The following is a 71,817-nucleotide window of genomic DNA, read 5'->3' on the forward strand; positions in this document are numbered from 1 at the left end:
TAAAATAAAGGTACAAAACGCCACACCACAAACTTCTGTTGCGTCTTTCGACGACACATATCAGCTATACCTAAAGCAACAGCAACTTATATCACAAGTGTAGTTTTTGAACCCTGAAATTCAGTTGTGGCAGGAAAAAACTCGTTCTGTTTTCGTGGGCGACTCTACATGCTATGTAACAACAGACGGCGCACCCCTGTCATAGAATCTTCTGAATGAATAATATTTGTCGATTGCGTAACTAGTAACACCGTTACGTGAAACACCCTGAAGCGCAACGCGTGTTTCAGGCACAGTTAGGCTGCCGGGTTATTGTACACAATGCTAGACGTATGCCGTTAGAGGCGACCTTATATTGTCCTAGGAGGTTTCGGGACCACTCTGAGGCTATAGACGAATCCGGAAAATTACGCCCACTTTTTCTCACCTGCACAAGCTGGTCTTCAACTCAAGGCCTGGATGCTTTGGTTTCCGTGACGCTTGCGTTGTCGGGAAATAAGAAACCAAGTTTAGGAAAACATAATTTTATTATGACTGATTGCCAACAAATAACAGAACCATTAAAAATGTGTTCCACAGTTGAGCCTGGAAAGTAAATAGGAAAAGAATTAGTGCAAGGCAACGGAATGGGAACGTCAAGCGGAGGGGATGGATTTTGCGGCAGAAAACCCCACCAACTTCCCACACCTGCGTGTGGTAGCATTGGGGAAGCTAGGTTGAATCTGTCTGAACTGCATCACCATACTTTGCAAGCAAACCAGACAGATGGACGGAAGCAAGAGAGAGAACATTCAAACTCCCATCATCACAAACAGACAGCCATGGGTCCAGACGGGCGCACCGGATCTCGGATACCCTGCAGATCACATACAGGATAGTCCAAGCGGCGTAGTTTATCGCGCAGGACCCGCACACCATCATCGGTCTAGTCTATTCACTGGTTCATTCGGACATAGTCTCGGATTTCCATGGATGATGTCGGTTCGCAGCATACACTTGGCATTCGGATGTACGCAAGTCATGCGAGTGTTGCATATATAAAAACTAATTATTACAAAGCGACTGTCTCGGTGAACGACACACATGAACGATCAGCTGTCAAAATCAGCATACCCAAATATAAGTCATTTGCATGATTGTGTGCAAAGATATCAACTTACCGACGACCTTTTTGGCTGTACGGTCGTTGCAACCGTGGTGGCGGGGTCCTGCGCGTCGTAGGCACCCGGACCGCAAGAGGAGCAAGCGAGGAATGACCATTTGTAGCTCGAAACCAGTTTATATACCAACCTGACTTTGGCCTTCATACACCAGCTGCCCGGTCCAGACCGCAAATCGCCGGTCTTGTTTGCAGAGACGGTGAGAAAGCTTGTTTTTTCACGCGCTTCCTTCTGTATTGGATTCGAAAATTATCCCAAGACTACTTAAAGAATAATTACGCTCGATGTGTCCGTGCAAACTCAGATTGGAGCAGCCACCGGCGGCTTGTTTGGGAAAGCCTTCAATTTGTCGAGGTAGGCGTGCCACTGGACAAGGCTAGGAACTTCATAATAGCAAGTAGGTTTTCTGTGAGGCTCGGCTATATTAAGAGCATGTCAAGGTTTGATCTCCACCAGAATGTCGAACCCTTGATAGTGTCGTTAGACGAATCAGTCGGCTTATTGCCAGAACAAGCAGACTGTGCAATAATATGGCTGGTGCAATCAAATCCCGGTAAAAACTGTAGGGATTGGGACGGTCTCATTAGCGCGCGCAGTGCGCTTGTCTGAAAAATTTATGGATATAAGGAGCCATGGGCAAAATATTAGGCTGGATATGGCATCCGTGATGACATCATTGCGATTTTTTACAAATGTTCGGGGATAGACCCATACACGAATATATTGATGAATTCATTTTGGGTTGTCATTGCAGTTAGGAATGGCCAAGTAATTGTAAAAATCAAAGCAAGCGTGCATCAAGGATATTGTTGAGTCTATCCAGAGCTCACATTAGTTCATTGCTGCCATTCGAGCTAAGTAATAGGACGGTGGCAACTATATTTGGGACGTCCAACTAGAACACGTGCCAAAAAGGTCTTCTGGAAAACGCTTCGATGTGGGTCGGCCTGCAGCCCGAAATAACAGGCAGCCAAAAGTGATTACAATTCCTGACGATCGCAGTGATGCGACACAACCCGATGTTAAAAGCGTCAATGTATATTCAGGTGCGGATAATGGGCCTGCAGCCGAGCCAACCGGTAGGGACATGCCTAATTGTGCGGGACTAAGGTAACCTAGAGGCTGCAGGGACATGATATCAGAGAAAAGTTCGTCTAGTGGAGTTGCGTTTTTGTGCGATGAGATGACCTCAGCACAGCACAGCTGCAAGCTAAAGAAAAGCGTGGGGGCTTTGTGAACGTTGTTGCGTTTGAGCCATCACACCACATGTATTCAGTGAACCTGTTACCACATTTTGCTCTGTCATCAGTGAATTATTTGATTCATACGAGGACTGCCCGGAAAATATCGTACAACCAGGCCGCAAGCACGGGCATCCGACAAAATTTGGTTCTACTTTAGTTTTCTCTTTCACCCATTGCAGAAGGCGGAACATGGGGTCCAGTATACGCTAGGAATATCTGTGAAGAGAGCGAACGTGGTTGAGGCATGAGTTGTCAACCATGCAGTCTTTCGTACCATTGGGGACGCATGCGCTCTTTGGATCCTAGGGCTCAGGCCTATCCCAATTTGTACTGAGTAGGATGCACCACTATTGAGCTTTGAATTCGCTGCATGTAACACGGCAAATTATCGCAGAATCCTGTTGTTATCAGTGTACACAGGGCTCCTTCATTATCGTCACTGAGACTAATTAAGCAACTAGTTAGTTTGCCTCCAGCTTCCAGCTTCAGCGTGAGCTGCGATCGGGAAATGTGGACAACGAGATTTATCAAGCACTTGGTGAGTAAGTCAATACAATTTTGTTTAGTTTCGTGCTGTATTCAAGAGTGTATACGAGTCGTAAAGGATTATTTATTTCTCCTTTTAGGAGCCCTGTCGAGTGAGTACGACTTCCTGAGAACGGGAACTGAATTAACCATACATTACGTTTGTACCGATGCAACGAATAAAAATACGATTCTCTAATGAGGGCTGTGTATTTTGTGTGCATAAGCTTGGCAGACGGGCGATATATGTGGATATGGAGAATCGACATTAGTCGTTGAATTAGTCTGTTATGTATATCCGAGGCTTCGTAGTCAGCTGCGAGCGTGGCGCGGGCCTGATATTTGCTGTAAGCATGCAATGTAGAAGACATCGCTTGCAGTTATGAGTATGGCGAGCCGTCGTTGGCCATTAGGTAGGGATATTATGCATCGGTGAGACCTCATTTTTATTGTGCCACACAAATACCGGTGAGCGACAACGCAGGCAGTTATGTGGATGTCGGATCATCGTTGGCCAATAGATCGGGTTACCGCGCACAGCCGGGGTTTACTAACGAAAGCCGCACATAGGCACGGGCCTAGCAGCTACGACGAGTATCCAATTTAGGCGGCATCGCGTGCTGTTATCATGATGACCTGCAATGTTTACCTCATTTGTCGTCATCGGATTTGTGCTTGACGACGTATTCTGACTAGGGGGTGCGATTATATCCGATAAGAAAGATGTTGTTGGGTTGCTACTTAGCATGCAATTATTTCACAATGGTGCATTATCTGTAACTAGTTGTACGTGGAAGAGAACGATGATTATCATTATCAATACTGCACAATTCCTCAAAATCTCTTTCAACACTACACTGAACGGCAGGCGAGCTTGTTGAAGAACGGCGTTGTGCCGAGGTTCGCCAAACAAATCCATCTAAGTTGTAGTTTTCGGGATGTTTGGCGCATTATTCTACTATTTTTGAGTGGAATTTTTAGTGAGCATTCTGTTTATTAATAATAATAATAATAATAATAATAATAATAATAATAATAATAATGGTAATACTAAGCAACCGACTGTCACCCGCATGCGTGTGCGGGTGTTCTTCATATGGTTTCCTCATCTAAACCCAAAGAGGGGTTGCAAAACGCTCGTCCTGACGCAGAGCAGTACAAGGGAGAAAAAATCGTTCAGCTGTAGCACCCTTCCGGTGCCTAACTACCACCCGAAGTACGAGGGCTGGGATACTGGCAGGTTGCCCAAGCCTAGGCAGAGGACGTTGAGAGGCAGAGGTCGGGTTCGAACCACGGACCTTCCGAACGGTAAATCCGCACTCTAACCACTGAGCCACCTCGCCCTCATGAAGGATAAATCAACAAAAAACAGTGGCACAATTAAAAGAATGTTTGTGCATTAAGAGAGACTTTTTGTCTGATGACCCATCTGATTGTCACTCGGAGTGGAGATTAAGACACATGAGATTGAGTGATAAGTAGATAGCGAATCACACGAGTTAATCAATGACTGTGGATATGGAGATGCAGCAGAGCTGCCACGACATGGCAGGCCGGTTTGAACTAAAGTCCGGAACCGTCACTAGGGCTTCATGGCCTTGGGCTATGGCGGATGGCCACGGAAAGGTATGTGGGGGTGGTGTAGTGGGGTAAAAATGTATTACGGACAAACGGTAGCAGGAAACGCAGAAGTACAGTGTGCAGTGAAGCGACTCACTAGTGTTGCAGATGAAGCAGGGTCGAGTGTAAAAGTTTCTTGGGAAACGAGTTCACGCAAGCTGAGCAATAATTGACTCATTCGGTGAGGAGTACGAATAAAAGCCGTCGAGATCTTTGCATCTGGCAGAAGGTTCGGCAGATTGAAATGAACGCCTTCCGGTGGTGGCCAGGGTCAAATGAAGGTTGATCGTGGTTGTCGGTATGGGAACCAGTGAGCGAGAGGGCCTGGACAAATTTAAGAGGGGAACAATTGCGGGTATGCTATCAAACCGGGTATTCCAGCGCCGTACCATCACTGCACTGAAGCACTTCGGTTTCTGGACAGCCCCGTGATGGACGTCGTGATTTAGGTTGTTAGGCTGAGATGTGCAGTCTTGTTGTTGTTGTTTTCCCTTTTATTTTGATACTCCATTCGCAAAAGACTACAGGATCCCACATTAGGCTAGAGTGCGATTTCGTGATTTATCTTTTGTAAACTGGTAACAAAATTCGGATAGGCGATGGTTCGTGACTTCGAAATTTGGCCCACTGGAACATAATGCTAGGAAAAACATATCGCCGAAAAATGCAAACAGACTGGTCTGACTCCCCGTAAGGGCCGAAACTTCAAAGGCTCGATAATATTGGGGAAAATGATTTCGGCGTGCTTCTAGTCAGTGGCGCTTGTGCAAGCCCAGATTATTAGGTTTTGAAGATGGTGAGCAAACTGGTGAAAGGCAAGTGTAAGACATCCTGCCTGGTGGGTAACAAGAAAGCTGCAAGTTTTGGGAAACGAGGACACAGAACTGCGGATCTGGTGAAGCAGCTGTGTTTTATTGATTTGACCAGGTCGATTTGAACTGGAAACTAAAAACATTGCTGAGAGGCACTTGGTATTCGGACAATGGAACTGAATTTTCGAAAGCTATGATGTGTCTCTGATGGACCAGAGCGATCGGACAATTGAGTTCCTAGTACCAGTCCAAACTTCTGCGCCCGTGTGGGCACCCCACGGACTCAGTGGTGCTCAGAAAATTTTCAACAGACTTTTCTATCAGAAGTGTGAGTGCCTCAGTGGACAATGAAATTCGGTTGGCTGCAAAAGTATGAATGTATATTAGAATGTCCTTTGGTTTGACATCATACGCAACAACATGCAACACTTCGGCGCAAAACGTTTTACTCCACTGGTGAAGGCTTTTCAGCCAAGAGCATTGTGCGGCTAACGGGCCCCCTGCTAAGGCTACGTGGATTTGGGCAGTTGGGTTTGTGTTCAAGGTCACAAAAAGCGTGAGCAGGTATGATGAAATGGAGGAAATTGCGTTATGGTTTATGATAGCTCGAATATCAGAATCGGTGGGTATAACAATGCCGTGCTGCCCTTGCCCATAATTCCGTTTCTGAATAGCCCCGCAACGAACGTCGTGATTGAATTGATCGACAAAGCTACCTAAATTCAGTGGAGTCTTGAGTTGATCAAGATGGTCCATAGAAGTAGAACGAAGCTGATGTGGGACCATAGGTGGTTCGGTTCCATTAGAGATCCCCTTATATGTAAAGCATAGTCCATAGGACGTGGATACCGACCGTTCGAGCGCTTGAAGCCTATGAATAGGAGAGAATGGGTCGAGAGCAGTATGACCGGAAGAGTTTGGGGAGGTATCAGATAGAATGGAACCTAATAATGGAAAAATAAAACCCAAGTTTTATTACGGTTAGGGCGATTAAAATAAGTGGCTAAATTATATTGCATAGGGGTGGATCTATGCTTAGTATCCTTGCAATCAAGAATGGTCCTGATAGCCCAGCAATCCACGACTGACTACGATTGCCAATATAATGCCATTTGAGCATCAGCGGCATAGAAGAAACAGTATAAGTACGCGGATAGGTGGTGTGATAAGAGACAGCCAACGCATGAGGATTGTTGAAGATAGGACCTCCAAAATGATGAACCGGTTATTTTTAAATGTCACCTTAGTTGAACATAAACGGAAGAGCTGCAATGATCCGAATACCCATGTGGCCGTTTTCTACCCGGCTTGCTCTCCTCTTTATATGTATGTATGTATATATGTATTAGCAGCTGAACCGGCCTGAGTCTACGTGCGCTAATCCTCCTGGCTAACCCGAATCCCGCTGCACACAGAAATACACATTCCCTCTGCGATCAGGTAAATCATAGCTTACCTTAAGGGGCTACTCCCAACAGCCACACCAGTGGGTCTATTAGGTATCAGTGTACATCATGACTCTGGAATGCAAGCTACTATTTGTCCATACTGGCAATTTCTCCTACTCTTCATTTCCATTCACGATCTATGTTACCCTGGCCGCTCAAGGTGACCCAGCCTCAACAAAGACTCACAGTTTTTGTTGAAATCAGCGGGCCAAGTCACCGGAATCTTCGTACCTCTCGTGCCTCCAAGTTCCAGTATTTTGCCTTTCACAAGTTACAGTCCATCATCACTTGCCCGACAGGACCGCTTGGTTTGCCTTCCCCTGCCTTACCTTATCTTGTCCACATTTTTTCAAGCAGCAACGTTCAGCCTTGCCCTGGTAAGTATGTTCCGGAAAAGCTGTAAAAAAATCTAAAGACTATGTTTTAGTGTCCTCAAAGTTCGCAAAGAATAGTTCTTGCTGATTTTGGTAGGACCATATCTATGCTGTATAATGCCATTTTTTGACTTCCCCGCATCAAGCCGTAACCAGTCCTCCGCAACTGACACCCGTGCCTATCGGCATGCTACCCACCAGTTTGGAATAAAAATCATGAGTACAGTGTCACTAGGAGCTAGCAATGGCGGGGGACTGAGTATACCGGTGCGGGAGTGATGAAAGAAGCTCCAAAACAAGCCGGCACTCGAGCGCGGTAATGCCCGCACTTAGTCGTTGTTTTGTGCACCCGCGTGCAGAAATGCACAATGTTTTGTACTTGGTCCGCGACTAGCGAAAATTATTTGCCGGTAAATTTGACCAATTGGAAGCATTTTACTACTTTTTCTAGTATGATACTCAAATTACCCAACCAGCACGCTCCCGCCGTTCTGACCCAACTACCCGTGCGCCTTTAAAAGGCGTATTGCTTACCAGAAAGAAAATAAGTTGTCAGAGGTTCGAACACCTATATGAGAATATACATTACATACGCTTCTGTAGAACAGCTATTATTCCACCCGTCTTGGCAAAGCTTCGCAGCTGTTTTTGAATCTTCCGCCGTTGGTTGTTCAGCTAAAGATTCCGTTTAGCTGTCGTAAGCTTTTTGCTGGAAACCTTCTGGCGTGTAATGTAGAAATGGAATTAAACTAGTCATGAAGGCTCGTCCAAGACTCCGTTCAAATTTGGAGGTTATCATACAACGCTTACATATCCACAGAAAATCTGCTTCAGTCTGGATGAACCGGAGGCTCCAGTTACATCCACTCTTGGCTAACTCAGAGTTATGGCAAGCCTACGGGCAAACATGCGCGTGTGTACGTTCGGCATATAATCATATGCCTGTGGCTCCAAACATGAGCCACATTAGCACTTCTCCGAAGTCATTGAGTGAGCCCCGTAGAAATGCTCACCATAATTGCATACCTGGATCTATCTTAAAGGATTGTCTCAAATCCATCTAGTTCGTCCTGTGATGACAAGGCAAAGGGGCTCGTCGCTTGGTTATGGACTGTTTAGGGGAACTAAGCTGTCTAAACACATGTTCAGCTTCTGCAGCAGACTGTAAGCTTGCTCCAAGTTGTGCACATGATAACTAAGCTAAGACAAATGACAGTCAACCCACCGAGAATGGGGTCCACCAAGTTTTTTATTAATGCATTTTTTGTACACACTTGTTCCGGACGAACCTCTTAATGCAATGCGAACAAAGTTTGGGGGATTGAGGACAACTTGAAAAGAAAGACAGCTTCCATCTAATTTTGTACACGTAACCGCAGTAGGTATAAATCCAAGTACAACTCACCCCCTCTGAAACACGGGAGACACGCCGAACCGAAAGATCTCAGACAATAATTGAGTAGCACACTAAAACAAATCGGTCAACTGCCTACATTATGCAGGGGTCCGAAAATGCTGTCTACGTTACTTTCGCGACACTAGGAAACGAAGTAGAAAGCCATTATATCTCCTAAATGTATGGATTCCTCTGGTATTAAAAGCTCGTCAAAGGTGCAGAATTCTGCAGAACCTTAAGGTTCTGCACACGGGCGCGGACGCGCTCTAAATGAGACTGCTCGTTATTGAGTAGGACTGAGTGTGAGCTAAGTGTGGATATTTACGGTGCCATGTCAGGTGGTTCAAAATTTTTTTTTTCTGGTAAGTGCAGAGGCATTAATAATTGCTAAGGTGCATGTACACTTGTTGATGTTACACGACTCGACCTTTCTGAAAAAAACTGCCCTCAAGCTTAATCAGGCACACCACATTGAAACAAAGGAAATTTTTCTTGCGTATCACAGCTCTTCTAGAAGACGGGCTTAGTTTTGACTGACAACGCCTTTGAAATGGGAACTTCTACTTAGTTGGCCAAAAAATAATGTACTCAACCCACTTTTGTCATCGTTATTGCTAACTTATAGTCTTGCGTTGGTGATGTCCTACAAAATCTTTGTTGTTGGCAATTCTCGATTAACGTAGCAGCTGCGTGTAACGCTGCAAGGTGATGAATTGTCACAGGGCGGTGAATCGTAGGTTACATTTTTGGTTTTCAAAATACTACCATAGATGACTATATCGGAGGCCATAGAATCTAACCATATAGTTGGTAGGTAAAGTCAGTTATAAAACTATCCAGTACCTATTGTCGAAAGCCCGTTATCTGATTGAAGAAAATGCTGGTTCTGTGAAGTAAATATCTTGTTGCCTCATCTTCATGGCAGAAGTTTATAGAGCCATGTTTATTGCAGCATTTTTGTAGCAGATATATTGAACGCCGTTAAATTAGCTTCCCACGAAATCGGAAATCTTTGGATCTTTGGGAAAACGAAAAGCGAAAGAGCAGTTTCCTTATGTGTCAGACGAAATACCCGGAAGATGCTAGAAGATATGCAGTTCATGATGAGGTAAACAAAAGTCACAAGAATAAGATTTCATGCATCCAAATAAGTTCGTTGCACAAGGATAAAACCGAATCTTTTCTTTCACGAAATTCCGTTTCCTAGCCGAACAACCTCCGCGATAGTTATACTTACCCATATTTAACGCTTCTGTTTCTGCTACAATGCTTGTTACTTCTGATGCCTCAATGATTGACGACGTGAAATTTTTTCATCACCGCTGCAAGTGAGGATCGACATATAAAGGTCGCGGTTTGCGTGGGCCGCCAAGCGGGCCTCCTGCGCAGACCCATTCCATGCAAAAACCACCTTGTCTACCACAAAGGGACAGAAACGACGTTTAACGTGATCACCATCTAAAAGTCAACTCGTCTGCATTCTAATCGGTGGATCTCCCAAAAGGAAAACGATTAGGTGCTTTAGTGTATGCTCATGAAGCTTAGCCGCCAATAAAGTCATACTTGGTGGTCGTTGGCTTGTTCGCTGAGCTGTGCAATCTGATTGCATCAAAATTTGATTGCAATCAAATTGCCCAGCTCAGCGAACAAGCCAACGACCACCATCAATGATACCTGAGCTACCAACATTTTCTTCTATAGAAAGTCATACTTTTTCTGGAGTCTTTTGGTGATGCGTCGGAGGCCGACAGTCTGCTGGATACCTCTGTTGGCAATGCTACCAGTAACGATAATGGACATCCGGGGCAACTTCTCCGCAGTTGTGCATCCGGAGTGGCCAGAAAATTGGTTGCTTCTGGCAACAGCAACAGTATTCTGGAAAAGTTGGTGAAGTTAGTGAATATTACTGAATTGTATTTATCGCCGACTATCAAGCCGAAATGTGTTTCACAAGTTAGTTTTGATTCACAGACTGTCTTAAGGAAGTCTGTTTTTATCCTGTTTGCAATGGACATTCAATTTTAATGCATTCCAAATACAGTAATTTAGAAGTTCACGTGATTTGACGTGAAAATATTATGACACTCCAGTTGTAGTTTAAAACCAGCATCCAATACTGGGTAGGAGAGTGGCAACGATTGCCAGTGAGAATAAATAATTTTTACATAGTGCTCGTCGTTTCACTTCAGTATACAACAATCAGTTTGTGTCAAATGGGATATTCTTCAAAAATCTAAGTTTCTGATTAAATTAGGTCAAATATACTATTAGAATGAATGTCGGAAAGTCAGCATTTGGCATGATATGCCACAAATTAAGTTGTTTCATTCCGCACTAATCATGTGCGAAGGATGGTGCTCACAACACAGAAGCGGCAGAAGATGCCGGAATATAGACGAGAAACATGAAAAGCAGCAGAAACGTCATCATCAGATAGAGGAGTAATAGCACACGATCTGTTACTCGAGCTACGTGAATCCACATAAACCTTCTGGCGGTGGAAACATCTTCGAATAAGGAGTTGACCTTGTTACAGTTTGTATGGTCTTCAAATGACGGTGGGTTAGCAGAATTCTCGGGAATGTCGTTTTGAATGGCTATATAAAGCTGCTCGTCACGCTTACTGTAGCTCATAAATGTCATACGACCGAAAACTTGGGTTGCGACAAACCATACAAATGATGATGGTGCTGGGCAGGGTTCTTCGTGGCTTCGGCTAATGACGTTGAGCACACACGTGGCACAGATGATTGAAAATGAGCTCAGTGACATCACCAATGTGAGGAAAAGATTGATAAGCGGTGTAGTGCTCGATTCTGGGGTGTGTTCGGAAATCGTCACCTGGAATAGAGTCAGGAGGAGGACGAAACAAAAGGGGGTATTGTAAATGCAAATCGGACGTGAATAGGATGTAACCAAAAAGACAAAAAGATTCAAAGTTATTGCTATTATTTCTCATCAACAACAACATGTAGACTCTAACAATTTTGCCGTATGATATTTATTCGGTTTAGCAGATATTTGACAGTTTGAGTGAGATTATGTTGTGATATTACTGATCGATAATGATGGTGGTTGGCTGAATATTTTCCAATCGCTTTAAATGCCAGTCCTTCCATGTCAGCATACAATACAGTAACTCATCTTGAAATATTAAAGTCTGTACTCAAAAGATTACTCGCATCAAGTTTTATATTTTGCGAGTTTACCGTACGAGGAATCAGCTAAATACAAAACAATCAATGATTTCTATCATTTTTCAGCGAGGCAGAAATCAATAAAATAATTCTAATAAAATTCCAATTTTTAGTAATAAATGGTCGCAAAATCTATAGCCTTCCGAAGAATATGATTAATTAATTGCCAGATATATCAGTTTAATTCTGTAATTGGGTAAGAATCGGGTTCGTTCATACCAATACGCTTGGTATGTGAAACAAATTCATAATTTCTTGCGAATTCTGATGTAAGACAAGCTGAAAAAAATGTGCCACTGGACATTTGTCAGATAGCAGTCATATCCGAAGACTCGTGTTCATCAATTTATCAGCATTTCACGAGAATTTACTGGGTTGCATGCAAATTAGAGCCAAAAGTTATGAGTACCTTTGTTTTCAAACTGGACCTTTAGTCTTTGTTCACCAGATGGTTCAGTTTGAACCTTTCATTACATTGTTTGTAGATCCGAGCTTTGTGGGCTGACTACATCACCCTAAATATAAGATAGCTATACACCACAGATCGGCTATCCAGCCTGACGTTACGGAGGAACGAAAGCCCTGCTGAAATTGTAGATTCTCTCTACTATCGTAGGTAAAAGTACGGAAGGGGTTCCAGACGGGGAAATCCTGGAAAAAATCAGATAAACGCTAGTTTCCGTTTGCAATATGGCATGTTCCCGTGATGGGCGTTTAGCCTAAGTCTTCAATATACCTCCTGTCCGTTGGGCCTTGAATGGATGCGGGCAGATGTCAGCGAAATGACCGAACTAACGTTATTCCAATGAGGCGCTCCTTTCTCTATCCTTTTTACTCAGAGTGCAGTGTTCAGGTGCACGTCGTATGGACGTTGAAAGTGGGCGTGTGCGGGTCTCAATAGTCAACCTTTAGTAAACCATATACATACTTGGGTGATGCCTATGACCCAACTACTCTTCATAAGTTAACAACCAAGGTCTCACATAATGCTACGTCACATACTTCTTAACCTTTTCGATTTCACAGAGCTCATGACGTACGGAAAAATAACTTCCAGAAGCCAGGGTTTCATGTCCAATTTCTGTGGCATCACCCCTCGTGACATGCCGTGCTATCAGGATGTTTATTAAGTACGATAATGGTCGTTGGCTTGTTCGCTCAGCTGGGCATTTTGATTGCAAACGTTCCATCACCAATCGAGGTGACATCATCAGTACGTTGTTAAGGAGTGTCGTGGTGCATAGCCGTGGGTTAGTGGTTGTGCCTGCCTGGCACGTTACCTGAGCTACCAACATTTTTCTCCATAGAAAAGTACGATAATAATTTTTACTGAACATCAAGAACATTTGAAAATTGATGCCGTAAGACTGTCACCAATTTGGAATTGTAGCAGGATGTTTTGCTACTTCATTTGCCTTCATAAATCGACATTTTCTGGTAGTATTTCGGGTGAACTGTTACGCCCAAGCTTGGAGCACCGTCTAAGGCACAGCCAAGTAAGATTAGCGGAGCGAAGCATCGAAACTTGCGTCGTACTACTTGGCGAGAGAATGGGAAGCTTAGCAACTTTTTGATGTTCAGCTATACACTGTTAGAAACTGTAGGTTCCGACTTAATTTAAAATCTAATCTTATCTCGGAAAATCAGTTCGTCCGAGAAAAGGCTCTAAACACCCTTTTCTGGAGTCTTAAATCGTCAATCTGTTTTTCGGGATGGATCTATGCAGCATTCGCTTCGGTGTTTGGCTAACTAAAACCCTTTTAATTCAGCTGCTTTGTTAGGAGGGTGTCGTTATATAAAATGTTTGAGGTTAAAATTGTTGCCTGATCCGGCTGTGTGAAACTATTCCTTCCTCACACTGTCATGTCTTTTCATTTAGATCCGTCCAGTTATGAATGCTTATTGATCATAAACGCTTTTGTCCTACTCTGTTTGATTCTGCGTCACAACCACTCGGCTTTCCTCCCCTCGCACAAGGAAGGCCATCATATTATTCTCATTTAAATTATCTGAAAATCTTTTTAGCCTGGGGACCAATTCGCCACATGCCTCGTCCTGGTTGGGGCTCATATGGTAAACGTAACCGGGTGGGTTGCTTCTCCTCCTGTCCCGGGGATTTTACCGTTTTTTCGTAGCATCATACGGCAAACAAGACGGCACACAAGCCCCAACTAGGTATGGATTTCTGACAAATTTTACTGTATGGGATAAACCCAGACGCCAGTTTGATAATAATGATGATAACGTTGAGCCTATCCAGCATAGGTCAGCTAGTGTTTCACGATTTGCCTTTAAATGTTTCCTATTTGACCGCATTTCATGAGGTTAAATCAGCTTATAGTTTACGAACTATAGTGGTCCTTAGGTAGTTCGACTACTGGGCGTCGGAAGATTTATTTCAGATGTTTATCTGAACTTTTTTCATGTCATTCTTGATCGTCATATTGTGGTGACCAAAAGCGTTCCACCCTACCAATGTTATTGTCTCGAACAGAGATGGCACAGTCGGAAAATTTTTGGAACCGATTGAGAAGTCATCGTTTCAGAAGGGTTTTGTAAACTACGGTTCAAACAGCCTTTGGGCCTGAAATCTCCCACTGATATGCACGTCTTAACCTCATTAAAAATGTATTAACTGAACACAGCATATCCTCCCTTCACTTGCTGGTCTCTATTTGGGTCTACAACCGGCGGAAATCTCTAGGAAGCAAAGGTAAGTTGACAGTATCAAACGTGTGCCAATCCAAAACAAAACTTTTGATCTGTGTTCTTACTTGGAGGAAATAGAGAAACAGAAACACGGTCAGTCCGATCTCCACTTTTTTGGCGTTTCCACAGGGCAGGCAAAAACTGCATATTGTCAGTATACATAAGAGAACGCTGGGTGCGATTACTGTATAGCCGTAGAATAAGGCCCTGCGTTCAATGTGCAGCCATAGAGTAACCTGAGTTAATGACAGAAATGAGGAAGAAATAACAGGTTCGCCATACATATTCAAGGACTAGGAAAGTATATCTAGCGAAATTCGCCTAACTAGATATGTTTGCTTTGCCAAGTTAATCATCGTAATATGTTCGTGCAATTCACTTTATAAGTAAGAATAAAAAGAAGACTTGAAGAAATCTGGGAGATAGAGGCTTTCAACATCAATAGCCAAAATATCTCACCTTTGAAAGACCTTTGAGTCGTCTCCGGTCGAGAAGCTGGATAGAACTGAATAAGCTCCGTTACAAATCGACTGTATTTTTGGGCAGTTTGTAATCCTACATTAGCTGGTCACGGATGATTTCAATGTTCTGTTGATATTTGCAAGAAAGTAGTTTGTTCAACAATCTGTCACCAAGACAAATTACAGTCGGACCAGTTTAGTGATTTGACTAATAAACGCGGGTCGGTTAGATTACCGCTGTCGAGTGAATTAGCAAAATAAACCAAAATAACCCGAGACATTCGGCTATTTTTCTGTAAGTTCGATTAATTTTAAAGATGATCAAAGTTTTTACTGTGATAACTTGTCTCCTCTCCGTTTATCCAAGTGCAGCTTCTCCCAATTTTTTTAGTAGGTTTTATATTAGCGACACCCTGTGCATTGACAGTGTTAAAAATGAGTCCAAATGTGTTATTCCCCTGAATTCACATGATTAATTTCTACTCTGTGTGTAACCTGTCTACCTAAGGCTTTCTGGAGTAACACAGTAGAGATCCAGCTAAAGACCTCAGTGCTTTGAGACCAGTTCAGAGGGGATACAAGTAGTTACATATGTTCAGTTAGACGGTAAAAAGTCTCAAAAGCTACTGAGCCGTGGAGATTGCGTAAAAGCAGACATTTGAATCATCGTTGGCCAATAAACATGATCCTTGCGTTAAAGAATGAAAGTCGTGTTAAGACCGCATGCATGTCTTACACACTGACACACTGGAAGTCAAAAGTTGTTACCACTGGGTAATCTAACAAGTGTGGTTTAATATCTGACGGAAATACCGACGACGTAATTCAAAACTTCGGATGTGGACTAACGGCAATCAGGCGAGATATTTTCTACGCCTCGATAGCTGGCATCACAAACTGGCCGACAATATTAGAGAAATGTATTCTTTGGTCTTATTGAGATACTCAACTGAATTTCCTGTTCATGAAATGTTTCAACTGAATGTTCTACACAAAGGCAGCCTTATTATGTTTCAGAGGTCACGATATTCGAAATCTCACAGTATCACCAAGGTAGATTCAAACTGAGTGTATTTATTCGATTGTGTACAGTGTGGCGCTCAGACAGAGCATGAAGATGACAAAAACCGGGGATAATGCCTACCTGATGGTCTTCAAGAAATAAAAACATATAATCGACTATCGAGACAATTAATGACATTCTGGCAGGGTTCTTAACTCGGCTTTATACCGGAATAAGGTAACTTATGAAGAGCCGTGGTAGTGCAGTCTGCCGTCTCAGGTTGCTGCTGGGTTTATAGGTACTTCCTGTATTTACAAGGTGCATACATTCTTGGAATTCAATTATACATGTTAGACTGTTCGCCCATGAATTAGTTTATCCGGTATGGTTAAAATCGCTGGTATGACTATTTTGCCGGGGAGCTTTGGAAATTTTCTATTGGGTGTTTTTGTCCTGTAAATGAAGTCTTTCTGTACCTAAAAGACAAAGAGCACTGTTACCATTTTCATTGCAGTTACGATGAAAGATGAAATCAAAAAGCCAAGTTGGTGTAACTTTTGTGTCAGTTTGAGTATACTGGTCATGATAAATCAATTGATACGGTACTCAAGTGCTGAAGTATCAAAAGTTAAACTGAATTGTAATCACCAAACTGGCGATGAACTGTTTCGTGATTAACTAGCTGGCAATTGACTTACCCGCAACAAATTATCTACAACGAACAAATGAATCAATGCCATGACCAACCATTATTCTTCATCTTTTTACTTACCCAAAGGTAAACAGACACAAGGAGTATGCTGACTAGAACCAGCACATAGTGGGACGTGGTAGATGAATTCGAAAATAACTTAAATTTGAACTAAATAGCGGATACAAATGATGTCAGATGTGGGAGAGGATTGTAGTTCACAGTAAGTCAGAAGAACGCGTAAGTACGGACACGGGTGTATTGGGTACACGCGGCCAAGTGGTCCGCTTTCGTGGTAGACAAGCAAAACAACTGAGTCACATATCCAGTCAACCCACAGCGCTCACGCGAGCCAACCAATCGGACACACATCCAATCAGCCACTCAAGTCACATGTCAGATCGATGGTGGAACGACGAACGGACACGCACACGCGCAAACGCTCTGACACACCGAAGCAGCTACTACAGAGAGGACATTGTAACATTAGGGTTCCACAAAATTCGATGGTTGGAATTTTTGGAGTAACCATAATCTTTTGTTGAGTTTGTATGACGTTCAAATTGTACTTTCAATCACGGTGGTTTATGAGAGACTTTAAGATAACACGTTTTGGAGTAACAGTGAACGCACACGTCCTTAACAGCATGACTGTGATGGTGGACAATAAATTCAGAACGAATCCCCCCACTTGACTTTGTAAAATGTAGTCAAACACCAAAATTGTCGTCGTCAGAAATTTTGAAACTTTTCGGGACATTGCGAGTTTTAGAAAACTTCCCCGAAAATGTTTTCCTGTTTCTCATCTGCAGTCGTGCAATTTTCTGTCCGTTCACTACGATGCTGGGAGATGCCACAGTTCGACGGCCTGAATTTCTTTCCAAAAGGAAAAACAAACGCCCTCTGGATCATATATAAAAAGCTACCATCAGATCTTTCCCGTACTCAGCAATAAATTGCATATCTGACTTCTCTTTTACAGCATGCACTCGTGCACTTACTACCGGTACGATATGTTAGTACAGCTTCAGGAGGCAGAGAAAGCATTTTTCTTGCATAAAGTAAAATCAAATGTGTTGGAAATTATGGGTTGGGATTGGGTGTAATTATAGATTGACTTTTCGTTTTGATGGTGTATTTTTGTCACAATTTTTTCAACAAATGAATGCATGTGAATGTACCACGACAACAAAAAAGAAAAGCCTAACCGTACGCTCCCAAGATTCATATTCTAGGTTTGTTTTCCAACTGCTCCGATGCAGGATAATTTAACATGCGCCTAGAACGGTTCAGTCATGTTTTTTATACACTCATGGAAAAAGACAACCCTTTTTATCAGAGAGTTGAGGCTACTTTGAGGATTCCTCCTTTTGGACAGCCCAGGCTGTGGGCCTAAAGCAGTTATCGGTAAGCGCTTGTGGTAAGTTCACAGCCTTTTCGTATCTCCCTGCCGGGTTAACCTGTTCACTGTCAAGAAACTGATTGTTAGGCATAGTATTGTTTACATGCAAAACATCTTTTAGGAGAATACGGACACTGCAGCTGCATTTCTGTGAATACTGACCAATACTCAAGCGCTCATGAGGATTCTGTTTACATGCTCTCAGGCTTGACTGGGACACGGCTGCCACACTCAGTCATTGAGTGCTCAAACTGTCCTCGACTGGAGGTTTCTGTTCTAAACCGCAGACTTTAAAAGGTCCTTCGAATTTTGTTGGGGTATTTACAATAGGAGTACTAGAAAATATACACTAATTCTTGTAAATTGTGAACCTTATGGCAGTGTCAAAGTTTATTACCAGAATGTCGAATTTCTTTCAGACCTAAAGTATGTCGTACTATTCACCCTTTGTAAATTGCAGCTTCATGATGAAAAGCATTTACGAAAGATAGTTAACTAACTCACCAATGAAGAAAGCGAAATTCTTCGATTGACGTTCGTCAGAACTGGTCTAATAACACCTTTGAAACTTACAATCACACACAGTTCTGCCGACAACCGGGTCCAAAAATTAGACCATTCGTATGTCCATCAACTTTTTCGTGTATGGTCAAGCTGACGCTCTTACAGAGTGACCAGGTATGTAACACCGTGTGCGTGCGTACTCTGATCTGCGTACATTGAACTCTTATGGTCAGTCAAAATGCCTAAACGAAATAGTAGAAGACCATCAAGTGTGAAACACGGTTGAGGGTCGTACTGTTCAGAGTGGAAATCCTGTAATTTTCTGTTATTCTGTGATAAGTTGCTTGACGGAATGGTAAAAGTGTATGACACTGTTTTTACTGGGCTAATATCTCCTTGCCAGGGAGCGTGAAACATCAGTTTGTAATAAAACAATGGCGAACAACGTTCACCTAAACAGGTATCGGTCCTTTCAAAAGTGCCATGAAGATGAATTTCACGTATAGCGTATAGCGCAACAGCCAGCACTTCCTCTCGAAGCTTTGTTTCCGATAAGAACCCACTAACGAAGGCAGGGACGCATAGTTCATGGTTAACGTGCCATTTATTTTAAGTCAGAAATCAAATAGACGGGATACAGTTACCAGCTGACACCACTAGAAATGTGATACTACCCGCTTTAGAACACAGTTTGCAACGTGTGAGCAGAGGGAAGGAGAAAATCCGGCATATTCGTCTAGCCACTGGAAGGCAACTTCGGGAGTTCAACATGCACAGTGGTGTGCAGAAATGCAGCCAGGTTTATTTAGTCGAAAGTTAACTGTGTGACATCCAGATTTGTACCAGAAGCTTTGGGATGGTATTCTAAACATCCGCGTGTGATAGTGATTTGAAAAGCACTACCTTTCTTGCGGTGACAGCGATAGAAGTGCGGTCTCAGAGGACTAATTAGCTGACGGAAACGGGAGACTTCTAATAAACCATTTCTGGTGCTCTTCGATCAAGCTGAGCACGGGAGGCATTTTGATTCTCTGTGAGGCGTAGAATAACTAGACTATTCCAAAAACTGTAATCTATTCTTCTTAGTATTCATAGAAACCAGGTAATGACCAAGGCTAAGAGCTACCCATTTCTTATGAGTATTCTGACGAATTCAATCTAAAGTTTTTTTTTCGTCAGCAGCCTGTAACGAAATTTGACAACGTTACCGACTCGCCATCCTTCCGGTTACCATCCTACTGGACGAGAAAACTCCGCCTGGTTACGGAAACTTAACTTAATAAGTTGAAAATCTTTTCCCATTAAAGTAGTTTTTCTGGAGCCGTCTCGGCGGATTTCTGTATCCATAAGCCTCCAAAATTGCGCCTCCAACTAGGCTGCTCAGCTGTAGTATCCTTTCGGTACCAAATTGCTATCTACCCGAAGAAAGCACGAGGGCTGAAATACTACCAGGCTGCCCAAGATTAGACAGGGGAAGCCGGGTTCGAACCACGGACCTTCAGGTCAGTGAATTTGCCCTCTGACCACTTAGTCATCTCAAATCCTAACTAAATACCGAAGATGCTCTCAATATATTATTTTTTGGTCGATCGTGACGGTATTTGCTCTTCTTTAAGGAAAACAAGTCATATAATATGTCGATGAGGAGATCACCACCGAAATACTGTGACACGTAGTGGCAAAAGTTATTTGGCACGATTATGTGTCTATATATGAACAAAAGATATGGTTTATAAAGCTCTGCATTTTGTGTCATTCCTACGAGGAACAACCCGGGACTAACTTGACCATTTTCATGAACTATAAAGCGAAATATTCACTGACTGGGTTATCATAATTAAGGAAAGTACTGCAATTGAGCTTTCCGTATCACTAAGTGAAGGCCAACAATGCAGAAGGCCCATGAACAAGGTTCATTTGTCGTCGGAAATTTGTATGCCTCAATGAATTTCAAATGATTTCCCTAGTTCGCCTGCGTCTTCCAGACAAATTGCTTTTGTCTTGAGATGTTGACTTGTAATCTTATGTGCCGACTTCATGGTAAGTTTTGTTTTAATCTGTTAAAATAAACAGGATTCGCTGATATTTGTTCTGTTCTTTGCTTCTGTATCGCTTTGATTAGTAAAGCATGTAAATGCGTGTACGTAAATTGGTCAGAATCTCAGCTAATGTAGCCGCTACCAAGTTTTATGCACTTATTCATGTTCACATATTTGACCTCCATGTTGACAGCCTTTCGGCCTGAATCGAAAGTTAACTGTGTGACATCCAGATTTGTACCAGAAGCTTTGGGATGGTATTCTAAACATCCGCGTGTGATAGTGATTTGAAAAGCACTACCTTTCTTGCGGTGACAGCGATAGAAGTGCGGTCTCAGAGGACTAATTAGCTGACGGAAACGGGAGACTTCTAATAAACCATTTCTGGTGCTCTTCGATCAAGCTGAGCACGGGAGGCATTTTGATTCTCTGTGAGGCGTAGAATAACTAGACTATTCCAAAAACTGTAATCTATTCTTCTTAGTATTCATAGAAACCAGGTAATGACCAAGGCTAAGAGCTACCCATTTCTTATGAGTATTCTGACGAATTCAATCTAAAGTTTTTTTTTCGTCAGCAGCCTGTAACGAAATTTGACAACGTTACCGACTCGCCATCCTTCCGGTTACCATCCTACTGGACGAGAAAACTCCGCCTGGTTACGGAAACTTAACTTAATAAGTTGAAAATCTTTTCCCATTAAAGTAGTTTTTCTGGAGCCGTCTCGGCGGATTTCTGTATCCATAAGCCTCCAAAATTGCGCCTCCAACTAGGCTGCTCAGCTGTAGTATCCTTTCGGTACCAAATTGCTATCTACCCGAAGAAAGCACGAGGGCTGAAATACTACCAGGCTGCCCAAGATTAGACAGGGGAAGCCGGGTTCGAACCACGGACCTTCAGGTCAGTGAATTTGCCCTCTGACCACTTAGTCATCTCAAATCCTAACTAAATACCGAAGATGCTCTCAATATATTATTTTTTGGTCGATCGTGACGGTATTTGCTCTTCTTTAAGGAAAACAAGTCATATAATATGTCGATGAGGAGATCACCACCGAAATACTGTGACACGTAGTGGCAAAAGTTATTTGGCACGATTATGTGTCTATATATGAACAAAAGATATGGTTTATAAAGCTCTGCATTTTGTGTCATTCCTACGAGGAACAACCCGGGACTAACTTGACCATTTTCATGAACTATAAAGCGAAATATTCACTGACTGGGTTATCATAATTAAGGAAAGTACTGCAATTGAGCTTTCCGTATCACTAAGTGAAGGCCAACAATGCAGAAGGCCCATGAACAAGGTTCATTTGTCGTCGGAAATTTGTATGCCTCAATGAATTTCAAATGATTTCCCTAGTTCGCCTGCGTCTTCCAGACAAATTGCTTTTGTCTTGAGATGTTGACTTGTAATCTTATGTGCCGACTTCATGGTAAGTTTTGTTTTAATCTGTTAAAATAAACAGGATTCGCTGATATTTGTTCTGTTCTTTGCTTCTGTATCGCTTTGATTAGTAAAGCATGTAAATGCGTGTACGTAAATTGGTCAGAATCTCAGCTAATGTAGCCGCTACCAAGTTTTATGCACTTATTCATGTTCACATATTTGACCTCCATGTTGACAGCCTTTCGGCCTGAACTCCAAACTTGGGTTAAGGTGTACTGCCCATGTGAGTCCTTCTGTGGTTGCTTCCAGTTCACCACTAATACCGGAACATACAGAGCTGATAGACATAAAATACTAATAGGCATATCAACCAGGAGTGTTGTCACGATAGTGTTCACCTGACCAGCTGTTGATAGTGGAATAGCTGAAGTTGGCTAAGCCACGCTAAGCCATTCACTTGCAATCATGTTTGAAACCAGCTACATGGTGGCCTCGTTCCTAATATTTTTCAAATGATGAGCAAAACGGAGAATTCGAAAGCCAGTGTTTTACACAGCGCTTGTTTGAAATGGAATGACTGTTAACTAACTAGTTTTCATTTTCTGTCGCTCTCTACATATCATGTTCACTTTTACATCATAGCGCCACCAATACTATTATCTGCTCTAAGTGAAACATACATACACAGGATGCTGACTCCAGGGTGACACTACAAAACTGTTTGGGACAATGATAGGAACTGACTAGGTCGAGAATAAGTTTTATCGACAGCATCCATCACATCAAATGCGGTGGTTGTCGAAGGCGTCACTGTTAGCGGTTGGTCCAAAAGTCGGAAACGTATGAAGCTGAAAAGGTTGATTGGTGGAACACCACAAAAATTGATCAATAGTTTTGGAGTTTCTCCAAGGCACACTTAAACGGAGTGTTGATCCTTCATGGAAGACCTCCGCAGTTTCGTGTTGTTCTGTTTACAAAAGAAGATAGTGTGTACCAAATTTCCCCACCCATGTTGAGAACGCTTTTCGCCAAACGTTTTTACAGTGGCCCCCCAGGGTAGGAAAAAGAGGATCAAATGAAGTTATATATATATACAAAGAAAGGATGTTAGTTATCATCGAAACCATTCAGAATCGCTGTATGAAATGAGTGACTGTCAAGTCTCGGAGATTATTCAACAACCAAGGAATGCTGACTTGCCGAATGACTAGTACTGTTGTAATGCTTATACGAGTATTTTTATACATGATCGCTCATTCGGTCTCCAAGATTTCTTTTTGAGTTTGGGTAAAATAAATTTGTCTTGTCAGTGCGTTTATTACAGACTGTGAATTTTTCTTTCCCTCTCACTTCTATGAAAAGCAAGCTATGCTCGCAGAAATGTACAACAGGTAAATCCGATAAACGAATCGAAAATTTCTTTATCACTGAAGTCAGCACTATTATTGCGCTGTTGGGTGAATGCTACTCTCCTGTTTAAGCTTATATTCTTAAGACTAATTAGCGTGGTAAAGCAGAATTTCCATTGTCTTTCCGCATATAATGAGAAAAGTAGAAAAGTGGGCGACACGTTCTGAACGAACCAGTTAGCCATCAGTAAGAGTAGTGGGATATTTTCAGGCACTATATTTGCACGCAGTCAGAAAAAAGGGAAAATTTACTCTGGGACGTATCCTCTTATGACGAAAAAAATGGTAACTAGCGAGAGCTGCAAGCAGACGGTTTAAAAAAGAAGCGTTCAGGTGTAGCACCCTTCCGGTGCCCAGCTGCCATGCCACCCGACGGAAGCACGAGGGCTGAGATACTGCCAGGTTGCCCAAGCCTAGACAGGGGAAGTCAAGTGGCGGAGGTCGGATTCGAACTACGGACCTTGCGGTCAGTAAATTCGCGCTCTAACCACTTGGGAAGACAGTTTGTACTCCGTGAAATCTTTAAATTGGGTTTGGTTGAGTCGAATTTAACACTAATAGACTTGATCACACGTAGAGTAGATGCACAGCAAAATGGTACCAAACTAATACGTTGGTGAGCGATCCTCGAAGCATCACAACTACTGGTCTGGAAACATTGCAAACGAGAGGTTCAGCTGGGTTCCGGTTGAGTCCCTCGCAGAACCAAATTTGTTCGCAACTGAGTGTATTTCGCTAATTTCATGCAATTTGTTTTCAATTAGCACATAAGGTTGACGAAAACTCGGAGACTGCGCCTACCTGAAGAGCCTTAGGAACAGCAAAACCGGTCGTGCCTTGTCGGAGAAGTTTCAGCAACCTTATGAGTGGTGCATTACGAATATACTGGTCGGGAGGTTGCATGTTCAAAAACTCTGGCATTCCGTGAGATACACACTACCGATAATTATCAATAGAGTTTAAGCGGCCAAACCGTGCTTTCTGACTTCTCATTATAAATCAGACTCACTCATGGGAAGAAACATCTACTGAAAAATTCCCAAATCTTCATGCATCTCCAACGAAGAGAGACCAGCCAGAGACCAACCACACAACTCCCCAAATTATTTGTCACGAGGCCTGCACGTGCTATACAAAAAACCAAGTTAGAACTTCATCGGCTAACAAACGTCTGCATAATTATCAGTTATCTTGAGGAGAAGGTATTTTCTTCTGCCCTTTGCTCGTTCTGCAGTCCTTCTTTCTTTGACATTTGTCTTTTACTTATGGTACTGACGGCTCCGTTCTTATAGAGTGAAAATTGACAGGTGATTTGATCAGGCCTGTCAGTACGGAGCGGCACAACATGCGCAACCCTAAGATGAATGCTGTAATAATAGGTTTTCACTTACTCAGACCGCGGCAGGATAGTTTGTCGACCGGATGACCTTGCCTATGTAGAAAGCCGGAGCATATCTTTCAGTGCCAACACTACTCTACTGTCATCAGCACTAATGAGGCATACCCATTATAAACACTGAATTACTAACAAGAGTGACAAGTTCGCCACACACGGAGTGAGTAGGGCAAGTTTTAGAGGTTCTGATATTTCCCATCCTTAGATATGAAACCTTCCCCTGAACCCTTGAAGTTTCCAGTAAAAATGAAGTGGCCCGACTTAAAAACACCAAGCGTGCGGTAATCGCAAGTAAATATTCGAGGAAAAATTTTCCCTTCAATCTTTTTGGACCTCTTGTTATCTAACCGGTTCAGAGAATATAATGGAACTCAAGGCACGGTAACAGTGGAATACAACCTACCTGAGAGAACTCCTGCTTATCAAAGCTGGTCCGGTTATTGAGGATTAGTTGAGCTCCTGTGACTGCAAATTCTGCGTTATCGATGGCCCACTCAAGCATCTCTTCTGTGCTTGTTGTTTTTGGCTTTAAAATAAGTTGGCTCTTGTCGTATGTCCAGGAGGCCAGCTGGAGCTCACACACTTGGCGGTCAAAGGGGAAATAGAATATGTTTACGTTGCAAGCGCTCTGTATGTTAATAGGAAGGTTCCAGCTGACTCTACCTGAAAAATAAGTGAGAAAAGAATACCGGACACATTAGGGCCCACGTCTACTTTTATCAAAATTGTGCATGATACAGGTTCTTTCGTGTTTCATTTTCAAACTGTATGACGATGGATATCTTCCAACTATATAGGCCTGTGAAACCCAATGGGTTGACCCTAAGTAAGATTACCGGTATAAAGCACCGTTTTGATACTGCTAGGTTTCAAATCGCTCGGGGTGGGATTGTTCCGTTTATTCAGTGTGCCCAAGTATATATCGAAATATGTATCGGTCTGTGGCCAAAACACACATGAAAATGGTCATCTGCAATATTTTTAATTAGGCGCACTCTTCATTCCACTATCCCGGAAAAGACATCATGAAGGTTGCGGTTGTTTGTGAATAAGCTCGCTGAATAGCTAAAAAGCAACCTATGGAAGAAAACGGTTGGATCGATCAAATCCTCACAATGATACCCACTGTGGCGTCCATGTTCTCGTGAACATGCCTGCAGGATATCGATGGACCCGTGCGAGTAATTTGAAGAACAATTCGAACAACTTTATGCGTTCGAGTTGAATCACGCCACTATACGACCGAACACAGCTAGAACTTCAGAGGTCTCGATTGCCTAGCGTGTGATAAGTGCTTCACTCTTTTAGTTCATCAGATCTACCCTCATTAGCTGTCTCCGTATGTGATGCCGATGATGGTATAACGGCAGTATACGGTAGGGATAAGGGACGATGGTTTTCATCATTATTCATCAGTATTCATGGTGGTTTGAATTATCCGTCAGAGGAGGGGCGATTGTAAATGAATCAAATAAAATCCAGTACATTGCAGTCGACGTTCAATTTTGACTTCTGCTGAGAAGATGAGGGAGCCCGTATGATAACCAAGCGCTTGTTGGCTGACCGGAAGGAAGATATTCTAGAAAAGTTGTGTCACTTAGGAGCTGTCCAGTGTTCTGTGGCCTTTTCTTTATGCTCATAGAGAAAAACCATTTAAGATGCCATATCTCATAACGCTAACATGGTTTTCCTGTCGACCGAGAGGAGGAGGATATGAACGATAACGATGATGTAACTCTGATGGGAAAAGCAGAACAGTAAGACTTTTTAAATGCTTTGTATCTAAAAGGCGGATAGACTGAAACGCTGAACTTGGTTTCATTTTCAGGTTTTTCACCGACCAATAAAACGACCAAGCTTTTGTAGATGAATGACTTACAAAGTGCCCATTTTATTGCACGTCATCAAACAGCTGATTTGTCTGTTGAGTTGCCATATTTATGGATGATTACCATTTTCTTTAACTTCATGAGTATGGTTTATTTGTCCTCATTTCGTCGTCCATCGTGTGATTCGTCTTATTCCAGGATGGGAAAATGTCCGGTGATTGCAGATACATGGTCAGCGTATCTTTTCACCAGCGAAGTACACCGGTTTTGGTGCGACATTGGACCAGTAGAAGAGCAAAAAACTTGAACTGCGTCAAATCGTGGGGTATCGTGACAGCACTGACTTAACCTAATTTGTACCGATTATTTGACTTATTTATTATTTATCCATTGGTTCGCTTTTACCGACGCGGTAAGGCAATTGTGAATACAGTCCGAGTTAAAGGGTTTCAATCTGCCTTCTAATTGCAATGCTGAATTCGAACAAGAATGGTACAACCGACCAGCATCGTTGTTGTATACCTCGAAAAAGTCTTTGTGCAAATAAATACCAACGAACTATGAATAGATACAGTGTACCACATTTGCTGAAATGAGGACTCAGAAATCCCATTCAATAAACTTCCTCCAAAAATTACAACCATTCAACTAATAGGGCTGCATCTGAATCTCGAGATCTACCGTCAGCTCTAATAAAGCTCAATGGACGGGCCTCTAAGGCTTTGTATGCCTTTCCAGGACTAAGATGTAACACCGAAGCACTTCACTCTGGCACGAACCAACTACACGACCACTCAAGTTGTGATCCAGTTTATTCCCGAAGTGATCTGTGTAGTAGAAACAAAATATCTGTGTGCCGCATAAATACGCTGTGGCAGAATAAGAAATAAACATTATATATAACGCTTTTTATGGCAGTAACCTACTGAAAAACGCTCACCTATGTATAGGATCCTTCAGCAATACTCATCAGTGAGTCAACTTGAAATTCTTGCTGTGACTTTGTAGACAGGTTTATAGACCTGTTAGCTAGTCGTAACGTTTATTGTGCCCAAATCCTGCACATTTGTTCAACTTGTAGGAATGCAGTGTGCCAAAAGTTTTAGCAAACAAACCAGTAGAAAGTTAAGGGATGCAGAGGCGATGTTGTCAGAGACACAATTTCACCAATCGGACCCTGTGTTTGAAAACGAACATAAGGCTTCTGTCCGCTTGGTGATTTTTTCACCGACAGTCCTGCGGGAATGGCCATTCTCGTATATCAAATAATTACTAATTGATTCGAGTCAGCAATTTTACAAACACCCAGATGGCTTGTACAGAAAGTGAATTTTCTAGTAAACATGTAAAAGCAGGCATCATGGGGTTTTTCTCTTTGACAGGAAGAGGGTACAATTGCGTTCCCCAATCAAATCCTAAAGAGGAAACAGTCTCACCTAACTTTATTCAGTTTGTTCTAAATGGTAGATGTTAGTGTGCGAAGACAGGGCTGTGGTTGTATATGAAATTGAGCTACTTTCCGTGGTGATCCGAATTTACATATGTTCCGCTCAGAAAATGAAAATGTGGCTACTTTATCCGATCGTAGTATCGTTATGTAATATGGCTTCCGATATAAACGCTAGGTCGTCATTCGTAAGGCTCGCCAGGTATGCATTTATGAGCGTGGATAAATTTGTGTCCAGGTACTCACGGATTCAAATGAGGATAAAACAGTCGTACAATGCTACCGCACTTTAAAACACCAATTGACTACTTTTGAGGCACAAAAGTCCAAGTGGAAATTATCATATCTATTCACATCACTAACACACCATAAGTCGCTCAGAGGAAAAATGTTTCCACGAGATGAGTGAAACTTGCATCTGAGGAATCGGGACTCGAGGAATCAGTCAATGCGTGATCACGTGATGTGGCCTCCGTGAGTAAGGACTGACAGGTGCTAACTCCTGTCAAAGTGCGGGTTAATCAGAATGCTTTTCAGCCTCTAATGGCCGAACGGTCAAGTTTTAAAACTACTAGCGTGGCGGTCGATGGATCGAAATCCCCTGGAGTTGTGAGATGCAAAAAGCTTATAATTTCTTATAAGAATGAAAGAACTGTATTTCTCGCCTTTCCGACACAGACTAGGCCAACTTGTAGGAGTAAATCTCAAATGAAATTTATATATCTACTGTGTTTTCTCTGAAGTTGAAGTCTTGCACGGAAGAAAACTACATGCGTTCTACTACCGTTTGTTACAGCTCATAAATGCGTTTTCATCGCACTATTTTCGAACTCTTGTTGTCCAGCCGCCTATCATTTGTCATTAAAAATGGAACATATTGAGTAAGTTCCTCACGAATCCTAAATTGCGTGTTCATGTCTCATTTTATTTTGGAAAAATATTTTATTCCAGGCACACGTGCGGCGCTAAGTAAGAACACAATCAAACTGATGTTTAGCACCTTCATTCCCCTGTTCCAAAGTGTTTTTAGCCAACAATTTTATTATGTTCAAAAAATAAGTAACAAAACTGTAGAGCTGCGAAACGGCTTGTGCTCTCTGTGATCGATAGAAAAGGCGACATGAAGCCATAGTTAACACGGCAAAAACTGACAGCGGGCGCAGAGCACAAAACAGACAATAGTAATCAATGTGTGCGTCACGTTGTGCTACAAAACCGGAGGTCAGGCCTATCAAAACCGGTCTTGGCGTAGATTTCTTTTGAAAGCAGCATAAGGCATCGTGTTGAATATCGACACTGTCTTCAAATATATACATCTTGTATACTTTACTAGGCTAAAGCCGCTAAACTGCAACGATTTTCACATAAAAACCTATCACTTCCCCATCCTCGCACTGAGAATAACATAAGACTGTTACCTCCTAGACAAACATTTCTGCTGCATGGTTTCAAAGGTAGTTGGAGGTTGCTAAGTCCTCGCATTTGTACTTCACGGTGCGACAAACAAGTCGATTACGGCCCACCGCTTTACAGAGATATAAGGTTTACAAATAGAGATCGAATCTTATCAGGAAAATTGATAGCAATTCACAGGATTTGAGCGGATATGCTAGTTAAGTTAAAACACGCCTTGTATCTCTTTGAGAACAGAACAGAAAGTCAAACAAAAAACTTTAAAGGAAAAACGCCGGTAAGCGTTTATGAGAAGAAAAAAACTTAGAGGGATCGGTAAATACTTTTTTGCACACATCCAATTTAATACATTAGTTGAGGGTATCGACCCAGTACAAGTTTCGCATCAGTATACTGAAGTATTCATAATCGTCATATGTCGTTCTGTATTGCAAAGTAGTGTTGAAGACAGGTCTTGTACGCATACTTGTGACTATGCGCCTATCCTGTTTTCAAACTCTTGGTGTTGTGGGTACGTTTAAAAAACCGTATTTCTGTGGTTCACATCTGCTTGAAAAATGATGCTCCCAGGTAGCACCCACAGGATTCAACACCACTTAAGGAGCCATGTATCACAATGTTTAAGCAATGCATATAAATTTTATTCCGGGTAGAAAATCCAGGTAATTTTGGCCTTGTTTTTTTCCCGAAAAGAAGTTTCCGCAAAGTTTTAATGGTTCATTCAATGTTGCCTTGTACTCAGAACACGGTCTGATAAACCTTGTAGTTAGAAATCCGACAAGAAGGCGGTAGATTAATCATTCGATATTTCAGTATTATATGAAAATACTTAAGATGTCAGGGGCGATTTCACTGGCTTTGTGTTAGAGGTTTTCTAGAGGTGACAGCAGAGTACCTGTATGAGTTCAGATTAACGCTGAAATGTAAAACATTTAAACAGCTGGAGGGATAGCTTGTTCCGGCTTGTCAGTCATTGATTTGGCCAGCATTGAAGTTTTCACACTATGCACACGAAAAAAGGATTGCAAAAACCAGGCAACCTATTGGATTCTGTAAATTCCCGAAGATTAATTAAAACTGCTTCTGGTCTTAGTTTGAAGACTGCTATCGAAATATACTGGAACATTCTCCAAAGTAAATGTCACGTATGCGGAAAAATAAAATGATTCGGAAAAGGCAGTCATACAATCACCGTTAGCAAAAAACCAGCAGTAAGTACTGGTGCTTAACTGGCATTCAGCCATAAGAAAATATTTTCGAGAATAGGTGTAAACAGAGAGGAGGGGTGGTGACCTAGCTCAATAACCCTGCCTCCATCTTCAAACGACCAGGTACCAGATGCAAACAGTATGAAATTGCAAACAAGAACATATGCGAGCATTACGTCAAACTGGAGCGCCATCATTTAGATTCGCTTAATGTGAATCTCACTCGAAATGAGCCTACCACACAATGACGGACAACCCCAGTCTGACTAGGAGGTGACAGCAGGCTCACAAGTGTAGCAGATTATGTGGCATATCAAATAAAACTTACAGCCGCTTTCATTTTGCTTGGCCCCGGTGTGCCTTCCGCCAGCAATAGTTTGGGTTTGAAGTTAACGCATCCTGTGGTGAGCATTATCTGATCATGCGTATTTCGTGTACCAAACCGTTAGTGGGTTTCATTGCTGCTCTATTGGTTCTGACTAGTCAGGAAGTAGTCACCACAAACACTACGCTTCTAGAGCCCAACGCGCTACAAAGCACCTGGTAATAAAACGTTTTAATTGGTCTAGTGTCATCGGATAAGAGGTGCCAAGGTTCAAAATCAAGGGCTCTATCAGTCGTTCTGTAAACGTGACCTTTCACCTTCAGTGAAAATCCTCTTTGAACACCATACACGATTCTAGATCGCGACCGTTGCTCGTGCCTCGATTGATTTCGTTAGTCATAATATAGTCACAGTCAATGCAAATGCCCAAATAAGTAAGTCGCTTAACTGACTCAAATTTATTTCTCTAAAGTTGCAGAAGGATATTGGGTGATTGAAAATCCTGGACGAGTACTTTATCCTTTGAATGTGCAGTACACCGCCTAATCCAATGTTTTATGTGGCGTAAATTTCAGGAAGTGAGGATTTTCAGAGGAGGTAGCAATGCAATCGGATAATTCAGATCTACTAAGCTTTTTACCGCTGTAATTTCGACACTAATATTCGTGACCCCTTGAAAAGGTTTGTCTATCTAGGGATGCCGAGTTTGAGGCTGAGTAAGTACGGTTATTCTTGAATTGAAGCGCAGAATAATTTGAGCATACCTTTGTTTTTCTGTTTCATTTGTTATTGCTGTCTAGAACCGATGCTCTACTACCTTTTTGAAGCATTCAATTTCCAAAAGGTATGATTCTACAGAACAGGATTCGAGGAAAACGGCTCCCGAATGTGTAGGTTGGAGTTACTATTTTCTGGTAAATCTAGGCATGCAGTTTGTATAGTTGCCGAAGAAGGTTCAACTAATTCAGTACTAGACCTCCATCTATTACTGGTTAAAAGCAGGTGGTTAAGCGTAGTTTAGAAGGTTTCAGAAATCACTGGACCATTGTATAAGTAGTAAAGTTTTTGCACGCTCGGAGACTGCGTGCACTGCAAGTCTATAGTCGTCGTTACGGGTTAGCCAGGGGCTGGAAGACACTAATATGATATAACCTCCTATTTACTTCCATCCCCCGCAACACGTATGATAGGCCGTTTTGCCTTTTAAGAAGTGACAATTAGACGTATGTGGCTGCTTCCCCTTGAGGGCTTCGTTTCAAAAAGTGTCAGCTACAGTGGAGTCAATGTTCACCCATGATAAACCAGCATTCAAAAGGTCTTGTTCTCCTGCGAGACGATTGGTTGGTACATTCGTTTGGACTACAATAACTCTCGCTTATCAGCAAACAGTAAAACAAGGCACAACTACTCAACGATGCAATGTTTTGTTGGTGTAGGAATTTCTAGACAGTACGCTTCTGAATACCTCTGAACTAAACTGCGTCCAGTGGCTGAACGCCAGTATACAGTTATGATTCACAGAAACGTTGGTCTTTGCTCAAAACCCACTCAATGGGATTTACCAGGGAATGAGTTTTGAGCTGTTTAAGTACCACAAAAAACCGGTGGATCTTTGCTTGCCTAGGTTATCCGGGAATAAAGTTTCAGCAAAGAATGCTAAAGAGGATTCCAGTAAGAGTCTGTCGCACAACTGTGTTGATGGATAAACTGCGTTCGAGTACTTCAGATCCATATCCGCTGCATTACATGTTTTCTCTAGTGGTCAGCATCCTGATCGATAAAGTCACAAATACTAGGAGCGCTTTAGTTTTATGTAAGTTTTACAATGTGGTGGGAATATGTGAGCACACACCTGCAAACAACTTTATGACGTATTCACTGGATAATTTCTTGAAGCTAGTATTTAATTTTGCAGGACGTTTATGATGCCTGGGAGAATGAATTACTAATAACTGGATTCCAATGTCACCGGTGATTGCCTTTTATACAGTGGATTGCTTATCACATTTGTCATTGCATCCTTTCTCAAGTCTCATTCAGCACGATGGCTGAAGCCAGCAAATGAATGATATTCCTTGTTGGAGTAAACAAGTTGATGAAGGTATTAGATTGGATAAGGGTGAAATGGGAAAGCATCTATAGTTTGTGCATTCGATTTACGAAGTCAGTTGCAACAACCATTAAATTAACTCACAAAAAAAGCTTACTTAATATTTTTGTTGTTCAGGTTAAACGTTCAGGTTAAACTCACGAACTAGTTAAGGTAAGACCAAATATGCTTTGTATGGCAAATGCAAAGAAATTTCTCCACTCAAGATATATCAAAGCTGATTAAAACTGACAAGTGGTTCAGATTGATACGTGACGTTCAAATACAAAGGATTATCTTTTAAAAATTTCCGGAAACTCTAGATTCTTTGCTCTTGTCCAAATACCTGACTGAATCTTTGTTAGATGACAATGCGTTTGGAAACCATGGCTCTGAGTGCCCGGCTTCACACATTCTCGACACTTGTCAAAACGCCCTCAAAGCAACTGTATGCTGTCTAGACAAAGAAACACTATTTGTTTTCTCTGTGAAAACGCTTTTGTCCGTATTATTCTATATTCCTTTCAATAACTCGAAACTTTTATTCTCTGAGGAAGCGCATGGTGATTTTTCGTTTGTCAAATCCTAGCTACCAGTAAGGTATCGGGATACGATCGGCTTTCCAAGAACCCATCAATTGAAACTGTCTTGTACGTTATGTGCGTCCTTTTTGAGGATAGTGTTAGTTAATCTATTCCTCCTGAAAATCATGAAATGAAGTAACTTCCTAATGGGTGTGTACAGACTAAACTTCGCATTTGGGCCTAATTTTCCATTAACTAGCTTTCCACGCAGTCACATTCACACATTATTCACCCGTTGGTAGATTGAGATATGTATGACTCCCTGATGCACTTTTACTTTCTTGGCAGCATGGAGGCTCAAAATTGTTGTCGTACGGACTGACTTCCTAAAAAAGTAATGTGGCCGCTAAATTACCAGCCGAATAATTTCATGCTTTCTATTTGAAACCAGTACCTAGTACACTGTGCTTTCAATTCAATGTCCAATATGGGTTCACCTTAGATTATTGAACATTATCAGTCGAACTGGCATAAGCTACAACATTATTTGATGGCAGACAGTCATACTGCATTGAGTGCAAGTGGTTGATTGTTTCAAGCAAACTTAGACAGTGATATGAACAAAGGCATAAATAAATAATGCCTTACAACTCGGTGTAAAAGTTTCACTCATAGATACGCGATCATCCTCCGGCTTAAAAAAACTTTAAGGAAAATAGTTAACTGTTCCCCAAGCACTACAGTCTTAAGGCAACAGTCAAAAATGTACCTCATTTCAGAATCGGAATATTAACGCATTCAATTAATGGTTTCCCGAGGTTGGCCTCAGAATATTCAAAGGGGTCAAATGCGGTTGTAATGGAAACTTTGTTTTGTGGGCCTAGGTCGTTAAAAATAGCGTGATATGATGTGGATATCCGACCTTTCGCACTAGTAACCCGTAGTTCACCGGGGCACTGTCACTAATCACTGTCTCCACATAAGCCTGGAGCTTCAACTCCTGATAGTATTTCTCTAAATACGAACCGGGATTTTGGCGTGACCGTTACGAGTTGCAGAAAATCCTTTGGCTGCTATATCCGTGCAGCATTTATTACTACTACACATTTGTTGGTAAAACATTGTTTCTTATCGTTCACCTTGTCTCTTATATTGCGGTTTAATTGGTTGGTATTTACAGTTCTTATAAGAACAAAATTTCGAAGCCTTATTGTTAAGTTTTCCCAGACAACATGCTATATCATCCTCTTTTAGACTTTTGCTACCAAAACCTGTGTCGTATTTTCAACAAATACTGGTCTTCCTGTGCTACAGAATAAACCGATAAAATAAAAAGGTAGAAACCGAAATATACACATCAGACAAAAATCCATTTGTGTCATGGGTTTCGCGTTTACCTTGTCCAGATTACAAGACTCAACCTCTCAGTGAATTTCCCATATAAACACCGAGCTAAGACACATAGTGCGTAATTTTGAGGACGTGCTTCCTAAGGGTAACTCACCAGTGGTATACACACGTATCCAACTCTCGCGTACGTACACTAGCCCGTTTGTCCCATCTGCTCCATTGTTATAAACGTATAAATCCGGTGTCCATAATTTGTCTGCGGGCAAGATGATGAGAAGTTTTTCCTCCTCGAACTTCTCGCTGTCGTTCCACCTCTGATTACCGTTTGGAGTTAATTTATCCCCCATGTGACGAAAAGCTCCACGAGCAAGTACCTCATCATGCCACTCGAGTTGAACCTGTAGTGATGTGTACAATATTTGGTTCTTTTCATCCAAGTCAATAACCTTCTGAAGCGCAAGTCCCAGCGTAACCACGACTATATCATGTCCGCTCATCACCGGTCGGCTTACAGCATCGTAAGATTCCAACAGAGTCTTAACCAGCTCACGTTCAGAATATTCCGCTTGTGTAGGATTGAAAGAGGTCATACTCACAATCATACAGACGATGTGCCAGATATTTGTGATTTTCATAGCTCTCATCTTCAACTCACGCATAGAAGGTTTTTCTGTTCATCTCCCATGACGAAAACCTGAGCAGATGAACCATACGAAATCAATAGAAAATCAAGCCACAGATCCCAGATCCCCGATCAGCCAATCACCAGAGTTTGGATAAGTAAATGGACGTTAACTCGGTTTTTTGGACAGCTGATTGGTTCCCTGCTGGTATTGATCATGGTCAGCAAAAATGCAACCATGCTGTACATAGCAGATAACATCAAGCATATTCGCACCGGGTGAATGAAATTCCGTATTAAATGTATTTTGGCACATGACTTTTCCTGAATACAGGACAGTCATTTGTAGGGATCTTGTATGAGGTAATGATAGGGTTCCGGCATATCAGAAAACTACAAAGCAAACAATTTCACCAAACTTGAACAGGCCAAAAAACTAATAGCTAATAATGGCGGCACTTTTAACAATCACAAAATCCCAATGATACTTAATGCTCGCGAAAGATGTACACTAATAGAAGTGCTGCATTGGGTATTAGTATATTTTTCTTCCACCAAGAGGAACTTGAATGACAGCTTATTCCGACTTATTTTGACTAGTTTAATCTAATAGTAGTAGCCCGTTGTGCTGACTACTTTATATTATCACTGAATCAGTTGCCCACTTTCATTGTCTGAAATTAGGAAGTAGAAAGTAGCCAAAAACGAAAGGTATCCGTCTGCCTGTTGGAAAAACAACCATATCACTGCATGATCCGATCAAGAACTACTGGTGTCTACTCACTCGTTGTAAACCCTACTGATCCAACCCGATAGATGAATAAACTGAGCAGTGATCACAAGTCAGAAACAAATCGAGTTTATGAAACTAATTCCTGATTATCGATTGCGAAAGGATGTAGCACAGAAGAGCTCAGTGTAAAATAAACTGATGGTGCATATTAGCAGCTTTGCGATCTGTATTGCTTTCTTAAACCGCTTTTCAACTTTAGTGGTTTCACATCACGGCTAAAACAAGCGAGGGCTTTACTTCATCTTCATTTCCACCAGTGCCATGTATCCATGCACTTGTATCCATGCATTGTTTGAATGAATTCACTTATACATCAAAATTGAAAAGAGGATCCTTTGAAAATAGAAGGGTTCCGCTGTACCATCCCACTTCGATCGCTTGAATAAAACAAAATTACCACAGTTGGATTGGCTAATGGGCTCCATGCTTCAAAAACGAAGCTACATTAGTAATTATTTAACGGCTGAAGAATGGAGTCGGTTTTGAATTATGGGTCACTAATTTTTACCTAAAAAGTATCAACCTCGGTGTCCTAAACGCAGTGGCTTTAGTAAATCGAGTAAGTTTAGGAGCTAATGTTATGATATGTCCCTGTGAGATATCACGAAAGAAAATTGTTTTGACCAGATTTCTCATAATAAGTACAGCTGTCCTCCTTGTAAGAACTCAAGCGACTATGTCAAAGAAAATTTCAACTCAGTTGCAAGTTGTAAAATAGATAACATAAGATTCATGGCAGGACAGCTTGTGAGGAAAATCGTAAAATTCAATTCTTCAGATAGTTAAAATAATCGCGATTGTGCCAACAGGTTTATAGGGTTTGAGACTGATTATGTGTTATTCCTTAAGTCTTTGCGGTGCAGATATTTCTAAATGTTGCGTCCAAGATGAGCTGCCTTCTTGGCACAATTTGGAGTAGCTCGGTTTCCGAATCGCATCCGCTATGCTGCTCGATGAATCATTCAGTATACCCATCTGCGATAATATTTTTACACCTCAGGAAACTTGTAAATGAATGTGATGAATCGCATATTGTACAGATAGAAACCGTGAAGGTTCTCAAAGTAACATTCTTGTCGGGTCCCTCCAAAGTGTTCTCTCAGAACTTACATACTTACCCAGTTAACCTCCTCTGAGGAAACAAACTGATAGAACTCAACAGAGGAGATCTCATTGGCAATATGTTATCTTCTGAGGGCTGTATAACTAAGATGTTATATGAGAGGTCCCCTGAACAGAGAGTAGACATGGTGTAGACACGCAAAGAAGAATTACTAATGATAGTACAGAGCCAAAATATTTTTTAAAACAAATCTGTTTTCCTACTATAGTAGTAAAATAGAAGAAAGGGGTTTTGTGTCAGTAAAATATTCACCTGCTTTTATTTGCACGATAGCTTATCACGTAGTGTCAATTTCAGACACAAGCTTAGAGAACCGAACCAAATTGATCACAGAGGAGATGCTGATCCCCTTGTTTACCATATGTGGGTTAAAACTTACAAAAGCAATTTTGACTGCATTGTATATTACTCACTCCTTTGCTGTCCTAGTTTTCTGGCTGACGCAAATACAGAAATAATATGTTTTGAAATCACAATTGCATTTCGCACCATCTATGTACATACGATCGGCTATCGACGTGCTTTCGAGAATTCGTAGAAGTTTTTTAACTAGGTCCAGTTTATCTCATTTATAAAGCCGTTCACACTTTAACCGTCTCGCTAGGTATTTATTTTCCGTCGTAACATCGTGCGGTCGAGTAGATCACACTGGTTCTGAGATTCACGTAGGTTTCTCACCTACTGCACTGTACAAGAAAGTAGGCTTCACATCTGAATAAATAGATGATTTCCAGCGACTCACCGTACTTGAAACCACAAAAAAAACCTTAATTCAGCCTTGTGATATCAATCAAACGGAGATTCTCAGGGTATACTGAAGCGTATTTGCGGCAACTGCGCACAACATCAAACTTTTGCATGCATCTCAACTCCAGTTTTTCGAAATATAGGTTAAGTGTGTTTGACAAAATAAACTTTACGTCAACCCTATCGATTTATTAAAATCGAGGCTTTGTAGTGGCCCCCAACTCATAAAGCGCAGTTACAGACGTCCCCAAACTTTTTTCACCCACTTCTCATGATAGATTCGTATTATTTTTGGATGTATATATTCACAAAAATAAAGCCGAAAAAGGGAAAACCATTTATTTCGAATGGTGAAAAACAAAGCGCATTAGTTAAAGCCAACAAGAAACTAGCAAACGTCACCCAAAAAACGGCCTCGTATGATACATCTGAGATGGAGCTTGTGGGTTGACTTAACCCTCAATATCTCGGTGACTGCGACGGTATAGTATATGTAAAAACAGTCATCACTTCAGCCATTCACTTTTAAACGGTACTCACCGGAATTTAGTGACACTCTGAAACACCCAAAATCTCAAATCACCTTCGTTAGGAAGTTTCTGAAAGACAATGGTATATACAGTCAATTAAAGCGTAACAGAGAAGTTATGTGGAATTTTTTTCATTCTCCATTGTTTCTTTGATCAGAATAGCCAGAGCTTCCATGGATTCCAGTAGTCCTTTTCCAGTCGTGGCCACTGTCGGAATGATGGACCATTTGTGCCCCTCCATTGTTAGACTGAACAACTTGAGTCGTTTTTCCAGTTCCTCTTGCCTAATAGCACCGGGAAGATCTTGCTTGTTCGCCACCACAATCACAGGCACGGTTTCCATGAGGGGGTCGTCAAGGACGTGCCTCAACGCTTCATGCGCCACATCAAGACGCCTAATGTCCGAGCTGTCCACAACAAATAACAACCCCTTGGTGCCTTCATAGAATCGCGACCACAAAATACGTAATTTATCGTGTCCACCAAAATCCCAGGCAACGAAACTAGCTCCACAATGTGGTAACTTCACTTCTTCAACATTTATTCCAACAGTTGGCGCGGTCACAATAGTGTTGTGTAATCGAAGCCAGTAAAGTAACGTAGTCTTTCCTGCATTATCTAGTCCAAGGATGAGAATTTTGTACTGTTTAACTGGCCACATTCGAAAGGATCGTAGAATACTACTCAGAATTGCACCCATGGTTGCGGTGAACTACGTGCCTTTCCAAATACAAGCTCACTATTGTATGACACAAAGCACCTGCCTATTCGAGCAAACCAATAAAAGCAAAGTAGTCTGCGCTAACACAGGAAGAAAGCTTTCCGATTGGATGGTGCCCGTGGACTTAGTGCAGTCTTGTTCGTAACGATTGCCAAATCAATCGAACACCGGCTGGATTGCAGTGCTTGATCATGAGCACACTATCAAGCAGAAGTAATCGATACAGGTTTGGAACGAGGTGAAATATTAGCTGCATAATCAAGCTGCACTGGATATACCCTTCCAAAATGACCATACATGTTGTCTTAACACGTTCTAGCATTTGCGGTGTTGATTACCATAACTCAGCATTTAGTCATACGAACCTGGTATAAATAAACCTGATTACTTGCGGGCCCTGGCTCGCACAACCGTATGCTCGGCTGTTGTTTAACAAAACAATTGTTTTCATTTCTTTGGAAAAAGATGTTCTTTCCCCTAAACGATCCAAATCTTGTTGCCTCCTACACTTGTCCGAATCCAGGAACAATGCGCAAATTCGGGCAAACAAAAACGAGTTTAATTTCACCGGGGTTATATTGTATAAATTTTGGAGTCTTCGAGTAAGTTAATTGAGGGCAAAAAGCAAGTACATTGTACTGAGCTTCCACTGACATCGTACACTCCAGAATTACAAAATATTCACGTACGTGTTGACAAGCTGGATGGAGACGGTTTTAATGGAAACAACACTCACGCATCCAAAACGCTCCATACACTACACAGGCCCCCAGAGAGGAACTTTTAGTTTTAACATATATGGTTTATCTTTATTTGTCTTCCGCCACATCATGCCGAAACCTACTGTGTTGCATTGTTGCTAGCTCCCCGCAGCTATCCAGCATTTTGTACCAAGATCCTGTTGAAACTAACATCGGCAAAATTTGTCCCATAGTTCTTGCAATCTACATAACTGTGAAAATGCCAAAACATCCATGTGGTGTATCAACCCTAAGCGACCTCTAAGAACTAATACCGGAACCAGCCGATTAGAACTGGCTGAGGTTGAAGACTTGCCTAAAACCTGATGACAACTAGGAACACAACCCTTGGTAACCAGTACCAAACAGCAATGACAGATCAATATGGGAAATTAACTGATAGTGCTGGTAACAATAAAACTCCCTTCTTAATATCCCATCTGTCAGAATATGATTGTTTGTTTCTGTTATCATGAATTAATACGTCCACTAAACTCAAGTGTTGCTCTATCTGAAACCTATGATTGGTCCACATAAGTAGAAACGCCGAAGTTTGAGCGCCAGAACTACGAGCGTCTTACAACTAATGAACCAGCGCCCATCGAAGGAAGCCTTTTTCACGGTCCAGCAGATGGACGTTTCTCACCTAAAGCAACTTGATTGCTTCTTTTGCCGCCTTTGGAGTTCAGATGACGACAAGTCCAATCGTATGTCATAGATGACCTTGAATTGGCACAAACCTGAGAGCTGTGCTGTATGAACGGACTGTCGAGAACAACCACACCTAAAGAGAGTGAGGACTGTTCGAACTGGCTTAATGTAGATGCAGTTCTGGAAGTTCGACAAATACTCAAAGGGATTAATTGATGCTCAACCTTTTCAACCCAAATCTTTTGTCTTGGTCCCACATACATGAAACACTCATCAGTTTACATGCATAAAGTAAAACGCAAAAACAGAATCGTCAATAGGAAACGCGCACTTACAGAGATGGAACACTATGAATGACTATCTTCCAAAAGGAAAGGTTACTGTAATTGAGATCATACATTTTCCCATGCCAGTAACACGTTGTTGCGCGATTATGCCGAAAGACGTTCACCACAAGAACAGCCCAGGACTCGTTCCTCAAGGAACGCTGTCTTGGAGGGACTACAGTACGTGGAAAAATAGCGTCATTCATCATTTTGGAGAATGTTTCTGGAGTTGAAATGATCAGCCAGGAGACCATTCAATGCATAGTATATCCCACTCTCTGTTACGAGCTCTTGTAGGAATTCACCTATACCGAGAATTCTCAAAATGCACAATGTTTAAAACGCAGTAAGCAGTTGTCAGAGTGCCCTCAAAGGTGAGAAAAATGTTCACAATGTATTCTACGAACAGAAAACTACATGTAAGCCATACGTGATGTGCAAATTTTGAATGATAACGGTAGCAAGGCACCCACTCAACCCTGCACTGACGATGTCACCTCGATTGGTGATGAAACGTTTGCAATCCAACTGCCAGGCTCGGCGAACAGACCAACAACCAAGCAGCGCGCCTACATTCCACAACATTGCCAAGGCACCATAAATTTAGTGGGATTTCGTTGGTCAGTTTCCATTTAGAAGCAGCGCGAGTAGAAAAATGTTATTCAGGCCATTCAGACCAAAACAAACGCTGCAAGTATGTCCACTTTCAGAGGGGTCTATTCATGTAGCACCAAACATCTATAATAAAGGAACAGGTTTACACTATTTCCGTTCGTTCACATACACAATCAAGAACGCCATTCAGGAATGCTACTGCAGTAGACCAAAACCTGTACGTTAAAATACAAGTTCTATCACTTGGATATTCAAAATCTGAAAAATTGAACAGACAGTTTGCTAAGCAGAATATCCACGCCAGCTGATTACTTATTCTCATGAGCAAACATATCTACGGCTCCTCGTCACCGCCTCAGTCTTGTTTAACAGCGTTACCTTGAAAAACACTGGTTCAAACAAACCGTATGGACAACGAATACCACACCCCAATATTTCAATTAACCAATCCTCAAGTCACACTCCGTGAAAGGGACACCAACTTATTCTGCCTTTTGTTTCAATTACTTTTTGTGCACACGTGTCTCTGTGTTGCTTGCACTTCTCACATATCTAGTTTTGGTTCTGCTCAGTCGAATGTTATCATATTTGCCTAAGAGTATGACCGTAGCCTGTTCGTCAGGTTTGTGGAATAACGGCTTCTTTGACACTGAGGCCGTGACATTTCGATAAGAAATTTCTGGTTAGACATCAGAACGCATGTCAACAACAGTAGCCTTTGAACTGTTCTCTTCTCTGGTGGTGCACTTATTCTAATGAGTTCACACCAAAGGGAGAAACCAATGGACTGCAGTAATCTGAAACAGGAGGTTGGTCGTAACTCCATGAAATAGGCACAGGGACTTTCATCACTAACACTGAGGAGTAATATGTTAAGAGAAGTGCTTTGACATAGGCAGCCTAATGCGGTCTTTGTAGAAGGAAGTAGCCTTGGATAAGTTGAGATGCATTTACTCACATCAGTATTGCATAAAATTCGACACACACTCATTTGCGTACGACACCCATCTGCATACCACTCTGGTTTTTACGGGAGACTCACCTGAATCCCAGCTGAATCACTCGCTTATGATGATATCCTTAATTGAGTGTGCCGCACCAGGCCACCTCGTGTTATAGTTGCTGCGATATTTGAGATAATGTAATACATTGTTGATGTATCATGGGTGGCCGCCTATTCGTTAGGTCTGTCTGACTACGCTGTAAGGAGAAGACAGAAGAACGCGGAACACGACGGCATTGTCAATTGAAATACACGGAGCTTCTGTGTAAACATATAGGATGCTAAACGGCCAAATATACTCATTCGCTTGTTCGTTCTGTGAAGTTAATCGCGGCTGTCATGACGCGAACTAACTCGCACCCACTCTGCTGGTCGGATGCTGCTAAGCCGTGAACTCCGCCCACGCCCCTGCAATTCGGAACATGTGGTACCGATGGTGACCTCAGAGACGCGCCGTTCTCTGTACATGTACTTTTCGTGTCTGGACGCGTCCTGACAGTTGTATAGATGTAGCACACTACACACAAATTTGCATAAAATACTTCGAGATTCTACGGAGGCTTCAGATGCGGTTTAGGCGAGCGTTCCGTGAAAACCAAATAGGTGTCCAGATGGGTGTTGTATTTCGTGCAATTTGAGTTCAAGTGAATCATTAGACTGGAGACTCGGGGAATGCCCTACCTGTTTAAATTCATGAATGGAACGTAAGATGGAACGTAATGGAATGTAACATCTAACTGTAGCATTTTTCACAAGGAAACTAGGCGACACAATCAACCTCACCAGCAACGCCTTTAATCTAGGCTTGAGTTCGGATCCCAACCAGAAGGCAAACCACTGAACCATACGATCACTCTTTCAGGATGCATGTTGGTATGTTACTGATCAGGCAAGTAGATGCTTATCTCAGAGCGAAAAAATTCCAGTCCGATGAAGATTATTACTCAGGTGGACACATGTATTCCACAGCATCCACCAGACACCCAAACTCTATAGCGTATAATTACACTCTAGGTTTAATAATACTGGATCGATTGGAATCTGATCGTACAGCAAGAACACTAGTGAGGAGGCATCGCGCAACCGATTAAAGTTCTTCGGAAGAAAATAGCAATCGCATTTTTTTACTCGGTAACAAAGTTTAAACGCATGCGGCCATTACAATTTCTTCCCCCCTACATATCTTACACTGCAACTAATTTAATGTACACATACGCAAAAAATATTGCCTCCTCTTCAAAGCTGACGTATGACATGCACGATAGTCAGGTATGATCTCAACACAAAGCCGAAGGCTTACCATTATCAGTTACATAGGACTTCGATTCCTGAAACATTCTCTCTCATCAACATCAATACTTTTGTCATAGTGGAGTAAAAGCTGTAAAAAACACAGCTGGGTCTTCGTCACTCAAGTAAAACAGACGGTTTTTTGTCACTCTTTCTTTCAAGATGGGACGCTTCTATCAGGGATACTATCTGGTATACTCCTTACAGTATGTGACTCAATTTCTCACGCCGTGTATTTGTTTTTTATAACTTCGAACAGCAATTTTCTAGCCATTGAAGATTACCGCAAGCTATCAGAGTATCAGCAATTTCTGTAGAGTTACACATATCAGAAAAAAACTTTTAAGGATTTATCACAGTTGCCTTAGATTTTCAGGTCTACGAACAACAAAATCTACTCACGTCACAGAGCTGCTGTCTGTACAGTCAACTCTCCTTAAGACGCTTTCAAGGGAATTCTTTTTTACGCACCACAGATGGAACAGATTCCTTTTAAGTATTAATTTAAGCTTATGTACCTAATGATTGTCTACCTGAACCTTTGCTAGTCGGGATAAATAGGAATCTCACACTATGAGCTTCTGCCACAGTTGTCGTAAGGAGACTCTGTCAGTGAGATAAAATCATACACGGTAAACAACAGTTGGTTGATAAAGTTCTTCGGTTCCTTTCATTGGAGAATTAACAACAGTCTGACTGAGCAAAATAGAAAGTAAAGGAGAGGGAGGTTCTATTTTATCACTGTATTTTCTTTATGCAGAGAAAATTTCTGAGACCAGTAAGGTTAGTTGGGATACACAAGCAGCCTCAGTTACATCGGTGCAGATAGCTTCTGTGGGGTTCAGATTTGGCCGATCCGCACGTCATTTGCTCTGATTGCTACGGTTCACAAGAGAGTACAATAGAAATGCCGTTCGCTTTCTGTCATTTTGGTCGGTGGCATACCCTCAACACAGTGCTTCAAATTTTCTACAACCTGTATGCGAAGAAGAGTAAACGTAAAATCGAATGGTTTGATGATCAAAGTCAGTAAACACGGAAAACAACCCACTCGCTCTTTAATAGGGAAACCACCGAGCTCCAGCTTCGAGAAAATGAGGAATCCATTATATTTTATTTCAAAAGAATCTTGAAAATTGATTGTTAACATATTGAAAAAAGGACAATTACCTCGAACTGACACCCGAGTTGTCACCTGTGCGTCCGGTATTTCTTCCTCAATACGCTCTATAAGGGGTCTCAGAATAATCTCGTATCCTCAAGCACGTCTATTTCAAAATACGAAAAAACGATTTACTGAAAACAAAAATTCTCCGAATGAGTTGGGCATAAGAAGAGCAGTTCAACCATCTTTCACTGAGAATGACACAAACACCACCATGACTTCGGTATGTCCGCTTATTTAAGGTGTCGTTACTTCACCACCGATTGTCACCACATTAGTACTTTAGGAGCGATTCAAAGTAGATGTACGCTGATTGGAAGTATACAAGTGGCCCGTTGAATTCGACCCTTATTAGAAATTCAACACAGTACGCTTCGGAAATTAGATAATGAAACATCAACCTACTGGCAGTTCCAGTGAAGCAAATAAAGAGGATTTTTCTGGTAGCTGCAGTTGTTTTTGTTAATTTTATAATTAACCCAATATGCTCGAAATGAGGAAACTCCGTCCAACTGGGAACTCAGGTATCAGTCTAGAATATTAATATGGAACGTAAAAAGACAACAGAAAGGGAAGAGAAACGAAGGCATGACATGTAGACAGGCTTCCCAATGTGTGATTCTAAGCCATCAAAGCAAAACAAGCAAGGAGTACAGCAACTCCGGACACGGTCAACTCTTCTCTCTCTCATCAAGAATGAGCAACCCAACCCAGCTGAGGTCTGTCCACCAGTTTTAACGAATACACAGGACAGACTCGTGGGACTCACTTGTGAGGACCATAGCGATTGATGCAAATCTCAAACTGGATTGGTAGCCCACCGTCGAGTTCATGCCCATGAAAGTGTTGGCACAAAAGTGGTCATCCAGCTGGCTTGCCCTGTTTGGCCTTTTTCCGACGAATATTGAATTGAGTTAATTCCGCTGACTTCCATCCAGCATAATGCAAGTAAGCTTGGCCGAGTGAAGAATTCCGGTGCCCCCTTGTCCCAGCAAGAGTCATCGTCACTCTTGCACCTGGCTGATAAGTTGCATCTATCTTGTACCACGCACAGTATTAGAAAGACTAGGGCGATATTGTTATGGCCGATCGACTATTAGTGTCGAAACCAGTTTACGTATGCTTAACTGACAAGCACATTTGGACATCGTTGTTTACGCTCTGCTTTGTTGCTCTTCGGTGGCCGCTTCTAACCTTAGTCAGATGTTATCGGTACGTCGAAATTGCTCGCTTTGGTTTCACTTGACAAGAGTATCAGATTTGCCGAGGAGTTTGAAGCATCGTCATCTTTAGCTCAAGGCGATACGAGTATGCTGTAGCGGTTTTTCACGATTATGAGGTTCAATGTCACGGAGGCGTGGCTCGAGCGGAAACACTCTAAAATGTCGTTCATCACGCCAAAAATACCAATTTAATGATATCTTAGTGGATGGTTTTGCCTTAACTGGAGGAATAATCCAGTATGTTGCTGTTGAATTCGCCTCCTTCGTTTCAGTAAACCCTGGGTCGGCTGTCATCCCCGATCAATTAACCAAGAGAAATAAGGTCTTGAGGATATTTGTTTAACACTGAACAATTTCTATAAACGATGAACGATCTTCTCATGGCAAACAAACGGAATGCCAAACTTTTGAATCACCCGAACCGACGGAACACGATTCGTCATCACTTGGAAAGTTAATATCTGGCTTTGTCCTAGTAAGTAAAAATTATTTGTGTGATTATTCACGAACGATGATTGGCGCCGATCTACACGAAATTTTATTTAATTACTTGAGACCACCACCACACCTCGTTAACAGTGGTATGGTTTACTTCGGCCTGTACCCTGCATTTATTTCTGAAGCCCAACAAAACCTCATACCCACCACATTGGAAGGGAGAATTTGCCCTTGCTCAGTGTAAATGGGATAAACCGACGTTTGTGATCATTGAAGGAGAATAACTGTATACTATTTTTATAACTAATCGATATTTATTCACGCACAGACCCAGACTGAATCTGTGTACCATGGCATTCAATCGGTTCACTGTGCACCTTCGTCACTACATAGTGTTGTTTATTAAGGAGGTACATCGCTCCACGGCACTATTTCAAAATCATCTATGAGTGTAGGAGTCATTTTTGCCTGTTTATAACACCTGGATATAAACAAACGTGTGGGTGGTAACAAACAATTCGGTAAGATATTGTTTACTTGTTACGTTTGCTTGTCCAAGCGTTTTCGTTACCTCATCGCTTCATGCTTTTTAACAACCGACTACTTGTGAGTAGGCTGTGTGAAATAGTTCAGAGTCGTGCAGCCGTGTCCAAGATCATGGCTTCCATGTAGGATAGAAGAATTATTTGTCCTATGTCAATTGTGTGGATATTCTCAGTCTTTCCTAGTAAGAACTAATGATAGCAGTCCTTTTTTCTTACAAAAAGCGTGACACTATCTAGATTCGACCTTAAGCTCCCTCTCCCAGAAAGTCGTCGCTACGGCATCCAGGATGAAGTTCTCGAGAGCTGCAATCTAGCCTACATGTGTACTTGATCGTCATCTTTCAGCACTGAATGCATATTCCCAAGCGAAAACGTGGCTAAAGGTGAAGATTTTTTCAATAAGGTTGAATATTAGTCGCATAGGCGTTACATTTGGGAGTCAACACTTTTCAAATGCGATTAAAGTTGTGAAATACCTATAAAATATTGCCGCAGATAAGTCAAGATCGGATCTGCAATGTAACAGTGGTTGCAAGGCAAGTTGATCACCAGACGACAAGTCTTCTGTCTTGCTTAGAGAGGGGTTTCCAGTTGGAGCCACTTGATCCAACTATTTCCACTGTTGAGGGAGTTGGAATCTAAAAAGGCGCATATCTGCAAGAGACTTTATATTTGATCGTAAGCCCCGTATCTAACCCAATACGACAAGTGAGTCGGGCTTCAGCAGTGATGGGTCCATCTGCCTGCACATTCGTGACACCCACATTTACAACCATGCCCGAGCTCTTAGGTCGTAGAATTTGGCCTAAGATTCCACATAAAGTCTGCGTGAGATTCAGAACAAAGGTCCTCTGAGGACTAATGAGCTCACTGCACTGAGATCAGTGAACTTCCTACGCGATGTAGTTTGGTAGAAGTCGCCAAATGGATCAAGTAGTATCAAGACAAGCAGAGATACTTCCACTCGATAGCTTGATACAATAGCAAGTGCCACACAGTGGCTTTCAAGTCGGAGCCAAAAGGGTGAAAGTGAGTGATAAAGCAGTACTTGTGTTCTGAAACTTTGGTTCTAACAGACAACGTACATTGATGGAAAAGAGCTTAAAAGCCATTTGTTGACTGCGTCGTTTCGAGTTACTAACATTACAGGCAACAAAGTGGTCGAAGTTCTAGGGTCTTTGAATCTGTTCCGAGGTGGCTACAGCAAATAAACTGACAGACTCCAACGCTGAAGATGCTGTGAGGTGAGCAGAGCTATCAGTCCTAATGATGAAGCTTACTACAAGTAACATTAACAGGTTATGTTAGTCGAAAAGAGGGAATAAGTGAGTGTAAGAGGTCAGTAGGAGCATGTTTTTGCCGACTCACTCTGTTTTACACAGCACAGCGGAATAGCTGAGCTGGAATGTTTTATTCTTAGTTTTGAACATCAAAACTACACGAGGCTTGCACACTGCTCGCACAAAAACCTAGGTGAAAGGTTAACTGGAACCCATAAACAGACATCTTGGCCCAAAAAGTAGGACGAAAGACAGTCGTTGGATGCCCACATACCATCCCAGGATTTGACGTTTTCAATGAAGCTGTTATCTGTAGGTTTCATTTTCTATCCTGGGTGACTGTGTTCGCAGAATTTCGATCCACTTACCTGAATAATGTGGAAAACTCTAGGGATGTCATGTCAGAAAGCTTTCAGTGCCCATAGGCAATGTGATTCTCGTTTTCACTAAACGTGAAATCACTAAGTCGTTGGTAAGTAGTACGACGAACCATAACAAAGACCCTTGAGTTCCCAGGATACGAAATGGGTATATAACGTATACAGTGTAGTTTTTTCCGATAAATCGTCAAGCTATTTGATAACTTTCACATGAGTTCACTACACTAACCACCCACGAAAACGATCTTGTCTCTCTGAGGATTTATGAAAAGTGTGGGGAACTAAGCCACCAGAAAAGTCCTTAAAGTGTGACTTTAAAAAACTCTTGACGTGTGTAAATCCAAATATCTTCGTGATCCCAAACCATACCTGTGTCCGTATAACAGATGCAGGAGGTCTCGCTCTTTAAACCAGCAGTTCCGAGAATACCAATGCCTCACTCAAAGTTCATTTATCTCGCCTTCATTTTTATGTAAAAAAGCTTAGCGTTCGGTTTCAGTACATTCTGAATGGACAAGAGTCATTACAATTTTAGATGAAGGCCCTCATCAGATTGTATCGAGCTCAAATAGCTTTCTTTCCAACCATCCTGTCTGCCGTTTTGTGGCGCTGTAGCAAACAAAAATTTTAACTCGTTATCATACCTTTCTTGCTGGTACGAATGAGGGTAGGATGTTTTGGTGAAAGAGCGAAACAACTGTACAAAAAGAGAAAAACTTTGGAAGATAGTTATTCAAATTTATTGAAATTATGCATTGCTTGTCAAAACGACAAAGTACTCTTACATTGCAAATTTCATGGAGAAAAACTTCAGAACTGATTTTCGTTGAGTGTTTTCCAACTGTAGAAAACACTGCTGTACCCTTTGCACAGTTTTCATCTGCTGAATGAGGTGTTAAGGCGCACTATTTGTGTTGCTTACAAAGTTCTCTACATGCGGATTTCGGGCAGTAAGCTGTTTTTCTCGCAGGTTGTCACACGAATGCCATATTGCTGCCTCTGAACTGAATAGCTACAAATAATGTCTTAAGACAACAACTGAAGGTCTATATGAGCTTAGCTGCCTATTATCACCGTTTAAAGATCTCACCAATGACTTCAGACAAAATAGACTACAAAAACTAGTTCAGTGCGTTGTGATACGGAAGCATGGCTTACTTTTGTGCTTTTTGAGAAGCAGTTGAAGCGGTTGGCAAGTTAACAGCAATTGCTGCAAGCAGTTTGGTGATTATTCAAATGTATATCCATACTTATCTAATGAGATAAATCTACATTAAGAAGTAATTATTTGTGCAAGGATAATCAAGTAGTCTTGGTCTCTGGATAGTGTCGTCAACTGTGAACAGCCGCCTGATTTGAGAGATGCTCCTCTAGCACTCAAAAAAGCATTTCTGTTGACGGCGAGTTGTTTTTCATAAAGAACGTAGTGACAGAAAAGTCGTGAATTTGCTATGGGAATCAACGGACAAAACCAACACTTCCAACGTCTGTGTAATTTGTACGTCGCAGAGCTACCACTTGCTAAGAACAGCTTGTTAAATTATATGCTGCGGATGCAATTCTCGTTAGAGCGATCTTAGTAGTAAATGACACCGGTCACAAAAAGCCAAGACACGCACTCAAACTGTGAACACATCGCCTTACCAACTGACAGTGTTTTTTTTAATTTACGACTACACATTAAAACTACTTTAGTTGCAATACTTCCACGAGACGCTAGAAGTCAAAGACGTCAAAGAAGTCAGGACGCTAGAAGTCAAAGATACAATTGATGCAAGCTTCATTGTTCTAAGAAGGCCAGATTAGACTTCATCGTAGCTAGACCAAACCAGATTGACTTAAAGTTTGTTGTGTCGGTGCAACCCGTTTGGTTATAAAAAAGGGTTGCTCTTCGGCTCAAAGAGCTTACTTCAAATGTTGATCCACTCCATTTGCTGCAGTCACAAAACATTTTGCATATAAAGTACAAACTGTCCTGCTGATACTTTTTTTACCGCAGTACATAACACACAATGGGACCATTCCTTTCCGTCTTGGTAGTTTCGGTATCTTCGAAGAGAACTTTCCTCGTTCAGTTTGACGATGATCGTTAGCGAGCAAGACTTAAAATGTGTTTATCACCTAAAAACTCACTATGTAGAGTTTTTGATCCCAAGGAGAGAAACTTTGATTAAGCCCGACAGGACATGTAAAATAGCTTACTCCGAATAAATAAGCCCAACGTACAAAAAGGCTGTGGAACTGCAATAACGGAAATTCTCTGCTTTATGAGAAAAGTTGCTGGCGGGACCAATAACAATACTAAAATTTTGCTCATTTTTCGAGATTGCATTCATTTGTACTCCACTACCCTTTTTCTGGCATTTAAGGCTGTACCTGACTTAGGAGTCGGCACATTTTTGGTTACTTTTTTTCTTTCGTGAGCAGAAATTAGCATCTTTACAGATATCCTAGAGCTCGAACCTTCCCTGAAGCCAGTTTGTGTTACTTGAGGACTGAACAGAAGCTATCACTTTTAGACCTCTGATTTTCCGGATTACTCTAGAGTCTAGCAAGTGTTCAGGTCAAGGTATGATACGTCTATCTCAGCTTAAGTGAACTGGACTGAGGAGAAGTTGTGAACTTAGTCAATTGCCAAAAATTTATACGGGAAAAAACAACAAAACAAGTGATCAATCTTGCGTTCTTTATAAAATATTTTTTCGTACAGGATCCTCTGTATGTGTGTGCCTGTCATTGCACTCTCAAGCGGAGTTCTGCTTCACTTGTTTGACATCGTAAAGATCCTTATACAGACTTTTTGACCACAACGGATGCTTGATTTATATCAACCGGTATTTTGCTTTCTTTGCCAGACCGCTGAGTCATCCTGTGCTTATCTATGACATGCGTTTTTCTATTCTCACCCATTTATTAATAAAATCAAAATGGACACTTCTCATTTTCACGTGCTTTTTCTTTAATACCGCATTGTAAAGGTGTTAATGTCGACCTGGTAGTCGTAATAACTTTGACTGTACGTTAACTCAAGGCTTGTTGCAGGGGCAAAACCTATAGCTGCTTCAATACCCCTCTTCTTGTTTTGTTCCCTCACTTGATTGGAAATATTGCTAACACTATCCTGTATATTTTGGAGGTCATGAGAAATCATTACTGTTTCAATTATGGGGTTCTTAACACTTCTTAACACAGCGATGTGTTCCTGATAAATTTAATATAAAGATTCATTGCCCTATGGAACGCTCTGGAGGTTGATTTTATTGTATGCGCTTTACTGTAGTGTTGGACCGGGGTTCAATCAACTACCGTTTTGCACGGTGATGTTTAAAGTTGGCCCAGTACTTCATAAGTCTTTGTCTGAGGCTCTTTCTTCCAATTCAAAAAGACCGAAAATCAAATGTGGAGAGATACTAGCACTTCAGTTGTCATTCCCAAATGCATAATTAATTGCTAAATTTACTTTACATAGATATTTCTGCTGTAAAGCATAATATCAACACGGCTATACATCAACATCATTGACACCAATATCCAGTATTACGTACTGCCGGTTAAATGCCATACAACCTTGAGGGAAGAACGTGTTGATAAATAGCTGATGGAAATGGGAAAGGGGAATAAGTGTAAAGAAGCCTTGTAGTCTCAAGGAAGAAGATTAAAAGTAAGATATGTATACATATGTACAGCACTGAAGTAAAAAATCTGAGCATTGTTTTAGAGCAAGACACCTAGGCGGAATCAACCCGGCGTCTTATGAAAGCCTCACCCAAAACAAGCGAAGAATGCACCGGCAGGTAAACTTAAGCTAAGTATTCCATATATGAAAACTACAGCATGCGTGCCGTCCATTTAAGTGAGTTGCCTGCCATTTTCTGCATGGTTTCTAACAACCTGCAGGCAGGATAACGTGGATCGTATCAAAAAGGCTCCCATACCCAACAACACTCAATCTGACAAATGCCCCTCTTACATCGTTCTGCTACATCATGGTTGGCCATAACAAATCTTTTACTAAAAGTTGCTTGGAAGTGAAAGCAGAGCCTTTTTAAGTAGACAGTCGTTGAAGGTATGCACTACGTGCCCAAACCGTCATAACTTGGCGAGTTAAGTCTGTTATAAAATACCGCGTACCCGGGTACGTTCCATTGTCACTATGGCCAGGTAATTCTTGCTATGCTATACAACAGCCGTGGAAGACTCTAAACTTCTTGCACCAAGTGTAGCAAGCCTCATTACTATGAAGTAAGACCGCTTTTACAGTTTTACAATGTACACAAATTTTTGGCCTCATTGAATTTTGGCTTTTGTCTCAGAAGTTTCGAAGGATGTGAATGACTTTACTAATAGCCTAGTAACTTAATCCGTCACAGTGCAACCACGGCTTGTGCAGCTGTCAAAATAAGTGGACTTACGAAGAAACTCAAGCCCTTCTTCTTGTTGTTTTGTACAGGCATAAGAAGTTAAAAAGGCTTGGAGTAACATTAACGTAACATTAGCGATTCACCCTAATTTCACGGACTGCGTTTGTGTTCCCAAGAAAATATGAATAACCTAGTTACGACGGAAATAAAACTTTCCCTTGCATTTTTGACATCTCTGGGAGAGATTCAGCTGGTTCGGCAGCCGGGCAGTGCTTCAAGACACAAGAAGATATTAGTATCACATCAACACAGGTTGACTCAAAACTCTCAGAGAGTGATTCAAATTGAGCAGGCTAAGTAAAATGCAGGCGACTGGACCAAAGTTCAACTAAACTGACGTTGAAATATTTTTCTCAGTGATCTGGACGTTGATATTACCAACACTATTCCAACACTATTCTGATTATTTTAGACACAGGATTTCTCTTGGGTACTGTTTTTGAGATCGGATGAAAAAGGTTTCTTTCCATTCCCTACCACATTTGTTTCCTACACTTATTAAACTTTCTTGTTGCTCCAAGCCCAAATCTGTTCATATACTGGCTACGCTTAGGCTGTTGTTGAATCATACATATGGCAGAACTGTACTCCCTATAAGAAGACATGGAGTGTCTTGCATCAAGAAATGTAATTGACCGTTCCGAGGTTCATTAGCCACCGCCTAAGTATCTGGAAATGATGTAGGCAGAATTGTAAACGTCATACACATCGTGTATCTCAGCTTTAATCCATGATCTTTAGGAAAACAGATTTTGGTGCATTTTATAGTGTGCTGTGGTTTGCATTCTTAACATGTGGCTTCACCAATAAATGGAGAGGTCTTTACCGATAAGGCTGAGTAAAATCTTGCGCCAAATACTGGCGCAATTTGAGCAATCTGGTATATTTCAAAACGGCGTAGGCCAGGCCATCAGTAGCTGGTGGCAATAAGGATAATTTAGCACAGAGGCTGTTTGAAAGCAGTGGAATCCCAAGTAGGATAACAGTGCCGACTATCTAAACTTAGTGATGCCAATAACCAACTGGGCAATACAAATTTTTCAAAGACGTTCATTATTATCGTTCCATTTTTCGCCTAAATCAAACACAAGCTGGAGTGTTCTGTATGTGAATGCAAATCTCATTACTATGATTACGCCTCAGTCCATTGTGTTGGAGAAATAGTGGTGGTTGTCTTTCAGTGATTCTGAGCTAGGGTTTACTGGTGCGCAAAGAGACACAAAAAGGTGTTTATTATTTTTACCAGCACATTCCCCATCAATTTAGAAAATCCGACAGCAGAAATCATCTGTTCATGCGTATCCCGTCAGATGGTAAAGTTTCACCTCAAACCTAGGGCTATATCAACATTACCCTAGCGCTTAGCGACTTTAGGACCACTCAAAGACAGTAAACTGTAGCGTCTAGCTAGAAAGTGTTGTAAGCCTAAAAATGTGCTTGGTACCCATGTTCGAGTGTAAGAGCCTCAGTCAAATCCTGGTCAGGTGTTGGGGCCCTCACAATAACTTATCTCACATGCAGTCATGAGCTCAACAAATAAAAGTATCTTCTCACCACATCGGTCGTTACCTGTTGATGTCTGTCAGGTAACATTTTTAGCTGTATGCACACATTGGTTAGTTACAACACAGTGCTGAATTATTGTTTCTAAGAGGCAAATATAGATGAGTCTCTCCCACATAGCTCTCTTAGTTATCGATTCTGGGCCAACTAACAGGTAACTGATCAAGCTGTGTTTATTGCACTTTTAGAAGACGGGTTAGAGATTGTTTCCTTTCATTCTAACAACGGGATACCTTTGAAGAGTCCAACGAGAAATTGAGTCAAAATGATTGATAAATGGCACAATACTAAAAGATTGGACTTAATAGGTACTAGAGTTCTCCACTTCTCAAGCATAGCGGAATCTAGACTGTTCCAGACACCTGCAGAAATTACTTGTCTTCAGTCGCCACGGAGTTTTTGCAGGCTGTGGTGTATAATCAACTGCGAGGTGCTGACTAAATTGATACAAAATGCTCTCCACCGTTTGATCCAATTCGCTTCTTCATGCTAAAAGTTTGCTTGTTCTATGAGTTTTGCTTGACATAGGTAAACACTCTGTGCAGCTGTCCCTGTGAAGCCATGATAAGAAGCGTTTCATAAACCGAATTTCTCCAGTGAACCGCACTCATTCTTAACCTTCTGACATCTTACACGATCTCCCGGCTTTTCATTTGCCTGCATCGTCTTCCACAACTTCTGTCCAACATACCCATGAGGTGTCAGTTCCACGTCGATCCAAGATGTGTCTGTAATCGTTGAGAGGTACTCTAAACAGTTTTTTGCTCGACGCTTATAGATGTGTTTAAAAATGGCAGCAGGAGACAGTGCTTTTCGCATCTTTTGACGATTCTCAATAAATTTTGCGACAGTGGCCAGGACTCGTATCCATGTCTCAAGCTTTCTGGAGTTCACAGCGAGCTTCAACGGATCCATCACCCTCAGATAGCCTCTGGATATCAGGTTCTCTTGAGATTCCTGGTACTGTGCTTTGTCTTGAAAGATTATTTCCATTCTGGGAGGCGCTAGTCACTCTGCTGGCGGGATTGACAACGTCACAATCCTTTTCAGCGGCTTTAAGTGGACAGCTCTAACCACGACTCCGGGTTCACATCCGCTTGCTATTTTTTATTACAAGGCCGATGCTATTAACGTGAGTCCACATAGAACGTCCCGTTGTTTCCTCCTAAGCAAATAGTATGTCTTTGCTGAATGACGCTTGAGGTTTAACTTTTTGTGTCTACAACGCTGAGCGTGTGTATAAAAAACTGCGTGATTCGCAGAAGTTCCCGTAGTAAAAACGTTATACCCTAGCCAAGTAATGAGTTTAACCGAAAATGACATGGTTGCAATACACATAAACATAAACAGAAGTTTGCATTTTTATTAGATTACCACAAAGCCTTTCGTGAACACCTCATTAGTCACAGGAGTGAAAAGTTGAAAGGTCGTGTTATTAGTGACATTTGAGTGGAATTTCATGCGAGTGACGGCCAGCCTGGAAGTCAACCATTTCAAACCGTGTATGTAGAAAAACTGCTGCTGATGCTATTAACACAAACTCGTAAACCGTCTCTCGTAGGTTCGTCTCACACAATGAATCCCTCATTTGTCACTGTACAGTCACACATATTCGCCGGATGAGACGTTAGGTATCACTTGTTTGTAGACAACACTCACAACGCATGCATGCATAAACTGTGTCACCAGATTTCGCACAACAAAACCGTTGCATCTTGGGCGAATGCGGGATGTAACCAACACAAACACTTGAAGGGAATTGCACTGCATATGAACCAACATAAGGTGAGCTCCTCACAGGTCACAAAAATGAAAAAACGAAGGTTGTGGTAATAGTGATACCGCTGGTAATGTTTCCAAAGACTTCTTAACGTATCCAATTGTTCACACTATACGCGCCTGTACAACTCTTTCGATTTCACCAGCACAATGTTTGAGGACTAGAAACCAAAACAGTCTACTGCAGGGTCAGTAGATTTCTAAGTAGAGAAAAACCGGAAAATCAGTCCAGCTCGGTAACCTCTGAGTCGTCCAGAATGTTACTGTCAAGGGACACAATATGTTTATTTATTGTCGCATCTAGCCAATTGATAGAAGTATGATTTTCCGAACGCTTACCAGTAATCTATAGATATTTGATGTCTTGAGCGATGGGGATCCATGACGAAAACAGATAGAAAAATTAAATCTGTTCACTGTAGCCTTCTGGCACGTTAAAACAACATCTATGATAGAGGTGAAAACATGAGTCATTGAGGCCAAAGGCAAGTAGAATCGGGAATGCAGGAATCATGACTGGTCTCAGGTTCTCAGAGCGGCGTGAAGGGAGGAACAGGCATATGTTGTGCGTGGGTTTGCATGAAACGTACTGAGTCCGTTTCTTTAGGTCAAGAGGATATCTCGCTCTGCATTCGCACAATGGAATTGGATTTCGAAACCTACGACGTATCCTTGATGGACTAAAAAAGGGAAGACGATTGAGTTGAAAGTACGCGTCCAAACTTTCAGGCATCCTAGGGCCTCGGTAATGCTAGGAAAGTATTCCACTGCATCCGCCAGGGGTAAAATTGCTTCACTGGACAGTGAAATTTTGGGAGATGCGCAAATGTGGAAGTAGATTGAGATCATTTTTGTGGTCAACACATATGTAATGAAATGCAACACTTCGAAGCGATAGTTTTCATTTGACTCGCAAAGACTTTCCAACTAAGAGCATTGTGCGCCAATGAGCCCCAGAGGATAGATCAGCTCACGGGCGCAGTTTTCTTCAGGTTGATATGCAACGCCGCTAAAATCTACATAGCTCCTCTTTTGGAAGAAGACCTGATCAAACACACTGACTGAATTGATGGTGCCCTGTTGTTGTTTGACCTTTGTACACCTTCGGTGGGCGGATACACCGGTTTCCGCACCCCAGTGCCCCTAATTTCCTATCGATGCGTTATGACTGTAGTGTCTCCGCGTACCGCTGTTTCTGAGTTAACCCTGTTTAAATGCTTCTCTCCAGCGTACTACGGTGACATACCCACGTACAAATGGCGACAGAGGTGGGTTTTGAAAAATGGATCCAAAAGGTGAATTAGAAATCCGTCGTATCATACGCTCAGGCACCGTCACATTCCCTGACGATTCCCTATCGAGCAGCCTCCGCCTTGTGTTTTCCCAATACTTTCCCCCTGGGGTTGCACTCACCCTCTAGTCGTTACCAGCTCGCTCTTACCTCCAACTAGTACTTGTTTCTCACTACAGACGGTACTCCCTGAGATGCTTTGACGACTCCTTAGCAAGCAAGCTACTTACGGCTGGCGCACCAATCGAGGCAACACCAGCCACTCTAAGAGCGGCTTTAGATGAGCTTTTTAAGTCAGACTGCCTGAATAGTTCCGGAACAAAGAACAACTACCCGGTGAAACCCTGAATCAATTTACGGGCAGTTTGAGGAAACTCACAACAAATTTCTATGGAGCGCGGGACAGAGTGAGGAGCGATGAAGAGTTACTTCAAAAGTTCACCCTGGGGGTATTGCATCCGGTCTCGAAGCAGAACGCATCCGCCGTCCCCCGGAAAATACACATGAAGCGCTCCAACTCGCACACGACATCAGTACGCGAGCATCGACTCCATGGCGTGTAGCTAACCGCAGCCCCAATTTACCGTCAATCACCACTACACAATTACAATAATCTACCATCAAATCGGATGAACTGCCATTACTGCCGCCGTTTTGGAAGCAGAGCTCAGCGTCGCAGCATCCCAGTCCGTTCCACCAACGAGCCCCCAATGTTTGGCAATTAAGTACCTGTTTTCTCGCCAATTTCTCCTCCCAAACTACCATCCACAATGTCAGGTTACCTAGAAAATCGACAAGTACTTTTTCTGATCGACGGGCGCTTTGTGTTCTGTTGTCGGTGTACGGGAGTTTTGGCCATGTGATCGCCAACCAGCATTTACTACCAAACTAAAAACAGCGAACGACGCGCCACTTCAAACAGCGGGAAAGCTTTCACTTTCTGTCGGCACTAGGCATTCGTGCACCCACCAACAGTTCCACTGTGCTCCGATGACATGAGAGGCCATTAATGTGATAGAATTTCTAAAGACATGCAAGGCCCCGATCGACTTAGTTAGCTGACAAATTGCTTTTGATAACCGTTTCCCACAAGGCGCCGGTTTCCTGTCGTCTGTAGAACGCAACAATCATTTGGCACAGCCATAAGTTTATCATAGTCCTGTCCCTTTGGAGGCGAAATATGGCTTAGAGGAACTGCCTCATGAATTTAACGCTTCGCCTGACACCCGTGGACTTAAACTGGATCACACAGATTCCATTCATTACATTATTGAATATAAATGCTGCAATGCCGCTGACCACCAGGTGGCTACGAGGCACACCAGAGTGGCCACGATGGGACCGGGTTGCCGATCTGCAGCAGTAAATGGGTAGTACTTTATAGGCACCGGAATGAGCGTTCAGCCAGTTGTTGCTGCCTAACCAGTACGTCAAAGGTGTGCAGCCGACGCTTGGTGCCCAGTTTCGGTTGGCGAGCTAAACTGGCCAGCTAAGTGTGGAGGAGCTGGTGTATCTGACACGGAAGTTAGCCGAGGCGCCATTGGCCACGTTGCATTTGTAGGAGTATATGGATTATTTACCATTACGATACCTTCAGACCACAGTAAGCCACCAAGACGTAATCGTGAAAGTAAGTTTGGGCTGGTAGATGACACAAATGCCTAGCTACTTCAAGAATTGATGTCGTCGTACCCGAACACATGTAAATAAAAGTTGGATTGATCCTTTTCTTCGGGTTGGGTTGTGAATAGTGCGATGAAATAGGCTGTGATACAGCCCGTTATCAAGATAGCCCGAAGGAAGAAATTGCGCCCAATCGGTACAGCAGCAGGGGCAACGCTTAGGGAGAGAGTGAGAAACGCTGAGTGCCAGCCACGTGCACTAGTCAGCAGGGCGCTGAGAAGACACCAACTAATGCGTCTAGATGACAGCATGAGGGTCGGATCAGCCCAGTCCTATGACAGACGATTTTCTGGGTATACTTTCTGAAGCAGTCAGAATCCTTGGTTGACCTCAAGCGAATAAAACTTACAAAGTATTTCTCAGTCAAGCTCAAAGATTACCCAAGCATGGCCGAGTGTGAACCGCCTGCCTGCAAGATTCTAACCTGTAATACTATAGCTACCCAGTCACCCACGCGCTTGGCTGTTAAGCTCACAGTCTCTCACTGGATCACAAGACTTGTCTTTTTTCATACTGGCAGACCATGTCACATTAAGGTGACGCGTCGGACAATGATTGTCCGTACCGTCTAGTGAGCGTAGCAACAACTCATGCGCTTGTAAACCCACGTACACGCAAATGGACCTACATATCAGGAAACCCAACACAGTCAACGCACAGGGAGCAGGAAAACAAACACTTTCCAGAGTCCACGGACAATTATGGAACACGTTTGACAGTCGCATTGCGGATAGAAAACGTTTCCGCATTCCGGACTTTCACCAGGGAGCCCTCACAGACGATAAGTTCCTTCTGGACTTGCTCCCGTTTTGCATTGTATTTATCTTTCTACGTGTTGCAACCAACCACTGCCGATCGTGATTAAAACTTTTACTAGTGCATGTACCTTCTGATTTGTTTTATGGCCATCCTCAAAAGTGCATCAATACTACACTGTCAATGCAGTCTGTGGTCAAGGTGTACTCTGGACTGTTCACAGGCGGTGAAGATGTGTTTGATTTTTGATCGTAAGTTCAACACAAAATTCCTCTCTCGTCTGAAAGCTCTAAGCTTGACGGTTTCCGTGAGCTACCAATCCATCTACGGGAGAAGGTCTATAAACAGGTTCAAGAGCTGTTGGAAAATGAGATAATCGAAAAGACAAAATTGCCTAGAGCTCAAAGGTTGTTTTGTCAAAAAAACTAGCCGGAAATACCGATTTTGAGTGGATTTCCGGCATCTGAATCAATTAATGTAATTTAAGTTCTCGCTCCCACTTCGGCCGCGGAGATTTTCGGTTCGGTCCCGATGTTTCACCGAGTTCGACTTGTGTTCGGAAACTAGCAATCATCTCCCAATTTGGAAAACCGAGAGAAAACGGCGTTCTTGTTTGGAAAAAAAGCATCAATTTAGTCGGATTCTGCTTAATTTGTCGTGAGAAACAGTCACGTTCCGCCGCCACATAATTCCTTTAATAAAGGGGATACGGAATGTTGCCGTTTACGGAAAGAATATTGTTGTTTATAGTATTTCGGAAACAGTCCATTGGAAGACCAGATTTATGCGTTCGTGAGAGGCTGGCTTTAAGGTAAATGAAGCCAAGTCAAAGCCCGCTCATTGTTCGGTAGCACTGCTTCGGTATACATTGGGTCACGGACAGGTTATCTCACGTCCAAAGACTGGCAGGGATGCAGGACTGTACAGCTTCCGCTTCGAATTAGGCCCTACTGAATATTCTCGAACAAGCGGCATGTCACGAGGAAACTAGCATGATCGCCGCGTGAAAACCGGGAATTCAAATGAACAATGGTAGCGCATGAGGCTCTTGAATTTACAACGCGCGGATGCTGAATCAGCAACTGACCCATTCACTGTCCAGGGTTGGCGAGATATCTACTTTTGCTGTGGACGCTACCAACTGGGTTATCCCGGCAGTACTAAAATAGGAAAACGCTTCCATCCAATTTGCTAGTCACCTTCTAACTAACACTGGGCAGTACACACACTAATATGTAGCAATCATCCGGACCCAGGATAAGTGAAACCCACACTAGCTGGTTTAAAGATTTCATGTTACAGCCTATAACACCACCCCTGAGTGAATCAGTACCGTTAGAGATCCTCGTGAAATCCTCACCCACTGGATACTCCGGTTACCAGCGTGTGACTTCACGATCTGACACACCAGAAAAGAACAACTTGACTGAATTCCTGTGAAGACTCGAGACCGGTGGCTCAAAGGTTATGGCCGGCGTCAAATACCTTCTCGTCAAACTGGATCCCAGGAGGATGGTGCAAATACAGTAGCAGGATGCCGTGTTACGTTAGGTTGCAGCCGCTTTGTTTGACGGACAGACTGTTATAAGCGGAGATGACAGAATAGTTGAGGCGTCCCACAAGCAATTTGATAGGCTGAGACTTAGGGAAGCCAACGCTACCGATTTTGATGTTGTGCTGCCTGCGGTGTATTGCTTCTTGAGATAGGAGTCCATCATTGAATGCCATGGGATAGCACACAGGGCGCATCATGGCTTACAACTTTCTTGTGACAGGGCTTACTGGCATGGTGTGGGAGGAAAGATTTCGAATCATGTAGTGCCTAAATGATGCGGTGCCCGTTAATCTAAGAGAATACGAAAGAGGCTTCTAACTTCATAAAACCTAGCCCTGTATCGGAAGTCGGCGAGCTAAAGACTATTGACGTCATGGGCTTTTACTTGTCGACAGTCATTGGTAAATGGACATATCCTAATAACGACAAAACACCGATCGAGTTGGATGAATAAACTGTGAGCAACGAGGTTAAGTGAATTCGTAATGCGGCGCATTGTAGCCGACAATGAAGCACCAAAACTGACCCTGATGATCCGGAGCCGTGCTTTGATGGCGGATATTTTAGCAACTTTTGGCGAAGCTTGGCATCAGGCGTCTAAGAACGGCACACATTATTCCGTAAACAAGCGTTCCAACCGATCAAAACAAGTGAATAGTTAAGGGATGGCTGGTAGCCAAAAGAGGTGACTGGGAGTCCAAACTGCCAATGGTGTTGACAGCGCATCGTTAAGGCACGCCGTGCCATGGATCGCCATGGAAAATTCAATTTTTTTTACGAAGAAGCTTGAAAAAATGGTTCGCATCTGTCCCCCAAAACAGCTCAAACAATCGCATGAAATCTTGGTTAATCAAATGAGACAAATCAGATCAGCTTGCTGGAGGTTAGAAGAGCATCAGACGATATGGATTACTGGATAGCATCAAAATGCCCTTTCTGTGTTAGAAAAAGTGCGTACAAACTTGAGTTCTGTTCTCTATCTTAACATTTTAGCTCTATGCGTTGTTCTTGAAGTCGTACCAAAGCAGTGAACGCTTTGCGGCTCGTTGACGGCTTATCTGTCTTGTTATACAGCGTATTTTGTTTCTTTCTAACCTTTCCCCCAAAAAATTTAAAAACACGGCAGTGGTCGTCACTCTGGATTAAAAGCGGGCACCAGTTAAAGATAAATTATGCAGCGGATGATACGCCATCTTGCAATGCACCTAACGAATTGAAAATATACACCAGGTATAATCTCGTCCTAAAATTCCACTAGGCTCTCCGGTTTGGAACCGCCATGGAAACACTAAAGAAAGCATTTTCGTCTCTAGTTTCTACGACATCACTTTCTCTTGGGCGATTATTAGAAAAATGTGCGTGTGTAATTTAAACGAGACGGTTNACACCAGGTATAATCTCGTCCTAAAATTCCACTAGGCTCTCCGGTTTGGAACCGCCATGGAAACACTGAAGAAAGCATTTTCGTCTCTAGTTTCTACGACATCACTTTCTCTTGGGCGATTATTAGAAAAATGTGCGTGTGTAATTTAAACGAGACGGTTAAAAATAGTCATATTTGGGCATGTCAATCTGGAGTGCATGTAGCAAAAGTACGAAATAACTTGCACAGCACACCACACACGCCTGCTCAACACCAGCAGGTGAATTTTATTAACGGAATGAGTCTCGGGGGCCAAGAGGACGGGAGCTCCCGGTTTTTTGCTTGAAATAATGATAAAATTAAAAAAAAGAATAAATAAATAAAATAAAAAATAAAATTAAATAATAAGATACTTATACCCGATCTCACCAACGACGCTACACGTTGTCCTCTTTCATTAGGGTCGGAAGCTGAGCACCGTCGGCTCCACGGCTTAGTTGGTTTCAAGCCCGATAAATCAGTGGAAGTTGTTGGCCAATAAAGATTTTCACCCGAACGACAGAGTTGGCTGGGAAACAGGCATCAATGGTGCCGCAAAAATTCTGGGTTGTCTCTAAACCATCTATACGCTCACGCATCAGAAATTTCACTGGGTTGCTCGGATGATCTTGTTCCGATAAATTAACGAGTTCCTGGATAAATATCCGCAAGCATTTTCCAGCTGTTCAAAAAGGCTAAAATATGACTGAAGTGCTCGCAATCGCACAATGGATCCTCACGTTTGAAATGTTAATCCGTATGCAAAATGAAACGAAATCCAATATCAGGAAACGATCAAACAATGGGGCTTCTTAGTTTGTCTGCTGTCTACATATTTTTTTCAGGACTCTCAGAATGTGTCTAGATTTCGGGCGGAACTGTTGGCAAATACGCAAGTAAGGCCACCGTATGACCTCTCATGAAAACGGGAGTTCGAATGTTGGCTGGAGGAGAAAAATGTGGGCTAGATTACAAGTGGTGCTTGACGAAATTTGGTTGGGCGAATGGCAGGGTTATCTAAAGACACGCAGAAGTGAATGCTACACAAACAGTGTTATTACATACGCATATAAAATGAATGCCTAGTGTTGTTAACGCCAGGAGTGTCTAACGGTTGACCCGAGTCGAGTTGCAGACCCAGTCTGGAAGAAGACCAGAGCTGGTGGGGTTCTGTCGGTTGCTCGCCGAAACCCGTTTGCAGCGTGAGGCAGCTGGCTCGGCAAACGTGTTCCAGAATTGAACAACTGCAGAAGAGCTGAATCTTCTGCCTGAACATGTCCCAAAAAGCCAAGGGAGAAACTCGGGTTGCTGGTTGGAATTTTTGGGAAGGAGGGGTCGAAGAAATCAGCTTTTTGAACTGACTGTAGGTTTCCTTAACTGTACGGATTTTTGCCAATTTTATCCCCGAAATTATTGAGCTTCCAAGTGGTGCGAAACATTCTGCAAGTGGCGCTTCTCTGCTGCCCGGAATTCGGTCACAGATATTATCTAGTCACTTTCTGGAGAATAAATATCATCTACGGTTCAACGAAACATTTTCCTAACTGAAAAATTGTTCATCCTCGTCCGGGATATACATCTGGCCCTGTGCTTTTCAGGCGAACTGCTAGATAAGTGAGTTCACCGAAACCAGCACAATCTTGCTGTCTGTGGTGAATATGACTGAGACTGCGCTGTTTGGCTTGAACTGAAACTCAAAAAGGTTGCAAAGGTCGTTAGTTCAGTAAAACAATTGTCCGAATACTTTTTCCCAGTGGTATTTCCAGCGCGTATTAGTTTTCAACTCTACGTACGACACTCCGGTGGCTTTTCGTGGGTTATGTACCTCGCTAATTTTGGCGGCCATAGCAACAAATGTAGATGGGTGAATTCCACTTGACGGGGCTGTGCAATAATATTGTTCCATCGCGCCACCTGGAATTTTAATTGGATATTTTTTTACTGATGACTTCAAATGCTGCGTCCCCGAACAACCCCACTACCGAACGAGTTGTAAAAAGTGAGTTCTGCTTCTTATTGCTACCCAGCTTCTCTGAAACTACCAACGCCCTGTGATAACAGTATGATGAGGCTCGCCAGCAATTATAAGTTCAAAGCAATAACCGCTGATTAATGGGTCGAGTATGTTATGATATCAAGATGAATGCATCAAATCAATTAGCGAATCTGCCGGACGTTACCTGAAAGATGACCGGTGCTGTGGGCGGTTCACGTGAGTTGCGCACAGAGGATTCTAGGGGTTGATACGCAATGGCGAGGAAGTTTCCAAAGCTCGTGCGTGGAAGAAATTGGTTGCCAGTTGTCCGGTTTTCCAAGCTTCACGAAGCTGCACATCACCGGGAGGTCAGCAACGTCGAGACTACGTTGTAACAGCGGTGTCAGTACTTCCCCGACATCAAAACAGCTGTTTTTCTCTGGCCGTACGTCGTAACCACTCTAATGAATGACTTCGCTAGGTTCTAAATAACCAGGTTCAGTTCAGCGTAAATTAAGTTTCATGGACCGATTGGTATCCGGGAGCCAGACGGTGGTCACCGACAGACTTATGGGGGGAATTACTTAATGAGCTAACTGGGCTACACCACTCGCTCAAGGCACAAACACCACACTGTTATGGTGACTGCTGTATGGTATCGCTTCTGCTGGTCACCGTAGTACACGGTTCTCATCTCTGCTGAACACGTGAGTGACCAATTACTGAAACCTCTTGACTATATTTGCGGTTTCTGTTTGCCATGGACTAGCTAACTATTGTGCTCTGTGGATCTTAAAAACCCCCCAACCATCGGACTGTCGGTTCATTGTCAAGACACCGCTCCGGATTTTCCATGCTCAATCAGGGATCTCGCTCGGGAGCGTGTTCAGTGACCTACATGATTCAGGACCTCCAGTCTCTGAACTACCTAGGTGGGCGGCCAGTGGCCAGCTATTTCTCCCGATTCAGCCTCGAACACGATGCTATCCCATAATCGTTTTTAAGATATTCGGGCGCGGAAGATATTGTGACTCGGAATGGCTTTGCAGGCTTCGCGGGCACATTTTCCATCCTTTCCGGCACGACGTTACAGCTGAAGGCTTTATGATAGCGGAATTCAAGCCTTGCATTGACCAGAACATCTGGGAAAATTTAGTCACGCATTTCGGACGACGAATTTTTTTGTCATGTCATTCTCTTGGATTATGGTGCCTTCCAAAGAAGCTCCAGGGACAGACCTCTTGTCACGTTTGTGCATATGGAATCGCAACCAAAAACAAAACACGGCTAATCCAAATTGATAACCACATTCAGATGCAAACCACTGGACGGTTTTGACACTGATGCATTTCAGCCTTCGATTTTACAGGTGCTGTCGCTGGAATATGTTTAGATTTATGACTTGGCGGACATCCTGTACGTTTGTAATCAGTTCACATTTTCACATAGTACACGCGGTTGCGTCGGGGTCGGATGATGGCTTCAATGCCACATGGACACTCATGAGCTACGAACGTCTGAATATGATAAATCGAGCTGCTTACAAATGAGGTTTATTGCTCAGGGAATTTCGGATGTAGACGTTGTTTGACAGTGCACTCAACATAAGCTAACCGATTGTGTGACGACTATGCAGCAAACTAGAAATGAATGTATTTATCCAATAGAAAACCTGACTATCCGAGAAAATGCTTTCTTTCCGCGGAAGATATTGACCATTTGTCAAAACTGCGCAGACGGATAAAACATACACGAGTTACGACGCCACTTTGTAAGGTAGCAGTGTCACTTCAAAAGTACCTAGTAAGCCAGACGTTGGGAGGCAATACGGATCCCTGAAATGTCGCTAATCATAGAGAAAGTAAAAGATAATTACGAGACCCCCAGCCTCCACTGCCTGCAGTTTGATTCTCTGGGAATAGCTTTGTGTTTCCTCCCTAGTTAAACTCTGTTGCTCGTACGATAGCTGAGAACCCGTTTGCACACCGGTATGTTGCTATTCCCACTGATGTTGATCACTCTATTGCCTTACGCGGTCTAAAGCACGAAGACGACTTAGTCCAGATCGAAATCAAACTAATGAGGAGAACAAAATGTCGTGTCCCAACTCTCTCCTTGCATCGTTTACGGACACAGGAGATGTACTAGTTCGCAGTCTGGTAAAGCACTTGCAGGGCACCTAGAAGCTGAAACAGGTCCCAAAGGAATAGCATGTCTATCGTCGCCTGTAATAACAGGATTGAGTCAAGATGTAACGATCTGGTCGCCATTGCTTCTGAGTTGTCGACGCGTCCCTCCGCGTGGGCCCACTAGCACTATGGATAAAAATCTTTCTGAGGTTAAGTGGATTACGTCAGGGTTATGGATGTGTTGACCATATTACGACAACTTTCCAAACAGAACACGCCTATAAGAGGCTAATGATGGCCATCTTAGAGCCTAAAGCAGCGTTCTAATGAGTCAGTCGGCCTGCTTTGTGTCCCGAACATCTTGATCACAGAATTTTTGATCCTGAGCTTGGTGTTTAAGGCGCGAGCTCACTGACGGGAATGTCCGTGGTTTGAGTGCAACTTCATCTTAGTTGCTCCCGTCTAGGCTTGGATAGCCTGGCAGTATCTAGGCACTCGTGCTTCCTTCAGGTGGCATAGTAGCTACTCACCGAAAGCGTGTTGCAGCTGAAAGCTTACTCTTAGGTTACTAGGGTCTTATTTTCATTTTATTTATGGCAACAGAATTTCGGAGTCCTTGATTTCGTTTGCTTTCTGATTGAACATAAATTAATTGCTTCGGGATCCAGTTTTCGTCATTCGTTTTGTTTGGCCAGTCCAGTTTATAAGTAAATGAATGAAGAGACAACCCACCAAATTAGATCGTTTCACTCTACTCCCGGAAGATTAGACCTGACATTGGTGAACCACCCCCGACAAAGGCTCCCTTAACAATCTAGGAGAAAAAGTTCCAAAGACCCGGATACAAAATTCGAATTTTGGATTACCTACTTGAGAGGATTCAATGGACAAACGACTGTCTGTAGTACATTCAGCTTCTAACCGTGTTGAGGTCTACAAACATGACTTTCAGACACAAACCTTCAGTACTGCAGTAACTCCCTGAAAATCATCAGCATCTGTAAAGACCGCGTAATTGCCGATGGTTCTAGCTGTCACAGTTTTGTTCGCTGATAATTTGGTTAAGTGGGGCAGATAACTACGCATTGGAGGTGTTAGTTGATATAATTGATGCGTGAATACAAGGGTATTAGTGGATTAGAAGAAGGGTGGATAATAATAATAATCATTCAGCTGTGACACCCTTTCGGTGCTTAGCTGCTATGCAACCCGAATGGAGCACGAGGGCCTGGATACTTCCAGATTGCCGAAGCCTATACAGGAGAAATCGAGATTAAGAGTGTGGGTTCGAACCATGGACCAGTACATTCACACTATAATCACCAAACCAGCTCGCCCAGTAGTTTTCCGCACTATCTGCAATTGAGTAGACAGATCAAAGTACAGTTGGTCTACTGGATTGTGGAACATGGATATCATACATGACAACGAAAAGTCGAGCCCAGCATAAGAGATAGCTCAATGGTGTAGGGGCGAAATTACTGACGGGAAGGTACGTGCTTGGCAACCTACCTGGATATCTCGACATTTCCTGTTTAGTTTTGGACAGTCTGGCAGTATATCTACCTTTGTGCTTTATTGGTGTGACATTGTAGCCAGACACCGAATGAATGGAACTGCTCAACATATGCGTATTTAGACGCGTTATATATATATATATATATATATATATATATATATATTCATGTAAGTCAATTGTACATCACAGTACGCGTAAAAGTGGAACCAGTTTGAGAATATGAATCTACCTTATGTTATGTCGATGAAGAACACGGTCCTGCCACTTTCGAAATCATCTGAAACCTAACAGTCTTCTGTCGGTCCTCAACAAACTAGTCGAGATTGTGCATAATCGCGCAGTGGTGGCTTTCATTCGTTTGCGCCACCTCCGTTCTTTTCTACCCTTTCTGACGTTTCATACCGACTTTGGTGTTTGCGAGCGTTGCGCGGCGTACACTCAACGTGTCTTAGCCGGCGAAGTGGATGATACGTCGGTAGTGAGTTTATGGGATGTGAATTGCTTCTGTCCCCAAGAATTCGCAGACGAACTTACTCGTTGTTCACCTATTTCTCCTACCACACATGATCTATTTCACGGTAGCAGAAATGACTATTGAATTCTTAAATCCTACTGACCAGCGTCACATTTGTATAGTAGCACAACACATACTGAAGCTTTTTGACCTGAAAAATCGTTCCACTGTAGCACCCTTTTGGTGCCTAACTGACGTGCACCAGAAGGAAGCACGACGGCTGGGATACTGTCAGGTTGCCCAAGCCTAGACAGGATTTGACGTAAAAACGAATGCACACCACCACTCACATCTTTCACTTCACGTTCAGTATTCCCACCTGTTGTTTATCGCAACCTTTGGCGTGCGGACTTTCAGGTAAATTGGCTAGCAAGATGATCTTGTTCCCACTTGCCGAAGTAGAGGCTCAAGTCCAGTCATCCAGCTTACGACAACGAAGCACCAGTGTTCCATTTTTGTGTTTCTGCCAATGGCACTAGTGATGATGATGACCCTTTTAATGTCTTAACACTACTGGCTACGAACCTCGTGTAATTCTGCAGCTATTGCAGCGATCTGTACTGGCGTTGCCACAACCCTCAGTTTGCTGGCCAAAGACTCCTTGCTCAAATGGATATCCCCGAGCGGTCGACTCCCTGCCGTTCGGCTGTTCACATCCAGAAGAACGAGTACTGATAGGAATAATTAGGGTCCTTTTTCTATTTTTTTTTACATATACGCTAACCGCTTATAGCGCCGTTTCGGCTCAGGGCACTCCTTGAGGACTAACTAACCACTCTGACGAGCCAAGATATAGGTGCAGTGGCTGGCGACTTAAACACGCAAGTATGACATCTTAGTTAATTGAAAGGACGCCTTAGTTTAGACCCCAAACGCAATAGTGACCGCCTTTTGCAACCTTATTAACCGCCACTTGTTTTTCTGTAGCACTGGCTCCATGGCCTCCAACTACAGCTGAGCCAACATTGAGCCAAAGTGGTTACATGACCATCAGGTGACGAAATTCAGTTCTTGACTGTCCGTCAGTATGGAATACGCATCTTGATTCAGGTCATGTATAGATTTCCACTAGATTTAACCCTAGTCTCGAGGGTCAGAGACTGTAATTTGGCAAACTGGTATAAGAGATTCTTTGAGTATCAATGGATGTCTCCTACCATTCAGTGGCACAGGCCACACATAGGCTGTCACAGTGTCGCAGGCTTTGGTCTTTTTGTGACAGTCAGGTGGACATGCGCAAGTAGGTCGCTCCATATTGTCCATATACAAACCTGCCCTTTTTCCGCACAAACATCAGAAGGTAATCCTAATAACGGATCATTACCACAGAAACCAAAATGCGGTTGCCCACCTACCCCTCCTATTGGTAAGAGAAACCACGACCTGTATACAGTTGGTTTGGTGCTGGCTATAAGGAAACTAAAGGTCACTTTGAATTCAGCACTGAAGATACTAGTTGTAACGGACGATGACGTGGTTTGAGTGCTACATCAAACCATCACAGCTCGTGGTGACGAATGCATTAACCAGTTGGGGTTCCTGCAGCTGCTGTTTCCGATCATATTGTCGCGGATTCTTTGGCATCTGATTAGGGAGTGCTTAAATATGTTGGAACAGACGGTTGTTCCGTGATAGCATCAGGGACCGCTGCTATAACATTTCTTAACATATCAAATTATTCGAACAAAGCTTGATGATGGAAAGAAGAAAGAAATAGCGCAGGGAGGTGGACCCATGGCTAGCTTACAACAAACAACCGACAGTCGGACAATCTAGATAGAAGCTGACAACGTAAACGCCACCAACATCGGTCAGCCGCCATGTCGTTCATCGTCACCAGCCAAGAACGGAGGGGGTACCTGGGCCCGAACGTGAAGGGCAAACAGCAGCAGCAGTTAAACTTTTCATCCTCTTTACCCATGTCGTATCCCAACGTACTAGCGGAATCTTTAGACAGGCTGGTCATCAAAGCGATCAGTGAAATTTAAATTCAAGGCCGTGATGAAATTAGGTGCGAGAAAAATACGAAATAGAAACCAACATAGAGCTTAGCAGACTATCAGCAGGGCAG

General features: G+C 42.5%; 3 protein-coding genes across 3 annotated transcripts; all 3 read right to left on the minus strand.

The window, feature by feature from the left end:
- Nucleotides 1-10,648: 10,648 nt before the first annotated feature.
- T265_06813 (hypothetical protein) lies at nucleotides 10,649-35,626 on the minus strand (the record flags this gene model as incomplete). Its single annotated transcript, XM_009172187.1, has 4 exons — nucleotides 10,649-11,420; nucleotides 14,551-14,721; nucleotides 25,186-25,445; nucleotides 35,122-35,626. 4 exons carry the CDS (start codon nucleotides 35,624-35,626, stop codon nucleotides 10,938-10,940), a joined length of 1,419 nt encoding a protein of 472 aa, XP_009170451.1.
- Nucleotides 35,627-38,897: 3,271 nt separating this feature from the next.
- Nucleotides 38,898-39,482, minus strand: T265_06814 (hypothetical protein; the record flags this gene model as incomplete). Its single annotated transcript, XM_009172188.1, has 1 exon — nucleotides 38,898-39,482. One exon carries the CDS (start codon nucleotides 39,480-39,482, stop codon nucleotides 38,898-38,900), a length of 585 nt encoding a protein of 194 aa, XP_009170452.1.
- A 101-nt stretch (nucleotides 39,483-39,583) lies between these two features.
- T265_06815 (hypothetical protein) lies at nucleotides 39,584-56,136 on the minus strand (the record flags this gene model as incomplete). The annotated part of the gene is made up of 2 exons (XM_009172189.1): nucleotides 39,584-39,703; nucleotides 55,777-56,136. 2 exons carry the CDS (start codon nucleotides 56,134-56,136, stop codon nucleotides 39,584-39,586), a joined length of 480 nt encoding a protein of 159 aa, XP_009170453.1.
- Between the last annotated feature and the right edge of the window lie 15,681 nt (nucleotides 56,137-71,817).

This window comes from Opisthorchis viverrini, assembly GCF_000715545.1.
Source record: "Opisthorchis viverrini unplaced genomic scaffold opera_v5_149, whole genome shotgun sequence".
Classification (NCBI taxonomy): domain Eukaryota; kingdom Metazoa; phylum Platyhelminthes; class Trematoda; order Opisthorchiida; family Opisthorchiidae; genus Opisthorchis; species Opisthorchis viverrini.